This window comes from Aquarana catesbeiana, linkage group LG04 (assembly GCF_042186555.1).
Source record: "Aquarana catesbeiana isolate 2022-GZ linkage group LG04, ASM4218655v1, whole genome shotgun sequence".
Lineage (NCBI taxonomy): Eukaryota > Metazoa > Chordata > Amphibia > Anura > Ranidae > Aquarana > Aquarana catesbeiana.
In genome coordinates, this window is record NC_133327.1 from 272,232,813 (window position 1) to 272,304,901 (window position 72,089).

Below are 72,089 nucleotides of genomic sequence, written 5' to 3' on the forward strand. Positions count from 1 at the left end.
AGGCCACACACAGTATACAGAACAGTTAATATGCAATACTTATTTAATGCACACAAAAACATACCAACAAAAAAAATAAACAGATAAAACGTATGGTACACTATTCTGTCTGAAATCATTCTCTAGTCTCCATTTTTTTCTTTTTGGCAAAACAAAAAATGGCCTTATGTAGACAGGTTTAGTGATATGTTGGTGTGCCACCTTTTATTACTGGCCAGGAGACAAGTCTGTATGGTGAATGCTGTACAAAAGGAAACAAATATGAGACAAATATGTGCACTGTAATTACAGACCTTCCTTAGAGGTTTCCAGTTTCCTGGTTGCCATGTTCCTTTTTACGGTTTTACCACTTACTGGGTCACTGACCTGGAATAAGTATGTAGATTGGGAGACCTGACTACACCAGTTTTATACTAGCTTTGTGAAAGGAGCTAGTTGTAGGATAGTTGGATCATTAGTAAGCAGAGAACTAACTATACATTGGGTAGGTTGGGAGTACCAGTGCACCTTTCTCTCATTAAAGGTTGTATTTTATTTGTATCTCTTAAAAATGTAGACAAACATACAAATTATAGACATGTAAGCATTGTTTAATTTTCGCAGTCTGAATGCCATCTACAAACAACAATTAAAAAAAACAAACTTTTTTTTTTATTCCTTGTCTCTCCTTGAAAAACAATGCTTACAGCAATACAAAAGAGTATTAAAATGGGTAATTAGTATAGCAAAGGGCAATGACTTGCTGGTACGTGAGAGTAAAAAGAGCCATGGGGCAGGGGAATAAATTTTAAATGGAATATTGCCTCTGACCAATCATCTAAACGTCACAGAAAAAAAAGACAGTCAACTGGCCAAATATGAAGAATAATACGCATGTTGGTTATCCATTTTAGTCAGGGCCAAAAACAACAAAAAGTGCCTTGTTGATAACACCAGTATGGGCTGCTACAAATGGAAATGGAAATGAGCAGACAAAGTAAAGTGCAGCTAGAAAGATGTACCCTAGTCAATTTAAGGTAAGAATTTAACTTACTATCACACTAAAAACACATTTAAAATGGTTATTATACTGCACCACTAGCAATCAAATTAAAATCAGGTCAAATAAAAACAATACTCCAAATGTTTAAGCAGAGTTTTAAAAATTCAAAAGTGCTGGAGAGTTAGAGCAAGCTTAGAAATTACATTCTTGATTCAGCAAAAATAATTATCCCTCTGCCCATTTAACAATCATAATCAAGATAAACCAAAATAAATGGCTTGCCAGAACAAGCAGCAAAATATTAAATCCACAATGAAAATGTTAGTGGAAAAATGGAAGGGGAGCATACATTTTATTTTGTACTGTGTCCTTCATGCCTTTGTTCTTTCACTTGAATGTTTTAACCTCATCCTGGACTTACCACAGCCTCGATCTTAACCTCTACTAGGTGTCAGGCCCACATACGTTGTAAACATTTGATAACCAGGAAGGTGGAGGCATGGCCCAAAGTGTGTGTTTTGAAGTGGCTTGGACCAGGTCTTTCAGCAAAAGGAACATGGGCATACCAATCCAGTGATCCATTATAACTCAAGGGCTACTTTAAATAATGTTAAATAAAAAAAAAAAACAAAAAAAAAAAAAACACACTTTTTTTTCCCAGGGAGACTTTAGATTAACAAATATCTTCACTTAGAAGTTGTCTACATGTACTGCAAATGAGATATAAAATGCATAGATGTGTTTAAATCAACTTTAGCAGACCCACGGCAGGCTCTTTACTCCACACAAAATATATGCACCATTGGCACCTAACTGCCATCTGAAGGCTAGTTATTAAAAAGTTCAGTCCTTGGGGCTTCATTGCTCCCCACTAAATATAAATGGGTTGGATAGCACTATGCATGATCCATCCCAGTGCAAATTTCCACAACACTCCTACTTGTCTGCTGGGTCTGGGCAAGGCTCGGCCAGGTAGGATTAGGAGTTACTTAGCAGATGCATCATTGCTGGGTGAGCTCTGTCAGGCTGTCACATTCACATCCCTGAGAGAGGAAGAGCCTTGTGTATAGAGTTCAGTAGACAGCACAGGCAATGCAGAGTCTGGCTGCACCACAGAACCTCCCTGAGCCAGGATCTGCTGGATGGTTTTACGTAGATTTGGATGTAATCGTCCATGAGTCTGACAGAAGATTTCCAGGGCACAAGATTTCAGTGCTCCAGCACTAAGATCTTCATAAAGTGGGATAGTGTACATCCTAGATGTCTAAAATACAACAGAAGATAAACAGGGACACTTATTATAAAGTATAACCGTTCTTACTGTATAATAATAATAATAAGCACTGTATAAATTAAATGTATCAAGTAATAAATTAAATTGTTATACTACGATAACAAAAATCTATATCTGTACATAAAAAAAGAACAATAACAAAAATGAGGAGACAACTTAAACTTAAAGTCAAAATCACAGATGCTCAATGGGAAAGGGCATGTATGTTAGCACATAAGTGTCCTTGTTAAGCATTAGAATTCAGCAAATATCATATAATACTAACCCAGTGGTATATTACACCACAAGAAGCCAGGAGATGGTACACAACAACTGACACCTGTTGGAGATGCTGTACAAACAAAGGAACAATCTTACACATATGGTGGGCCTGCCCTCCAATCCTTGACTATTGGCAAAAAATTATAATGTGGATAAAACATATCATAGAGACTAAACGGGATCTTAATGCTGCAGCCTGTTTAATGCATATAAACTCTTACTCACTGAGTAAGTACAAGAAAACGCTCACTAGACATCTCTTAAATGCAGCCAAGACCCTCATCCCCCTGCATTGGAAATCCACCAAAACATCAACAGTCAGGGATTGGCTTGACAGAATCAACACCATCTACAAAATGAAGATAACCTTAGCAATGAAAAAAAACTACATCCAATTTCCATAAGATGTGGCAACACCAGTGGTTATTCAAAAAATCCAATGATTTCAAGGTAACAAATGCATAATATAAGTATAACTATTCATATGGCAGAATTATTCCTAAAACCTGACGACTTAAAGTGATTGTAAAGTCTTTTTTTTTTTTTTTTTAGCTAAAAATAACAAACATGTTATACTTACCTGCTCTGTGCAGTGGTTTTGCACAGAGCAGCCCAGATTCTCCTCTTCTTGGGTCCCTCGTCAGTGCTTCTGGTGCCTCCCTCCTGTTGCGTGCACCCACAGCTAGCAGCTGTGTCCATTCAGGCACGGAGTTGTGGCCCAGCCCCAACTTTCTCTCCTCATTGGCTGACTGACTTTCATTGACAGCAGCGGGAGCCAATGGTGCGGCAATGCTGTCTCAGCTAATTAGGAGGGGAGTGCCGGGCAGCCGAGACATTCGTGCAACATTCCTGGATCTAGAGGGACCTCAGGTAAGTATTAGGGGGGCTGAGGGAAGGCTGCTGCACACAGAAGGCTTTTTATCTTAATGCATAGAATGCATTAGGATAAAAAACCTTTTGACTTTACAACTGCTTTAAGCATCTACAACATATATAACAAGACCATTCTAATTTTATTATTATTTTCATCACTTATTATTTTAATTTCAATATTACTTTAGGATTATTTGATTATTTTATCCTTAACATTTAAGTTTTCCCACATTTTATCCTAACCATAAACTTTATCAACTACTTTATTAATGTACACTGTAATTTGATCATCACCATTCATGTAAACGGACATCATTTTTCATGTACCCAATCCGATAAATGCTAAAGATATATTATTTACTTTTATAAACTTTCAATAAACCCTTATTGTGAAGAAAAAAAAAGAAGGAAGAAAAATACACATTCTTAAGCGACTATGCACCATACCAATTTAATATACTGGACCTACTGTGCCATACACTGGGCAACTACTCGTAGATAATTTGTAAAACAACCCATTATCTAGAATAGTCTTTCAACAAACCCTGGTATTTTTCTATTTAAGCTGTTATACCACCTTATAAAAAGGAACCGCTTAAAAGGTATAAAATGCAGGCACCAAAAATCAAATGTGTTTTAAAAGTGCACTCAAAACTGCTGAGAACTAGCTAAACTTCATAGAGTAAAGTTGTTCTTTTACTTGAGGACCAAGCCTCCTTCACCAACAATGTGGCCATAATTTCAAATGTGTTTGGGGATATCCCCTATGTGGTATTAATTGAAGCAGAATTATTAATTTTCCTAGGGATTAACAAAGATAAAAAGTAAAAAATATAAAATTCATTCAAATGGTAGTCATAGTAAACCAGCAATACAATAGTTTCTAGACTATGTCTAGCACTGTACTGTAAAGACTTCCATAAATGGTGTACAGGACACCAGGTACATTTTCCCACCATTTGGATTGTGATCCCTTTAAGCGGAACGGTTTAAAGACATTTTTAGTACTCAGGGTTGTAAAACCATGCTGAGTGAGGGGTTCTGGGATAGTTTGGCTGAACAGGAGAGGACTGATTTTCAGTACTTTCTGGACTGGTAATGCCACGTACACACGAGTGGACTTTCTGGCAGACTTGGTGCGGCGGACCGGACTCCGTCGTACAATTTGATCGTGTGTGGGCTCCAGCGAACTTTTTTTTCCCAAAAGTCCGACGGACCTAGAAATAAAACGTTTCAAATCTTTCCAACGGACTTGAGTCCGGTCGAAAAATCTGCTCGTCTGTGTGCTAGTCCAACGGACTAAGACTGAAGCTAAGGCAGCTATTGGCTACTGGCTATCAACTTCCTTATTTTAGTCTGGTCATACGTCATCACGTACGAATCCGTTGGACTTTGGTGTGATCGTGTGTTTCCAAGTCCGTTCGTTTGAAAGTCTGGCAGACCTACGCTGCAAAGTCCGTCGGAAAGACTGTCGGACCTAGTCCATCAAAAAGTCCGCTCGTGTGTACGCGGCATAAGTCCTCATTAGGCGCCTGGAATCTGGAAGTTCGGAGAGATTGTCAGGTGGGAAAAAACATCCAAACCCTGACAAGTGGCCCTAAAGGGGGTTAACCAATCTATGTGTGAGTCCAGAAAAGGATGTGGAAACACCCAGCACCTGTCTATGAGGGAGAGTAAAGCACTACACACTGAGGAGCAAGAGTGGTGGACTGTTTTTGACTGATATGGTTCAGCTGCTGGTAACCTGACCTTTGGGACCCCTGGAGCAGTCAGGGACTTTAACCCTGCATGAGACACTGGTTTTGGTCGCTGCTGAGCCACATCTTTATGTAATGTCATTCACACCCGGCCAATGAAAGCGGCTGGAGATCGAGACCCGGAAGCCAGCCACCCGAAGATGTCAGCGGCTGTGCTCGGGAAGTTGCATTGCTGGAGCCAAGCTAAATATAGCTCTGCTTTAAAATGATCCCTTGTAGTACAGACTTACTGGGATCAAATTGTTAGATTTTTTTGCACACGCACATTGGATCCCCCTGTCTCTAGACCTAAAAGTTCTTTACTAGGGCTCCTCCCTGATCCGGATATGGATACATTTCAAATTTTTTTTTACATGAAACATTGTTCACGGCCCGCAAGCCGATTGTGAAATACTCGATGCTCACAATTGTGTCCAGGTTAGGCGAGTTGAACCTTACTCTTCCTACAGAGGGTGTACCACCAAATATAATAAAATATGGGATAGGTGGCTAGCAATAACCAAAACCTGTAGCTGTAACTAAAAAGACCTATTATTGTAAGTTACGAGGTGTCTAGATGGGATCAGGAAGACCTGCCAATATTTTTGCTTACTACATTGCTGTAAATGTGTAATTGTCAACAGTAAATTACCTCCTGTGTTATCTTATGTTCTCCTATCCATACTTTTGCAGAATTGTATGCACGCTCAAATAGCCTCTGTGACATTCTAATACAGATATGTTTACTACCTGTGTACATTGCAATTAACCAGTGTGGTTTTAATAAAGATGTTTTTTGAACCTGAAAATGATCCCTTTTGAGTGTTCTTGGTTGACGCACACTAAGTACACACAGACGACAAATGGTTTTAAGTCACATTAGGTACTTTATAAAGATTTCAATTACTTGGCAGAGTAGAAAATGGCGCACTCGGGGCATGTCTGGCTGGAAGTTATTTCGCACCACAATCTGTAACCAGCGAATCCGGATTTCTGTGTTCATAGTAGCCAGATCAGAAGAATAGCACAGGGAAAGTTGAAGCATCACCTCTAAGAAAACAAAAAAAAGAGGGCTCAGATACAACATGCCTGGACATTGATTTTAACACTGTGATTTTAACACTGTGATTTTAACACTGTGATTTTAACACTGTTAAAACCCAGTAGGCCCCTCACCACCTAAATGGTCTACCAGCGTTTCTACTCAAATCTAGCTGCCTGGATCACTTCTACAAGAAAGCCGACAACATGCTGTGGAAATGTATAAAAACTCATGGCTGTTTATACCATGTTTTTGCTGCACTGTATTAGTAGTAACAGCGTTGGCAGTAAAAAGTTAATTCTTAATTTTGATCAGAAACTGGCTGGTTGTTATGGGAACTGCTCTGTATTTATTACTGGCAACCCTACAATTTTACAGAGCTCAATTATCAAGATAAATGTTATTTTTGGCTTACTGTTCCCTACTGTTGTGCGTAATATCTTTTTGACAGTCAATGCTAACTTCAGGTATACTACAATGTTGAAATATGGCGATACTAGGATCCTTGTACTGATAACCATAAGACAGACAGTCATTTTAGCATATGTATAGCTACTATAAACTTCAAAGCCACTTGTAAAATAACTGTAATATAGCATGCAGTCACCTGGTCGAAGTGGAGACTGATCTAACAGCTTGTCCAAAAAGAGTACAGTCTGGAAGGTTTGCCAGTCTGCAATATTGACAAAGGTGGCAGCAGCTTCAATATCCAGAGGTTCAGCCATCCACAGCTGATTCAATGCTTCCACTGAAGAAGTGAACACAGATCCCTGAGAAAGATCTGGCTGGGTCAGGGGAGGCCCTGGAGCATTAAGCCAGCGATCAAAATCCAGACCTGACATTGGTGAAAATATATAATGAGAACACATTTTATATATAAGTAGTAAATGTTTTAACTAATACTCGCCTTACCTTCACTACATGATGGGCTCTCACCCCTTAAATGAGGGAAAAAGCAGAGATAGGACTCCAGCAGATCATTAGCTACAACACTGTGGAACTTAAACTTCTCGATATAATCCTGAAAAACAAAAAAGTCAATTATAAAAGCACAATTGTATTTTAGAGTGCAACTAGCAAAAGTTTGTTAAAAGGAAATAATGAAAATATATCAAATAAAGTAAAAAAAACAAAAAAAACACTTAAAGCGTTTGTTAACCTAAAAAAATATAGATCCTGTTGCTTAAAGCGGAGTTTCACCCAAAAATGGAACTTCCGCTTTTTGGAATCCTCCCCTCTCCGGTGTCACATTTGGCACCTTTCAGGGGGGAGGCGAGAGCAGATACCTGTATGGATAGCCGCAGAATCCGCGGATATCTATCCCATATCCGGCGCCTCCTCCGCCCCCCCCCCCCCGTCTGGGAGACACACAGGTTCCAGAAGACAGCAGGGACCAGTGGGATCGCGCATGCGCAGTAGGGAACCAGGCTGTGAAGCCGCAGGGCTTCACTTCCTAATTCCCTTACCAAAGATGGCGACGCCTCCACCCGAGAGCCGAGGGACAGATCGGCTTTGTGTGCCGACATCGCGGGCACCCTGGACAGGTAAGTGTCCATATTTTAAAAGTCAGCAGCTGCAGTATTTGTAGCTGCGGACTTAAAAAAAAAATAAAAAAAAAAAAAATGGCGGAACTCCGCTTTAAAAGCGCTTAACAGTGCTTGTGCTGTGTAATTTGGCCCCCTGTATCACCTGAAATACCTGGCTGATCCTGCCAGTTTCTGCCCTCCCCTCTGTATGTTGACCACGGTGTAACATGGCTGCTCAGCCCTGACACCGTGGTCAGTTTACGTGCCTCCATCATCCGCTGTGTCCTCTGTCTTCCTCTGTGCTCTCTCCTCCCTGCCTGTCTGCTCCATGTCGGTCTCCGCCCCCTTTGCTCCGGCTGCTCTAATTACTATTAATTTCTCACACTATCCTCTCTGGTTATGTATGTATATAATGTCCCCCTGTGATTGTGCTTTATAAAAATAATGTAGTATATACCTTGTTTACAGGAGCGCTGATCAGACCAGCCACATATCTCCTCTCTCGTATGACAGCTGCAGCGAGCAGGGCCACCTCTCCTCCCCTCCTGATGTCAATGGGGATTATCGGCCCCGCCCACTGCAACTGTCGGACCAAGAAAGGAGAGAGGCGGCGGGTCAGATCAGCGCTCTGTAAGCAAGGTATATAATGCATTCTTTTTTATAAAGCACAGTCACAGGGGGACATTACATACATAACCAGAGAGGTTAGTGTAAAGTTACATTGGTGGTTTAACAACCACATTAAAATGATTTCAGTATAAACTATATGGCCATGGGAAACATGGACTTTGGTAATGGACCTCAGCAACATGGAAAGTTTGTTCCTGAGGTTTGTTAATAGTTATGCTAAAACTCAATCTTGGAAGAAACCGCAACCTTTTAAACTGCACATAAAAATCTGTTGAAATTAAAATGATTCTTGGAATTAGTACAGTAGTTCAGGATATTCACCTCTAATTATGATGCATGCGCAATGTTTATATGTAAGTTAACAATCTGAAGTTGTAAACGGTATCTCGGCTTAGAATATACACACTAAGAACTGGTTCACACTAGTGCGACTTCTTGAGTCTCACAAAATCGCATGACAAAAACTCATTGCTTTTAATGTTGCGTGTTCTAATCAATGTGACTCAGAATGGTGAGATTTTGGAAAAGTTTCCTGCATTACAGTGCGACTTGGCCCCATAAAATACGCAAAGTCACACTACATAATTACATTGTAAATTCCATCAAGGTTGCATCGCAGTAGTGTAGCCTAAAATACCTATGTATTCCAAACAAGATGTAAAATAACTTTAAAACCAAGCACTTTTTTTCACCACTGTGGGTATGAAGGATAAAATCATCTTGAAAGTTCACAACAGAGGCGCTGAAATCTCAACTCCTTACCTCCTTAGAGGTCATGTATATGGGCCTGTTCAGGATAAATCCTGCTGTTTTTGGGCACTAGGGAGGCACAGGTGCAGCGTACAGCCCACTAACAACAACCTATCAAAAATCAATAAGCCTGTATATGTTGCGTCTGTACGCTGTCCTAAGTGGTGATCACATTTAGGGCTTTATGCTTAGATTTTGGCTGATGCTGGTTAATTTAAATGTCTAAGAGTTATGTTACTTTTCCATTTCAATCTGTGACTTTCTAAAAATGGCATAGAATTTGAATGTGTCTTTATTATGCCCTGGCAATAATGGGGGCATTCACTATTTTGTGTACACAGCATCCTGCTCATGAAATTGGCTGACTGCTTTTTCCAGCAGTTTTTCTACACACTGCAACAATGGGACAGACAGACTCTATAACTCAACACCAGGGAATGAAAAGAAGTTAGTAGAACCCATTTGTTCAAAAAAAAAAAAAAAAACAGCAACGGGTAAGACTCTCCAATTAGGTTTGCAAAAATTCTTGCAATGTATGTAACTGACCATGGAGATTATTTTTCTCAAGGAGTTACACTTTAGAACTAATTCTTACAGATAATGTTACTACCATTAGGCCAATTTCATCCACATATGTCTGTACAATAATTAAAAAAATACTGTTACCTTTAAAAGCAAAACTAAACCCATTGTTTTAATAGTTTCAAAAAATAGCTGCTTTCCCAGCACATGCTGGGAATGTAACTATCATTTTGGTTGTGCTCTCAACCAAACTGTCAAACCATCAAGTGGCCGGTGTCATAACTGATCACATGTGCAGCATCATGGCAGTCAAAGATCACAGGCCAAGATGGCAGCTTCCATTGCTGAAAACAATAGTAGGATTTGGTTCTGCTTTAAAAGACTTCGGGGAGAATTAACAAAGAGTGATGGCAAGCACAAGCTTGCACTACTCTTCTAAACATAAAAACTGGAGCAGATGCTGCTCCCAACAAAAGAGGAGCAAGACACTTTGTTAAATTAGGAGCAACCAGATCTCTGTTATGTGACTGTGACAAATAGAGCACAGAGAACAGAGAGCTGGACCTGCATGTTCCGATCCCTCTGCCTGTCCCTATCAAACTCCAAGTAAGAGGAAGGAGGAGGGTTGTAAACCCTGGAGCAGTGTAAATTTTTACATAAAATTTCGATTTGGTTTTATTCATAGTTTCGACTAAAATGCCATTTTAGGTTTTAGTCATCTGGATTGTTTTAGTTTTATTTTAGTTGACTAAAATCTCCGTTACATTTTAGTCGACTAAACTCTAATAGGTTTAGTCAAATTTCAATGCATTATTTAAGCATTTCTCTGGAATTTCCAAACTCTCAATATACAGTTGTGCTCATAAGTTTACATACCCTGGCAGAATTTATGATTTCTTGGCCATTTTTCAGAGAATATGAATGATAACACAAAAAAAAAATTGTTTCCCTCATGGTTAGTGTTTGGCTGAAGCCATTTATTATCAATCAACTGTATTTACTCATTTTAAATCATAATGGCAACAGAAACTACCCAAATGACCCTGATCAAAAGTTTACATACCCCAGTTCTTAATACAGTGTATTGCTCCCTTTAACATCAATGACAGCTTGAAATCTTTTGTGGTATTTGTGGATGAGGCTCTTTATCTTCTCAGATGCTAAAGCTGCCCATTCCTCTTGGAAAAAAGCCTCCAGTTCCTGTAAATTCTTGGGCTGTCTTGCATGAACTGCACGTTTGAGATCTCCCCAGAGTGGCTCAATGATATTGAGGTCAGGAGACTAAGATGGCCACTCCAGAACCTTCACTTTATTCTGCTGTAGCCAATGACAGGTCGACTTGGCCTTGTGTTTTGGATCATTGTCATGTTGGAATGTCCAAGTAGGTCCCATGCGCAGCTTCCTGGCTGATGAATGCAAATGTTCCTCCAGTATTTTTTGAGAACATACTGCATTCATCTTGCCAATATTTTTGACCAAATTTCCTGTGCCTTTGTAGCTTACACATCCCCAAAACATCAGCGATCCACCTCTGTGTTTCACAGTAGGAATGGTGTACCTTTCATCATAGGCCTTGTTGACTCCTCTCCAAATGTAGCGTTTATGGTTGTGGCCAAAAAGCAAAATTTTGGTCTCATCACTCCAAATGACTTTGTGCCAGAAGGTTTGAGGCTTGTCTCTGTGCTGGTTGGCAAATTGTAAGCGGGATACTTTGTGACATTTGTGTAGCAATGGCTTTTCTTCTGGCGACCTCGTCATGCAGCCCATCTTTCTTCAAGTGCCTCCTTATTGTGCATCTTGAAATAGCCACACAATGTTTTCAGAGAGTCCTGTATTTCACCTGAAGTTATTTGTGGGTTTTTTCTTTGCAACCTGAACAATTTTCCTGGCAGTTATGGCTGAAATTTTAGTTGGTCTACCTGACCATGGTTTGGTTTCAAGAGAACCCCTCATTTTCCACTTCTTGATTAGAGTTTGAAGAGCTGATTGGCATTCTCAATTCCTTGGATATCTTTTTTTATCCCTTTCCTGTTTTATATAGTTACAGTTATAGTTTCCCGCAGATCCTTTGACAATTCCTTTGCTTTCCCCATGGCTCAGAATCCAGAAACGTCAGTGCAGCACTGGATGAAAGATGCAAGGGTCTGTCAGGAGTCCAGAAACTCATTGAACTTTTATACACACACAGTAATTACAACCAAACAGATCACAGGTGAGGATGGTTACCTTTAATAGCCATTCAAATCTCCAGGGTATGTAAACTTTTGATCAGAGTCATTTGGGTAGTTTCTGTTGTTGTTATGATTTAAAAAGAGTAAAACACAGTTGATTGATAATAAATGGCTTCAGCCAAACACTAACCGTGAGTGAAAGAAATGTTTTTGTCTTATTCATATTCTCTAAAAAATGGCCAAGAAATCATAAATTCTGCCAGGGTTTGTAAACTTATGAGCACAACTGTATACTCCTGGAGTAAAAATCTAACACCATGTAGTAGGGATGGGGAAGTAAATGGGAGTGAGGGAGTGCACAGGGTAGAGAACTGGTCTGGGGAGGCAGTTATTTTACACAGTGCCAAGCACTGCTACCTTGCTGGGAGGGGAAACACTCACCACATGGTTTGCCAGGCATTGTTCCAGAACTCCTAGGCAGGAAGCAGGCAGACAGAATGAGTCTAGGTCTCTCAGCCAATAAGGCTTGTCAGGAGGCTGGGGCTTTAACAGACAGGTAGAGCTCAGAGGAAAGCAGAAGTTCAGATGGGTAAGCATCTCTCTCCTCTACATTTTTGTTGAGTTTTCGTTCATTGATGAGAATTGGAATTGATTTTCGTCATAGTTTTTTTTCATCAATTGGCTTAATTCCAATTTTATTTTTGTTTAGTTTTCTGCAATGAAAATATGCAGCTACCAATTATGATGAAAATATTTTCATCTACGAAATTAAAGTGGTTGTAAACCCCGTTACAACACTTTAACCTACAGGTAAGCCTATAATAAGGCTTAGCTGTAGGTACCGTGAAGATCTCCGAAACTTGCACCGTTTAGGAGATATTCACTGCATCAGTACATGCGCACTGAAGAAACGGCTCACTCGTGCCATTTCTTCAGGAGCTGTGCCGTGACCAGCGACTCCCGCGCACAAGTACGGGAGTGACCTTATCGTGGCTCCGGCCATTCACAGCACTTCAGCCCACGAACCCAGAAATAACTCCGGGAGACATGTCACTGGTCACAGCGGTGTACGGGGACCGCTGCAACAGCTTTGATCTAAGGTAAGTATTTCATAATGAGCTAGTATGCGATGCATACTAGCTCATTATGCCTTTGTCTTGCAGGTTGGTTTTTTTTTGTTTTTTTGGGGGTTTACAACCACTTTAACACTGCCCTGCAGGCTCTGCTCGTGTAGTATAATTACTGCAGAGGCAGAAAGAGAGATGTGAGCTGTCTGCTGACAGCTAATATCCCAAACGACAAGGTTACACCTGGAGAGAATCCGTGGCAGTTTTCAATATGGAAAACTATCGTATTCCCTCTGTGAAGTAGTAGACCTGCAAAACAAATCTATCTGCTTAATTAATGTGGCACAGGCCACGTCTGACATTTTTAATGGTGCAGAAGCTTAGTTGATTTTCCAGTTTATCCTTACCCTGAGGAAGGCATCAAAGTTGTCCTGGTCCCCGCATAACTGGGACAAATAGTGCACAAAGCAAAAGCCCTTCTCATAGGTGAATAAGTTCATGAGGTTACTAGGGTTCACACCTAAAAAGACAAACATTAAAAAAAAAGGACAGGATATTATTTTTACCTATTTGTGAATATAAAAAAGAAAAATGTTAATGTGAACCCTAAACAAGTTAAAGTGCATGTTCACCTTTAGAGAAAATCTGTAAGGTGAACTTACACTTGATCCTGTTCCCATCTCCCCCGGTCCCGCTAACCTGGAGTCCGGCAATCGTTCGTTCTGACACATCGGATAGCCGCTTTACCAGTCAGGGGATTTGAAATCCCCACGGCTTTCTCTCTTCTTCGCCCACGGTAACAGGACGGGCTACGGCGCTGACCAATTAGAGCGCTCCTAAACGTACCTCCTGACAAAGTACATTTTGGAGGAGATTAAGCCGAGGAGATTTCTAAGTCCCGGACTGGTAAGGCGGCGACCCAATGTGTCAGTGCGGGCGATTGCTGAGCTCCAGGTCAGCGGGACTGGGGGGATGGGGACAGGGTCCAGTGTAAGTTTACCTTACAGATTGTTCTGTAAAGGTGAACTTACCCTTTAAAGTAATTGTAAACAATCACCTTGTAAAACAACGCATTCAGTTTAAAATAGAAATAAAAGGCAAAACATTTGTGTATAGATATAAAAAAAAATATATAAATACCTTTTTTCCCCCCTTTTTTTTTTTATAAGTGAGTACCTTCCCTCTGTTCTCAGCTTCATAAGAGCTGGGGGGGGGGAGCAGCAGCACACTAATCTTCCCAGTGGATGGCTGTGCAGCAGGAGTGTGTCAGGACAAGTCTGGTCATTGGAGGAAAGCAGGCCGAGTTCCCAGCATAGCTAGGAGAAATGACCACAGTGTACTCTCCTGCTTAGTGTGGTCAGTTTTTAATAGGAAAGCAGAGGGACTGGTAGCAAAACAAGTCCTGCACAACATGGGCCACTGAAAGGGCTGAATGATGTCTCTTATTTTGTTTTACTCCAGACTTTCCAACATCATGCAGCCCATCCAGTGGCCCATGTTGTGCAGGACTTGTTTTTACTTTGTTTTACTTTTATGCGGTTTTCAGCATGCCTTACGTGTATGCACTTCTGTGTATGCATTTTTGTGTTATTCAGTATGTTATACATGATCTCACACGGTATAATAAAATGTTCTTTGCCAAGACTGCTTTTTGGTATACATCTCTCATTCAAAAACTCCCTCTTTTTGTTGGAACCCATAAAAGCAACACTGTGTTTTATATCCCACATGTTTACTTTATATAGTGATTAGCCTCATTTAAAGTGCTACTGACCACTTTCCCTTTTCTTTGTGTAGAATTTCTTAAAACGTCGCCTATGGAGATTAAGGGTAAAAGTTTGTCGCCATTCCACTAGCGGGCGCAATTTTGAAGCATGACATTCATTATCTTTCACAATATTAAAAACAATTGGGCTAACTTTACTGTTGTCTTATTTTTTAATTCAAAAAAGTGTATTTTTTCCAAAAAAAGTGCACTTGTAAGACCGCTGCGCAAATATGGTGTGACAGAAAGTATTGCAATTGAAAGACCGCCATTTTATTCTCTAGGGTGTTAGAAAAAAAGTATAATAATGTTTGGGGGTTCTAAGTAGTTTTCTAGCAAAAAAAAATTTTTTTTTATTTTGTTTTTTTTTATTATAAGTTAAAAAGGAAAGGGAAGTTACATAGAGACATAGAAGGTGAGGTTGAAAAAAAAGACACAAGTCCGACCTATGTGTGTGATTATGTTAGTATTACATTGTATATCCCTGTATGTTGTGGTCATTCAGGTGCTTATCTAATATTTTTTTTGAAACTATCGATGCTCCCTGCTGAGACCACTGCCTGTGGAAGGGAATTTCACATCCTTGCCGCCCTTACAGTAAAGAACCCTCTACGTGGTTTAAGGTTAAACCTCTTTTCTTCTAATTTTAATGAGTGGCCACATGTCTTGTTAAACTCTTTTCTGCAAAAAAGTTTTACCCCTATTGTGGGGTCACCAGTGTGGTATTTGTAAATTGAAATCATATCCCCTCTCAAGCGTCTCTTCTCCAGAGAGAATAAGTTCAGTGCTCATAACCTTTCTTCATAACTAATATCCTCCAGGCCTTTTATTAGCTTTGTTGCCCTTCTTTGTACACGCTCCATTTCCAGTACATCCTTCCTGAGGACTGGTGCCCAGAACTGGACAGCATACTCTAGGTGCGGCTGGACCAGAGTCTTGTAAAGCAAGAGAATTATTATTTTATCTCTGGAGTTGATCCTCTTTTTAATGCATGCCAATATTCTGTTTGCTTGGTTAGCAGCATCCTCCAGGTCATTTATGAACAAATTAAATAGGATTGGTCCCAGCACAGAACCCTGGGGGACCCCACTACCCACCCCTGACCATTCAGAGTACTCCCCATTTATCACCACCCTCTGAACTCGCCCTTGTAGCCAGTTTTCAATTTATGGACTCACCCTATGGTCCATGCCAGAGGACCTTATTTTTTACAGTAAATGTTTATGGAGAACTGTGTCAAATGCTTCTGCAAAATCCAGATACCCCACGTCTACGGGCCTTCCTTTATCTAGATGGCAACTCACCTCCTCATAGAAGGTTAATAGATTGGTTTGGCAAGAACGATTCTTCATGAATCCATGCTGATTACTGCTAATGATACCGTTCTCATTACTAAAATCATGTACTGTATATAGTCCCTTATCATCCCCTCCAAGTGCTTGCATACTATTGATGTTAGGCTAACTGGTCTGTAATTCCCAGGGATGTATTTTGGGCCTTTTTAAATATTGGTGCTACACTGGCTTTTCTCCAATCACCTGGTACCATTACAGTTAGTAAAAATTAGGAACAATGGTATGGCAATTACTTGACTGAGTTCCCCAAGTACCCTTGGGTGCAAGCCATCTGGTCCCGGTGATTTATTAATGTTAAGTTTCCCAAGTCCGATTTCAATTCTGTCCTCTTAACCATGGAGGTGCTTCCTGTGATGTGTCATGAGGATAAACACAGCAGTTTTGGTTACTAAAGCCCCCCAATTTCCTCGTGAAGACTGAGGAGAAGTATAAATTCAATACCTTTGCCATCTCTCCATCTTTTGTAACCAGATGACCTTCCTCATTCTTTATGGGGCCAATATGGTCTGTCCTCCCTTTTTTTACTGTTTACATACTTAACCACTTAAGCCCCGCACCATTTGGCTGGCCAAAGACGAGAGCACTTTTTGCGATTCGGTACTGCGCCGCTTTAACTGACAATTGCGCGGTCGTATGACGTGGCTCCCAAACAAAATTGACCTCCTTTTTTCCCCACAAACAGAGCTTTCTTTTGGTGGTATTTGATCACCTTTGTAGTTTTTATTTTTTGCACTATAAACAAAAAAAGAGCGACAATTTTGAAAAAAAAAAAAATTTTTTTTAAACTTTGTTATAATAAATATCCCCCAAAAATATATAAAAAAAAAATTTAGGACGAATATGTATTCTTCTACATATTTTTGGTAAAAAAAAAAAATCACAATATAGCGTCTACAAAATAGGGGATAGTTTTATGGCATTTTTATTAATAATTTTTTTTTTACTAGTAATAGCGGTGATCAGCAATTTTTTTCGTGACTGCGACATTATGGTGGACAGATCGGACACTTTTGGCGCTATTTTGGGACCATTCACATTTATACAGCAATCAATGTGATTAAAAATGCACTGATTACTGTGTAAATGTGACTGGCAGTGAAGGGGTTAACCAGGCAGTGAAGGGGTTAACCAGGAGGACAGGGGTTACGTGTGTCCTAGGGAGTAATTCTAACTGTGGGGGGGGAGGGGCTACGTGTGACATGGCACTGATCACCGCTCCCGATTACAGGGAGCGGTGATCAGTGTCACTAGGCAGAACGGGGAAATGCTTGTTTACATCAGAATTTCCCCGTTCTTCCTCTCCGTGAGACGATCGCGGGTATCCCCGCGGACATCGAGTCCACGGGACCCGCACTCACGGAGCTCACAGCAGGGTCGCGTGCGCGCCGCCGCCAGTCTGCGCGTGACCACACGGCAGCCAATTTAAAAGGGACATACCTGTATGCCTATTTGCCTGTCCGTGCCATTCTGCCGACGTATATGTACATGCGGCGGTCGACAAGTGGTTAAAGAATTTCTTGGGATTTTTTTGCTTTCCTGCGCTATGTGTCTTTCGTTCTATCTTAGCCGCCCTAATTGCACCCTTACATTTCTTGCTGCATTCCTTATAAAGTCTGAATGCTGATGATGATTTTTTGAAGGCCTTCTCCTTTGCTTTTATATGCATTTTTACATTGGAGTAAAGCCACCCAGGACTTTTGTTCGCTCTTTTAAATTTATTACCTAATGGGATGCATTGGCTAAATGCCATTTTTTAATATGAAAATATATATATATATATAAAGCAAACCCATCTCTCCTCCGTGTTCTTTGTTCCTAAGATTTTATCCCAATTAATGCCTTCTAGCAAGGTTCGTAGTTTGGGGAAGTTGGCTCTTTTGAAATTCAGTGTCTTTGTATTCCCCTTATGTTTCCCATTTGTGCGATTTATACTGAAGCCAATTGACCTGGAAGTAGGGCATGCTGCATTTTTTTGCACTTCATATGCAGGGAGCATGCTACAAATGCACTGCACAGCACCCCTTTAAGCCAAGAAAGCCCAGCACAAAAACGTATAGCAAAATACACTGCAAATGCAGTACAAAACAGCGCAAAATGCAGTCAAGCGCATGTAAACATGCAGTAAAAAACACGGCTATGTGCAGTATCTGGTGTGAATGGGCCCTTAGAATGTCATATGGGGGTTGAGAGAGAGTCCTAAGCCATCACTCCTGAGGTGAGGGGAGGCAATCGTAGTGACAGGGGAGCAAAAAGTAGGTTAGTTGTGGGGGCCAGAATTAGTTACCCAGTTGTAAACACATGCTCATTTTAAAGTGATTGAAGCTTTACAATTACCTTATTTATCGGCGTATAACACGCCCGTTTTCCCCCTTTAAAACCAGGGGAAAATTGTGTGTTATACAACGAACGGCTGCCTCGGAGGGGAAGGGGGGAACGAGCGCTGCCGAAATAGACAGAGCCAAATCTCCTGTGTACTTCCCTCTTAACCACTTCACATCCAGGCCATTTCTGACACTTCGCTCCTACATGTCAAAAATCATCATTTCTTTGCTATAAAATTAGATAGAACCCCCAAACATTATATATGTTTTTTTAGCAGAGACCCTAGAGAATACAATGGCAGTCATTGCAACTTTTTATCTTGCACGGTATTTGCGCAGCAATTTTTCAAACGCGTTTTTTTTTAAAAAAAAACAGTTTCATGCTTTAAAAAAAAACAAAACAGCAAAGTTAGCCAAATTTTTTTGCATTGTGTGAAAGATGAAGTTACGCCGAGTAAATAGATACCTAACATGTCACGCTTCAAAATTGCACACGCTCGTGGAATGGCGCCAAACTTTGGTACTTAAAAATCCCCATAGGCGACGCTTTAACATTTTTTACTGGTTACATGTTTTGAGTTACAGAGGAGGTCTAGGGCCAAAATTATTGCTCTCGCTCTAACGTTCGCGGCGATACCTCACATGTGTGGTTTGAACACCGTTTTCATATGTGGGCGGGACTTACGTATGCGTTCGCTTCTGCGTGCGAGCTCACGGGGACAGGGGCGCTTTAAAAAATTTTTTTTTTTTTTTATTGTTAATTTTACTTAAAAATTTTTATTTTTACACTTTAAAAAATTTTTTTTTTTTTTGATCACTTTTATTCCTATTACAAGGAATGTAAACATCCCTTGTAATAATAATATGACACGATCAGTCCTCTTTACAGTGAGATATGGGGTCAATAAGACCCCACATCTCACCTCTAGGCTGGGAAGCCTAAAATCAAAAAAAAAAATAAAACAATCGCCGCTTCACAGCTGAAGCGGCGCCGTTTTTTTGAATGCAGAGGCCGGGCGTGACGTCATAACATCGCGCCCGGCCTCCGAACGATCATAGAGACTCCGGCGACCATCTGGTCCGCCGGAAATCTCTATGGTGAACATCCGGCGCCGGCGGATCCGCTATCCGACTCACCGATCGCTGAGGTGAGTCGGTAGTAGCACCGGAGGGCGGCGGGAGGGGGGGGACGTCCCCTCCCGCCGCCCGTAAGAACGATCAAGCGGCGGAACAGCCGCTATGATCGTTCTTATGGTGTACGGAATCGCCGGCTGAAAATGCCGGTATCTGAATGATGTCTGTAGCCTCAGACATCATTCAGATATAAGCCCCGAAAGTCGAGGACGTCATATGACGTCCTCCGGATGTCAAGCGGCTATAATTAAGGTGCGTGTTATATGCCGATAAATACGGTATTTAAAAAAAAAAAAAAATAACAAACATGTTATACTTACCTCCACTGTGCAGTTCGTTTTGCACAGAGTAGCCCCGAACACCGAATTCTGGGGTCCCTCAGCGGCTGCTCCCCGCATCAGATAAGCACCTAGGAGACGCGATCTCCCGGGGGGTTACCTTGCGGGCGAGTTCCCAAGTCCACCATTCGGCATCCATAGCCGCCGAATGTATGACTCGGCCCGCCCCACGCGTCATTGGATTTGATTGACAGCAGTGGGAGCCAATGGCTGTGCTATCAATCTATCCAATCAAGTGCCGAGAACCCCGAGCAGAGGGACAGCGCATCCTCGCTATGGGAAATTCCAGGGCTCAGGTAAGTAAAACAGGGGGGCTTAGGGGCCGGTCACTGCCAGGTGTTTTTTCACCTTAATGCATAGGATGCATCAGGGTGAAAAAACACGAGGGTTTACAACCCCTTTAATTCCTCATTAAAAGCTTCTTAAAAACACTTTGACATTTAACAGTTTGTTAGACTTTTTACCTGGATCCAGTTTGGCCTGCAGTCGGCTAAATGGTGTATCCTGACCAAGGATTCGGATCTGTCTGTGCAAAGCTTCAAGTCGAAAAGTTGTCTCGAGACATGTGAAAGTAGCACCTGACAAACACAGAACGTGGATTTATATAACTATATCTATCATCCTATATATAAACATATTAGGATACAACATGCAGTTGGATTAAAATTGACCTATCAGACCTTTTATTATACATCAATGTCTATGAATCACATGGATTTTTAGAGATAACTAAAAATCTAGAGTTTTTTGTTTCTAAACTCTAACGAAGAGGAAACTGTAGAGGACAAAACAGTCACTATTTATGTGGAAGTAGTGCATTTGTAAAAAAAAACACTTTTTAAAGCAGGTGACTGTTCTAATTCTAGAGTGGCCACCTATATGCTAGAGTTTAGATGATACATTTGCTGCTTTAAAGGCAAAAAGAGCTGCAAGATAGGCTTTTAAACCGTCATTTGACAATGGGTCAGGATGTGGGATGGTATTACTTACTATTAAGGGACACAGGCACTCAGAGACTGATGGGGTTATACTGCTGCCTACTTTAGGATTTGGACACTGGCAAACATAAAATTGTGGCCATCTCAGTACAATCTCGCCTACTCCCACATGCCTCATTTTTGTGAAAAAGCATTATCCAAGAGCATGAACATAGCCACAGTGGATTGACCTGTGTTTTGCAAGGGGCTCCTAAGCAAAAAAATATCCATATGACTTCTAGTTCATGGAGGGACACAAACATTCAGAGACAGTCAGGGTCATACTGCTGCCTATTGGAGGATTTGGACATTGGCAAACAAAAATTGTGGCCAGCACAGTATAACCCCCTCGTATGCCCAGCATGCCTGATTTCTGTGTAAAAGCAGTTCTAAGAGCATGAACATAGCCACAGGGAATGGACCTGTGTGCCAAAGTGCAAAAATCAAAACATTCTCCCCTCCTTCATTGAGGGACAGAAGAATTTAGAAACAGCTGGGAAGTTCAAAAACAGGCCCACAAAAAACAAAACTGGAGACAGCTTGCAGCTCGAAGAGCTGCCTGAAGAACCTTACGCCTAAAGCTGGCATCTGATGGAACCTAAACATCCACCTGGTAAATATTCAAGAACATCTGAACAGAAGACCAGGTGGCATCTTACAAATCTGGGAAACATTAGCCTGATGCCAAAAAGCCCAAGAAGGGGCTCACAGATTGTGCCGTGACAAGAAAAGGTAAAACCTGATCCATAAAAAACTATCAATAAATGGTGTATTACATGCTGTTCATGCTCAGTCACTATGAAATTTGTTTTCTGTATTCTGCAAAAAATCTTGTTTATCCTGCTGCTCTCTATCTCCACATTCTGTTCATGTCCCCAAGTCAGCTAGGGATTTTGCAGCTGTGGTGGCAACTCTGCACATGCTCAGTTTTTAGTGAGTTCCTGTGCTGAGTATTTCCTATCCATCACATCTGAGCAGCCCATGTGACTACAGAGTCACACATGTGGGCGTATACACAGTGGTAAATGACAGCCCAATCCCTCCCTCCTCTTCTATGCCCACTAACCAGCTAAACACAATGGGGACGGGATATTACATGTAGATTAATGGATGCTTCACCTTCCTCTTATTCTAAGATACAGGCTGGAGGGGTGTGACACAGCCTGTGACTGGCAGAAACCTGTCCACACCATGTTATTGCCAAATAATAAGATTAATTTAAAATATCTATTTGTATGAAAATGTAAAACAATCTATTGATATTATTTATTTTTAGTCTGTATTCCAAAAGCTGTTTTTTTTTTTTATATTGGTTTGAACATGTGACCATCAGCAGAAGACTACAAGCTCCTCCTGCTTAGGTTTTCCTGCAGATATCGCAAGTGACTGTATATAGCTGTATATTGATTAGGAAAAAGGTACTTAGATTTGGGTTTTTTTATTCCAATAATTACAGTGCCATCATCCATATACAAAAATTAGAAGGGACAATATAAATTAAACAGTGTTTGTTTAGTATCACTTTAAGACCATATGCTTGAAAAATAAGCTTATGGGAGGAGCAGGTGCCTTGTGGACCATACCAATATTCCATAAATCAAAGGAAACAAAGGAGGATCGCTGCAGGCTATCGTTATCAAATTACAGACTTATTTATTAAGCCCTTAAGGTGAGGGTACACCTGGTGGGGGTCGTGTGCACACCGCATGAAGACACTATTATCAAATGTTATTTGGACTTTTGCTGAATAATTTTATACTCCAATAAGGACTGAGTGAGACTCATGGAGCACGAGCACTTTAAAATTCATTATTTTATATATAGAATGTCACGATATATATGTTATATATAGTTTTTATGCATTTGTATTTAGTATTTGTTTATTTCATTAGCGTTGCACATTGTGTCATAGATTGAAAAATAAGCTGTCTGAGCCCCTAAAAAATGGTGGAACGAGAAGCTGGTATAATCCTGATAGCCTCTGAATCGCTGTGTCCCTCAATGAATGAGAAAGAAATACCCATTATGTGAAGGCTATATATGAGACATTGGTCATATATCATTCCATTAACTTGCACAGCCTTGTTTATGCACTGCTTAGGAAGATACAGATCATCCAGGACTTTTTTTTTTCTCAGACAATGACTTATGCCCTAAAGACTGGGCGATCAGTGGATATCCAAAGAAGCTACTGTGCATCTTCAAACCTATGATCATTTCTGTTATGTGCTACAATCATCTCTACTGGAAGCATAGCCATTTTCAGAGAAAAAGATAGAAAAGGCTGTGCCCTGTCAGGGAGAGCCCTTGTTCTCTGTGCAGAAGAAGTGGTCTCTCTGCAGAACCTCAACACTCTTCCGGAGTCAGAGCTAGAGCTCTTCAATCAGTAATGCTCATGCTCTCTGCTGACTGGGGAACTCTAGCTCTGACTCAGCATGGAGTGTGTGCATAGTGGCAGTGGCTTCTCTGCAGAGGTCAGAGAGCATGGATCTGCCGCAGGATTGCAGGGGACAGACCTTTTAATCAAGTAAAGGCGACTTTCTCAGAAAACAAATTTTAAGACTTTGCACACCGTTTGTTGTGATGAACCTGAATTGTTTGATTTTAACTAAGAGTTCAATTTAAAAGAATACATTGTTTGTTTACAAAGCTTAGAAAGCTAAGATTCAGCACTGCTGGGCAATGTTAAGCAATATGTGTAAAGCAGTCCTTAGTAGACTTTTCATTTTTTTTTTTTTTTTTTGGGTCTGTGCTATATCCATTCCTTAAAGGGGTTGTAAAGGTAACAATTATATGCATTAAGGTGAAAAAACTTTTGACAATACCGCCGCCCCCAGCCCCCCCCGTTTTACTTACCTGACACCTTGAATCTCCGCTGCTCGTTCCCGTCTTCTCTATTGCAGCTCAGCCTGGTCGCTGATTGGCTACAGTGGATGGATTGAAAGCAGCGCAGCCATTGGCTCGCGCTGCTGTCAATCACATCCGATGACGCGGCGCGCCGGGGGGCGGGGCCGAGTGATACAGTGAGCGGCTATAGCCGCCGGCTGTATCACGGGAGCGCGCCCGCAATAACTAACCACCATGCGAGGGAGCTCGCATTAAGGTGGTTAGTTCTTGCGGGGAGGAGCTGAAACAGCTGCCGAGGGACCCCAGAAGAGCAGGTTCGGGGCCACTCTGTGCAGAACGAGATGCACAGTGAAGGTAAGTATGACATGTTTGTTATTTAAAAAAAAAAATTACCTTTACAACCCCTTTAATGCCTTATCTCATATTCTTAGCAAGTGCACACTATGAATTTTATCTCTACTGGTTCTTTTTACCCTCCCATACATCCATAACAAAGGTGTCACCCTGCACCTTGTTAGAGCCACAATCACAGCTCACAACTGTTAGTTCTACAATATAAAGAAAATTTTGGGGATTCTGGTAATGTAACTTGGCTTTGTCATAGCAAAAAGACTTAATGTGATATAGCTTTACTGTTAACATCGAAAAAAATAATACAATTGGCTTTGCTAGAGTTGGTGTTGGAATAGGCTATGAATATTGACGATTTGTTCTTTTGCCACATGTTATCGGACATGAGCAGTAGGGAAAGGCATTTCATATTATGCCACAATTCACTTACCATAAACAAGAGTGGTGATACGGCGCTGGGCATATGTTGCCAAACCTTCACTCAACCACATTTCCTCCCAGCTGGCATTAGTGACTGCATTCCCAAACCAGCCATGTGCAATTTCATGGATGACATCAATAAGCAAGAAATCTTCACTGTCCAAGATGGAACAGATGACGAATGTCAGGCACGGGTTCTCCATGGCAACAATCGGAAAGGATGGGGGCAGGAAGACAATATCGTACCTGGAATGGAGGCAGGGAAGGGTAGTGGGCAAATGGGTTCTGGGTGAGAAAGACTTTTAAGGGAATATATAAAACAAGGGGTATCTCTGAAAACAATAAGCAGAGAACAAATCAGATGGTTATAAAAACCATAAACAAATAAAAGGATTTTAAAAAATTATTTTATATATATATATATATGTAAAAAGAACTAAAAATAAAGCAAATGTTGTACTTTCCTTTTAAACACAGAAGTGCTTGATTACGTCTTGTGATTCGCAACAATTTCAATAGTGCCATCCAACAGTATTCAGGTAAAACAATTCGTTTCCGTATGCATAAACACATGTTTGAGACCACCAAGTGCATCTGTATATGCCCCTGGAAATGGGTAGAGGAAGCAGACACAGGCGTGCTGCAAAGAGTTCAGCATCAGATTATGAAAGTGCAAATAATACCAATCAGCCCAGGTTTTCTAGCCTCTTCATCACCTTCATCCCTTATCTCCAGCCAATTATAATATGGCTATAAGCAACTTAATGGTCACTTTCAAAACAATGTGGTCCACCCCATAACATCTGTAAAAGTGCAGATCTTGCAGAATCAAATCTAATTTCTCATGTGCTAAAACCAGTGCAGGGTTTATGTGCTTCTACAGTGAGGGTAAAGAGTATTTGGTTCCCTGCTGATTTTGTACGTTTGCCCACTGACAAAGAAATGATCAGGCTATAATTTTAATGGTATTATTTTAACAGGGAGAGACAGAACAACAAAAATATCCTGAAAAACACATTTCAAAAAGTAAAAAATTGATTTGCATTTTATTGAGTGAAATAAGTATTCAACCCCTTTGCAGAACATGACTTAGTACTTGGTGGTAAAACCCTTGTTGGCAATCACAGAGGTCAGACGTTGCTTGTAATTGGCCACCAGATTTGCACACATCTCAGGAGGGATTTTGTCCTACTCCTCTTTGCAGATCCTCTCCAAGTCATTAGGATTTCAAGGCTGATGTTTGGTAACTCGAACCTTCAGCTCCCTCCATATTTTCTAAGGAATGAAGGTCAGGAGACTTGCTAGGCCACTCCCGGACCTTAATCTGCTTCATCTTGAGCCACTGCTTTGTTGCCTTGGCTGTGTGTTTTGGGTCATTGTCATGCTGGAATATCCATGCAAGGAGGTTTTCACCCAAGATTTGACGGTACATGGCCCCATCCATCGTCCCTTTGATGCGGTGAAGTTGTCCTGTTCCCTTAACAGAAAAACACCCCCAAAGTATGTTTCCATCTCCATGATTGACGGGAGGATGGGGTTCTTGGGGTCATAGGCAGCATTCCTCCTCTTCCAAACATGGCGAGTTGAGTTGATGACAAAGAGCTTGATTTTGCTCTCATCTGACCACAACACCTTCACCCAGTTCTCTGAATCATTCAGATGTTCATTAGCAAACTTCAGATGGGCCTGTACATGAGCAGCAGGACCTTGTGGGCACTGCAGGATTTCAGTCTTTTACAGCGTAGTGTGTTACCAATTGTTTTCGTGAGGACTATGGTCCCAGCTGCCTTGAGATCATGGACATGATTCTCCCATGTAGTTCTGGGGCTGATTGCTCACCATTCTCATGATCATTGAAACTCCACAAGGCGAGATCTTGCATGGAGTGTCAGACCGAGGGAGAGTAACAGTTATTTTGTTTCTTCCATTTGCGAATAATCGCACCAACTGTTTGGTGATGGTCTTGTAGCCCATTCCAGCCTTGTGTAGGTATACAAATACAATCTGTCCCTGACATGCTTGGACAGCTCTTTGGTCTTGGCCATGGTGGATAGATTTAAATCTGATTGATTTCTTCTGTGGACAGGTGTCTTTTATACAGGTAACAAGCTTAGATTAGGAGCACTTCTTTTAAGAAAGTGCTACCAATATCAGCTCATTACCTGTATAGAAGACACCTGGGAGCCAGAAATCTTGCTAATTGATAGGGGATCAAATACTTATTTCACTCATTAAAAAGCAAATGAATGTATGACTTTTAAAAATGTTGACATTAAAATTATAGACTGATGATTTCTTTGTCAGTGGGCAAACGTACAAAATCAGCAGGGGGTCAAATACTTTTCCCCTCAATGTACATCTGAGATTCTTTTCCAAATGTTAGACTTCGACATAGGCTCATACAAGTTAGAGACAGAGATAGCCATTATCTTTATGTGTGAGCCTGGCACTTCTGTGCACAGTAATATCAGAAAATGCTGGACCAGTGGGGGCATATGAACTGTGCTAATCCAGTCAAGCAATCTGAGGGTGGATTAGTATGTGTCTGATACTTTGCTGGGAGAAAGTGTTGAATACCACTTTTTTTTATAAAAGTGCAATTAACTCTTAAGCAAATGTTTCATATGACTTAATTGTGATATTAAAGTCTTCTGTTTTTAATGTTTAAAAATAACAAACATGTTATACTTACCTGCTCTGTGCAGTGGGGTTGCACAGAGCAGCCCTGATCCTCCCTCTTGTTGGGTCCCTTGCTGGCTCTCCTGCCCCTCCCTCCTGCCGAGTGCCCCCATAGCAAACAGTTTGCTATGAGGGTACCCAAGCCGAGCCACTGCTCTGTGTGTCCATTCAGGCACTAAGCCGTGGCTCAAACCCCGTCCCCTCTCTTTCCTCATTGGCTTACTGACTGATTGACAGCAGCGGGGACCAATGGCACCCACTGCTGTTTCAGCCAATGAGGAGGGAGAGTCCCAGACAGCTGAGGCTCTTGTGCAACATCACTGGATCGAGATGGGGCTCAAGTATTAGGGGGGCCGCTGCACACAGAAGGGTTTTTAATCTGAATGCATAGAATGCATTAAGATAATAAACCTTCTGCCTTTAGAACCACTTTACCTGTCTCTGGAAATGTATAAAACATATTTATATAGCTATAGTTACATCTGATCTTACCGTCCCCAGATATAGGGTCCGTACAAGCTCTCTGCAGCCTGAAGCCACTGTTCTACTCGCCCAGCTAATTTACCGACAGCCAAAGGCAGCACACAGGGTTCAGCCCAAACCCGACTTCTGTTAGAAAACAAACAGTAAAGTACATAAAACCAAGTAATAGCAGAAAAAAAAAATGCCACAGTGAACAAAAGCATTTAGTGGATGAATGCAACCATATGAAATGCGGTTACCTGGGGCCAATATCTGCTGGAAGCAAATGACCTGCAGTCAGGGCCACTAAATAGGCAGGAACAGGATGCTCCATGTAGAAGTGAAAGATGCCCATTTCTTCTATGTAATAACTGTGAGTACAGCTCATAAGCACCCGAATTCCTGCTGGAGCCTGAGAAAAGTATATAAGAAATTAGGATTAACACTGTTCATTATAACATTTTCTTGCAGCATCCATGGCAGGGAATAAAGGTTCTTCCAAACCTTGCAACCAAAATCAATCAGCACACAGCTCTAATTTATTTTTAACTTGCATACAATAAAGTAAAATAGAGCTGATCTTAAAGCGGACCTTCAGTAATTCTTTCATCTTTCCATCTATTAAATGCTCTGCCTTGTTGTTTTAACTTTGGATAGTAAAATATTTTTTTCTTGCAGTAAATACCTTAGAAAGCCCACTTCCTGTTTCTTGTCTGGTAAAAAGAGCTGGTGTGCCTCTGTGTGTCTGTGTAAATCCAGGAAGTGAACAGGCAGCGGCTTCAGCTGCCCACAGTTAAAATGGTTGCAGCCAGACTCAGTGGAGGGAGATTTCTGCAGCATATTTGGCAAATACAGAATCACAGTATATATAAAATAATATGCAAAGTGGTTGGAGGGAAGCTTCAGAATGGCAAAGATGTTTTTATTACAAATGATGTGAGCAGACTGCAGTCCCTCTTTAATGAACAGTCAATATACAAATATAGAGATTTCTATTTAAGGTACAATCTCTGGAGTTACATGATTTATATAGTATCTTTATTAGGGATGAGCTTCGAGTTCGAGTCGAACTCATGTTCGACTCGAACATTGGCTGTTCGCAAGTTCGCCGAACAGCGAACAATTTGGGGTGTTCGCGGCAAATTCGAATGCCGCGGAACACCCTTTAAAAGTCTATGGGAGAAATCAAAAGTGCTAATTTTAAAGGCTAATATGCAAGTTATTGTCATAAAAAGTGTTTGGGGACCCAGGTCCTGCCCCAGGGGACATGGATCAATGCAAAAAAAAGTTTTAAAAACAGCCGTTTTTTCAGGAGCAGTGATTTTAATAATGGTTAAAGTCAAACAATAAAAGTGTAATATCCCTTTAAATTTCGTACCTGGGGGGTGTCTATAGTATGCCTGTAAAGGGGCGCATGTTTCCTGTGTTTAGAACAGTCTGACAGCAAAATGACATTTTGAAGGAAAAAACTCATTTAAAACTACCCGCGGCTATTGCATTGCCGACAATACACATAGAAGTTCATTGATAAAAACGGCATGGGAATTCCCCAAAGGGGAACCCCGAACCAAAATTTAAAAAAAAAAATGACGTGGGAGTCCATACCAGACCCTTATCCGAGCACGCAACCTGGCAGGCCGCAGGAAAAGAGGGGGGGACGAGAGTGCAGCCCCCCCCCCCTCCTGAACCGTACCAGGCCACATGCCCTCAACATTGGGAGGGTGCTTTGGGGTAGCCCCCCAAAACACCTTGTCCCCATGTTGATGAGGACAAGGGCCTCATTCCCACAACCCTGGCCGGTGGTTGTGGGGGTCTGCGGGCGAGGGGCTTATCGGAATCTGGAAGCCCCCTTTAACAAGGGGACCCCCAGATCCCGGCCCCCCCCCCCTGTGTGAAATGGTAAGGGGGTACAAAAGTACCCCTACCATTTCACTAAAAAACTGTCAAAAATGTTAAAAATGACAAGAGACAGTTTTTGACAATTCCTTTATTCTTCTTTCTTCTATCTTCCTTCATCTTCTGGTTCTTCTGGCTCTTCTGGTTCTTCCTCCGGCGTTCTCGTCCAGCATCTCCTCCGCGGCGTCTTCTATCTTCTTCTCCTCGGGCCGCTCCGCTCCCATGGCATGGGGGGAGGCTCCCGCTCTTCTCTTCTTCTTCATCTTCTTCATCTTCTTCATCTTCTTCTCTTCTTCTCTTCTTCTCTTCTTCTCTTCTTCTCTTCTTCTTTTCTTCTCTTCTTCATTTTCTTCTCCGGGCCGCTCCGCACCCATGCTGGCATGGAGGGAGGCTCCCGCTGTGTGACGGCGCTCCTCGTCTGACAGTTCTTAAATAACGGGGGGCGGGGCCACCCGGTGACCCCGCCCCCCTCTGACGCACGGTGACTTGACGGGACTTCCCTGTGACGTCACGGGGAATGCCACAGGGAAGTCCCGTCAAGTCACCGTGCGTCAGAGGGGGGCGGGGTCACCGGGTGGCCCCGCCCCCGTTATTTAAGAACTGTCAGAAGAGGAGCGCCGTCACACAGCGGGAGCCTCCCTCCATGCCAGCATGGGTGCGGAGCGGCCCGGAGAAGAAAATGAAGAAGAGAAGAAAAGAAGAAGAGAAGAAGAGAAGAAGATGAAGAAGAAGAGAAGAGCGGGAGCCTCCCCCCATGCCATGGGTGCGGAGCGGCCCGAGGAGAAGAAGATAGAAGACGCCGCGGAGGAGATGCTGGACGAGAACGCCGGAGGAAGAACCAGAAGAGCCAGAAGAACCAGAAGATGAAGGAAGATAGAAGAAAGAAGAAGTATTTAAATAAAGGAATTGTCAAAAACGGTCTCTTGTCATTTTTAACATTTTTGACAGTTTTTTAGTGAAATGGGAGGGGTACTTTTGTACCCCCTTACCATTTCACACAGGGGGGGGGCCGGGATCTGGGGGTCCCCTTGTTAAAGGGGGCTTCCAGATTCCGATAAGCCCCCCGCCCGCAGACCCCCACAACCACCGGCCAGGGTTGTGGGGATGAGGCCCTTGTCCTCATCAACATGGGGACAAGGTGTTTTGGGGGGCTACCCCAAAGCACCCTCCCAATGTTGAGGGCATGTGGCCTGGTACGGTTCAGGAGGGGGGGGGGCCGCACTCTCGCCCCCCCCCTCTTTTCCTGCGGCCTGCCAGGTTGCGTGCTCGGATAAGGGTCTGGTATGGATTTTTGGGGGGACCCCACGCCGTTTTTTTTTTTTTTTTGGCGCGGGGTTCCCCTTAAAATCCATACCAGACCTGAAGGGTCTGGTATGGAATTTAGGGGGAACCCCACATCATTTTTTTTTTAAATTTTGGCCGGGGTTCCCCTTAATATCCATACCAGACCTGAAGGGCCTGGTATGGAATTTAGGGGGACTCCCACGTCATTTTTTTTTTAAATTTTGGTTCGGGGTTCCCCTTTGGGGAATTCCCATGCCGTTTTTATCAATGAACTTCTATGTGTATTGTTGGCAATGCAATAGCCGCGGGTAGTTTTAAATGAGTTTTTTCCTTCAAAATGTAATTTTGCTGTCAGACTGTTCTAAACACAGGAAACATGCGCCCCTTTACAGGCATACTATAGACACCCTCCAGGTACGGAATTTAAAGGGATATTACACTTTTATTGTTTGACTTTAAGCATTATTAAAATCACTGCTCCTGAAAAAACGGCCGTTTTTAAAACTTTTTTTTGCATTGATCCATGTCCCCTGGGGCAGGACCCAGGTCCCCAAACACTTTTTATGACAATAACTTGCATATAAGCCTTTAAAATTAGCACTTTTGATTATTCATGTTCGTGTCCCATAGACTTTAACGGTGTTCGCGTGTTCGAACAAACTTTTTTCCTGTTCGCATGTTCTGGTGCGAACCGAACAGGGGGGTGTTCGGCTCATCCCTAATCTTTATCCATATAACAAAACCACAAAAAATGTAGAGCCCATTGCTGTACAGTACAATTCTATTCTTACACCTTCATCAGTCAAAGCTGGACAACCTCACTTTTTATTCCATTACTTCCACTGTCCCATAAATAGATACCATCTCACCTATACCCAAGTCACACTCTGATGATGTTAAGTCACACCTAAAAACATGCCAGTATTTTAAATGTGTCAGATGTGCTGTCATTTCATTGAGGTGCCATCACTACAACCCATGAAAATGGTTATTGGCAATTTGGTCAGTAAATTGAAATCCATTAAAAACCCATTCTTTACTAAAGTGGGTTATAAAAAGCATAACAGCCATGCCTAATCCTGTAAGGGTCCTTTCACACTGGGGCGGTTTGCAGGCGCTATTGCGCTAATAATAGCGCCTGCAAACCGACCTGAAAGTGCCGCTGCTTTAATTCCAGTGTGAAAGCCCAGAGGGCTTTCACACTGGAGCGGTGCGCTGGCAGGACGGGAAAACAAGTCCTGCCAGCAGCATCTTCTGAGCGGTGAAGGAGCGGTATACACTCCGCTGAAATCAATGGGACGGCGCAGCTATACTGCCGGCAAAGCGCCTCTGCAGAGGCGCTTTGCGGTGGTTTTAACCCCTTCTCGGCCGCTAGCAGGGGGTAAAACCGCCCCGCTAGCGGCCCAATACCGACGGTAAAGCGACGCTTATAATAGCGGCGCTTTACCGCCGACAACGCCCCTGCCCCAGTGTGAATGGGGCCTAAGGAAAATAAGAAGAAAACTGCGCTAATGGAAAAACAAAAACAAAACAAAGATCAAACAGCAATTCTCCTGTATAACATAATTACAGTATAGCGATATCATAAAAAATAGAATCGCACTGATGAGCATGAATACATGAAATAATTAAAAAAAAAAAAAAAATTAATAAAAGTTGAGAATTCATTAAAATGGAAACCCAATTAGGCCATATAAAAATCCACTAGTGATTAAGATAGTGAGTCCTGATTATCCCCAATGATAAATTCACCTTCAACCAGCTCACCTGGGCCTTTCTCCTGGTAATGCCGTTCTCCTGTACCCCAGACGTCACTCTTTCAAGTGGATGTGGAGTATACCAAGAACTCTAATGACCCCCAGGACCTCAGAGGCCCTTATGCACCTGCACAGGCTGTACTGCTGAAATGTCCAACCCTAGGTGACGTCCCAGGTACAGGAGAACGGCATTACCAGGAGAAAGGCCCAGGCTGGGTTATAAGCCATAGGCGTTGTTTGATCCTTGTAACGGGGGATTAACTGGAGCTGGTAAGCAGCTAATTCTACTGTTGGTGGCGGCATTGTTCACGTGAGGTGGATGATGGTGGATTTATCATTTATAAAATTATAATCAAGACTCACTATCTCAATCACTGATAGATTTCTATATGGACTGATTGGGTTTCCAATTTAATGAACTCTTCAAATTTTATTGATTTTATATTTCATGTATTTACGATCATTAGCGCGATTCAATTTTTTTTATTATGCTTAATCCTGTACCAACCATTGATGCTACACATTGCATCAAATAAAATCAACATCCGTATTTTAAGTCCATAACAATGCAATGATAGTATCACAGCAAAACAAGCCCCCAAAAAACAAGTTAAAAATCCAGATACCTGCTACAGGTGCAGCTATACCGTAATGGCTAGCCACAAAAAACAAAAAACAAAAAAAAAGGCACTTGTCTGGACAGAGAACCAATGTAAAATACAAAATAAGAATTTATCTCATCTACATAAGGCAGGCACTGTTGTTGTTAGACCCTCAGGAGTATTTCTCCAATGGGTGCCTTGCTGTGGGATTAGCTATGGACGTTATGCTTTTATTGGATTTACTATAAAAAACATAAAACTTTAGGAGGTGCTGATCTTTTTGTCTGTTGTGGTTTGGAAGTAATAGAAGATTTTACTATCACTCACAGATTACCTATTGCAGGCGATCGGTCTCTGACTTTGCATAACAGAGCAACTGTAAATGAAATCAGGACTCAAATTTACTGCCTATTATAATAATATCATTAGCTGCAGAGAATTACTGATTACAGGTAAGGACTGGTACATTCCACTTCGAGGTAAATCCACTATATTTTAAGAATGTCATAAGCTATTGTGAAGCCAACTTTCACTGTAATAGGAATCTGCAACACCAGGCAAAGAGGTAAACTGCCACTTAGGACACTGCAACTAGTGATTCTAATCCGAGTCCATCCCCCCTACCGATGCTGATCCGAGTCCACCTCCCCACCAATGCTGATCTGAGACCACTCCCTCTACCGATGCTGATCCAAGTCCACCTCCCCTACCAATGCTGATCCGAGTCCACCTCCCCTACCAATGCTGATCTGAGTCCACCCCCACCTACCGATGCTGATCTGAGTCCACCCCCACCTACTGATGCTGATCCGAGTCCACCCCCACCTACTGATGCTGATCCGAGTCCACCCCCCCTACCGATGCTGATCCGAGTCCACCCCCCCTACCGATGCTGATCCGAGTCCATCACCCCCTACCGATGCTGATCCGAGTCCATCACCCCCTACCGATGCTGATCCAAATCCATCACCCCTACCGATGCTGATCCAAATCCATCACCCCTACCGATGCTGATCCAAATCCATCACCCCTACCGATGCTGATCCAAATCCATCACCCCTACCGATGCTGATCCAAATCCATCACCCCTACCGATGCTAATCCAAATCCATCACCCCTACCGATGCTGATCCAAATCCATCACCCCTACCGATGCTGATCCAAATCCATCACCCCTACCGATGCTGATCCAAATCCATCACCCCTACCGATGCTGATCCAAATCCATCACCCCTACCGATGCTGATCCAAATCCATCACCCCTACCGATGCTGATCCAAATCCATCACCCCTACCGATGCTGATCCAAATCCATCACCCCTACCGATGCTGATCCAAATCCATCATCCCTACCGATGCTGATCCAAATCCATCACCCCTACCGATGCTGATCCAAATCCATCACCCCTACCGATGCTGATCCAAATCCATCACCCCTACCGATGCTGATCCAAATCCATCACCCCTACCGATGCTGATCCAAATCCATCACCCCTACCGATGCTGATCCAAATCCATCACCCCTACCGATGCTGATCCAAATCCATCACCCCTACCGATGCTGATCCAAATCCATCACCCCTACCGATGCTGATCCAAATCCATCACCCCTACCGATGCTGATCCAAATCCATCACCCCTACCGATGCTGATCCAAATCCATCACCCCTACCGATGCTGATCCAAATCCATCACCCCTACCGATGCTGATCCAAATCCATCACCCCTACCGATGCTGATCCAAATCCATCACCCCTACCGATGCTGATCCAAATCCATCACCCCTACCGATGCTGATCCAAATCCATCACCCCTACCGATGTTGATCCAAATCCATCACCCCTACCGATGCTGATCCAAATCCATCAAACAGTGGATAATTTTTGTAAGAAAGTGCTAAGCCCTGGTTCACACTATGAATCACACAGTAATGCGCTGCGTTTGTGACCTGCATTTGGGGTGTTAACATTAACACCCGCTGCAGATTGCAACAGCAGTGCATTTTAAATGCGGTGCAGGACACACACAGATCGCGGGTTTCCAGCACTACGTTCTAGTGTGAACCGAGGCTAACTGGACATCAGAGCTGCTGAAAATAAAATGGTTATCAAAACAAAGGCTGTTTAACTTACCTTGACAGAGGCAGAGTAAGTACACTTTACAGCTGGTGTATCAAAACATGGGAAGAAGGAGCGATTGCAAACAGAGTGCCCCTGAGTAAACACAAACAACTCTGAGCTTCCATAGGAGAGTTCAGGATCCAGCCACCATATCTGAAAAACATTATTAGAAAGTTGTTGCAGGTAATATTTTAATACTTATGCAGCATGGGCGAAACAGAGTTCTTGCTAGAAGCTGAAGCTTTTTACACCAACAAAATTATTTCTTCATTTCTAGGAGGCTCTGACAGTGTACACCTGACATCTCCAGTCTTCACACTTGCAACACCCATTAGAAGTGGGCTCCACTTGGATTGCTGGATTTGTTTTACATTTATCTTATAGAACAAAGAACAACGTAGAAGGAATGGAAACACCAAACTTTGAGGTGGATGGGAGGGGGAGTTAGAATTTACAACAGGAGATCTCATAGCTATAGTAACGAACCAGCGGCCAGGCTGCGGACATTCAAGTATTTACATGTTTTTACCAAGCAGTAAACAAGCTTTAAGGGCTGGTTCACACCATGCTCACACATGAATCGCACAGGAACGCGCTGTGGGTTTCCGTACAATTCACATAAAGTGCGATTTCAGCACATTCATTTTGATTAGGCTAAAATCGCACCTTACGGCATCAAAGAAGTGCATGCACATCTTTTTAAATTGCACTCTAACCGAGTCGCATGATACAAAAGGACCATGTGATCTGGTACAAGAATACACACTGCGTTTGGGGTGTCTTTAACGTTCTATTCACACCTGCTGCAAAATGGAAATGAACTGCACTGTGCATGTGATCTAAATTGAAAAGGAACACACAGCGCGTTCCTGTGCAGGCATGGTGTGAACTGGCCTTAAAACAAGCCCTCAATGACCTCTGTAGCTGCACTTTGGAGCAATTGATTCTTAAATTTCATAATAAAGGCAATCTTGTCTGGTTGTAGTTTGCTTCTTAAGGAAAGCTTCATGCTGATCTGCTGCAGAGCAGTGTTCCCGTGGTTTTCATGCAGGTTAGCTGCACTTTCCCATAGAATCCTATTAGGTCCCACGGTTTAACTGTGTTTTTGGAAAGCACACCAAAGTTCTGCATGCAGGACATTATACAACTTCGGTCAAAGCTGCATAGCTTGTTTTTATCTACAGATGCCCCTTACCTACATAGGCATTTTTATTGGTAAAGGTGAACCTTTACCAATAAACGCCTTTAATCTGTGTGATGTTGGTGCTTATGTTATCTGAATTCCTTGCTATGTTGACCTATAGGCTGCATTCATAACTGCCCGTTTCCTAAACGTGTGACAAAACACACAAGAGTGTGCATATTGAATCACGTTGCGGATATGCATTGCAAACGTGCTACAATCGCAGGTTTCGCTTGCAGTGTCATTAATTGTTAACGGCATCCCAAGCATGGGTAGCAGATGCCTGTTTTGCCACGTGCACTGAAAAAATCCCTTTGTCACGCATAGGGCAGACCACTCAATTTAATGTGCCGATTTAATGTGCGATACGCGCGTTGATGCGCACAAAAAAACCCGCAAACAGGAACACACCTTCCCGCTATGCTCAGGTGTGAATTGGGCCTTAGGCCCCTTTCACACGGTCGGACCGTTCAGGTCCGCCTGTCAGTTTTGACAGCGGACCAGAACGGGCGCTCGATGCTAGTCTATGGAGTGACGGATGTCAGCGGTGACATGTCCACTGACATCCGACCCGGTCCGACCTGTTAAAAGTAGACGGATGCCTCTACATTCAGATCCGTCGCTGGTGGATCGGATCGGGTGAGATCTGATCAAAACGAACATGCGGTCCATTTTCGTCCGATCTCTCCATAGAAACCAACGGCGCTCGACAAGCCCCTCCCCGCTCAGTGAGCAGAGAGGGACCTGTCATCCGCCGGCTCAGCGGAGATCAACGGAGAGATCTCCCGCTGAGCCGGTGGACCGAGGCGGACTCCGTGGAAGCGGATCCGCCTCGTGAGAATGAGGCCTTAATGCTCAGTGGCATTTGAAAGTGATATACAAGCTAAGAAAGATTTACAATGTTGTCAAATATTAATCTCCATGAATTAAATACTTTTGTCATTTGAGCATTATTTATAAAGTTTGGGGTTACTTCGTAAAATGGAGAAGGGGAAAGCTTAGTGCTGGAGGTGCTGAGATTGGTTGGTGTCATAACAGGTTCTGCTACCTTAGTTAGTCAGATAGTTCTGGGCAGAGCAGATGCTGCTTGACCATGTGTGTGTTAAAGTGAAAGTTTAGTCAAAACCTAATTCTAAACCTACTCTCTGCCACATTCTAAGCTTAATCCATCTAGCCCTGTAAAGCAAAAATCGCTATACTTACCTGTTCTGCAGCTGCTCCTGTGCAGTCTTAGCATCAGCAGCGGCTTCAGTGTGTGGGAGTGTGCAGGAGAGGCAGCCGACAATGGACGCGTCATAGTAACTCTATGGGTTAGGTCACTTCCCAGCCGTTGTCGTTTTCCTGGACTGGAACAGCTGCAGAATAGGCAAGTCCAGCGAATCTTTCTTTACAGAGCTAGATAGATTAGGCCTAAGCCTGGCACACACTATTAGTTTATTTTTTCGTTCAACCCAACGGCTGAACGGAAAAAAAAGAAAAACTGAACAGCTCGGGAGGAGGCGCTGTACTAACTATGCAATATTAGTACAGTAATCTCCCCTGCTGAGCTATTGTGTTCTGACCCCCGCCCCCCCCCCCCCGCCAGAACACCCCTGATCATGCCCCTTTGACAGAAGTTATCCAAACAGCTGGCTTCCGTCGGACCGGCTGTACTACACAAGGCCCGAATGGTGGGGTCTATTGAACCAGCTGATGCCGCCCGACATTCATCCCCCATGTAGGGGCTTCGGAATGTGGCCGAGAATAGGTTTAGCGTTAGTTAGCAGTTTTGAGAAAAAAAAGACTAAATCTATGGGTTTACTTTCACTTTAAAAATTGTTAAAGTGGAACTTCACTCTCTCACTCAACATTGACTATTTTTAAAGTGATTGTGAAGGGCATTTTTTTTAAACAACAAACATGTTATACTTACCTGCTCTCTGTGCAATGCTTTTGCACAGAGCAGCTCTGATGCTTCTCTTCCCAGGTCCCCTGCTGGCGCTCTTGACTCCTCCTCTTCTCGGTGTGCCACCATAGGTAGCAGCTTCCTATAGTGGCACTGCTGCATGCTTGATCTTACGCCGTGCTGGCTCTGTCTATAGACACAGACAGCGTGGTGCGACACTGCCCCCTGCTCCCTTGTCACAGGATTTGATTGACGGCAGCAGGAGGCAATAGCTTCCTTGGCTATCAATTTGCCCTCTCGGAAAAAGAGAGCAGAAAGAGACGCTGTTTTCGTGCACATCACTGGATCGAGATTGGGCACAGGTAAGTATAAGAGGAGGCTGTGAGATAGCTGCACACAGAAGGTGTTTTCACCTTCATGCAGAGAATGCATTAAAGTAAAAAACATTATGCCTTTAGAACCACTTTAATCCTTACGCCGCTAGTATTAGTAAATGAATGGAAAAGTATATAAAACATGTACTTTTTACAAACCTTTTTTTTTTTTTACATTTCTTCAGTTACTTCCTGGTTTCAAGCCCTAGGCAAATGATGTCATACATCCCAGGAGTCTTCAGGAGGGGTTTTCTCAGCTAAGCACACCCTCTTGTGTTCATCCCTGAGCTAAGAGCATATGGATTCCAGGAAAAAAAAATTCACACAAATCATCTGCCCCTACTCAAGATGGCCACAACCAGACCTGCTAGGGACTGTTTTTCAAAATGATTTGACAGCAAACCAAGGGCTCTTTCACACGGGCGGTCCGCCCGGCGGACTCCGCTTTGCTCAGCGGGTGATCAATCCGCTGATCCCCGCTGAGAAGGCGGCTGACAGGTCTGTCTCCACTCACTGTGCAGAGACGGACCTGTGAGAGCCCTGCTCTCCTCTATGGGAGATCGGATGAAAATGGACCGCCTGTCCGTTTTCATCTGATCCTCCAGATGGATGGAAAATAGGGTCTCCATCTGTCTGGATTTCATGGACAGGATAGGATCAGATAGCGGCGGATGTCAGCGGACATGTCACCGCTGACATTCGCCACTCCACAGGAATGAATGGAGCGTCCAATCAGGTCCGCCTGAAAAACTGAAAGGTGGACCTGATCAGAAAGCCAGTGTGAAAGGGCACCAAAGTATGGAGACATAGATGGATGGGCAAGGTTAAAAAATGCGTTACATAGCATTTTTTGGTTTGTGGTTCTCAGATGCAGTGTAGTTCCGCTTTAAACTGCAAGATGGGAAAAAATCATCACAGATGAAATAATGAACCGGGGCAGGATTTGTTTTGTAATGAAGGAGATAACAACATACGCGACTTAACATTAACACAGTGGTTAGGTGGTTAGCACTTCCACCTAGCAGCACTAGGCACTACCTGTCTGGAATTTGCATGTTCTCCCTGTACCTGCCTACTCCTAAGATATGCTGGTGGGTTAATTGGCTCCGGTCTAAATTGTCCCTAGTATGTGTATGTATGAATGTGAGTTAGGGATCTTAGATTGTAAGCTCCTTTAGAGCAGGGACTGATGTGAATGTACAATATATGTAAAGAACTGTGTAAATTGTCAGAGCTATATAAATACCTGTAATAAATAAGTTACATTCTTGTTTTGAGATTTAAAACAAACCAAATAGTAGAGTAAAGTATGGTGCTTTTAAATGAGAAGTATAGCCAAAGTTTTTTTTTTGCCTGAACTTCTCCTGTGGATCACAGGAGTGTAGCTCGTTCTGCACTCCTGCGACCCGGTTTCAGCAGACAGTGGGCTGAAGCCGGCTGTTGGTTGACGTCACAGATCCGGTCCAGGCTCTGGAACCATCCCGACCAAATGGTCAGGATCCACCCAGAATCCTGGATCGGCGCCTGGCTCAGCCTCTCAGCGAACTGCCAAAAGCCTGAGCCAGCCGCTCCACCCTGGAGTGAGGAGCAGAAAGCCGCTGACTGACAGTTATGTCTCTCTGCTCAGAGCAGAGGGGAGAACTGATTGATCAGCAGTGTTTGATCGCTCTGTTCTCTGTGCAGAGCCAGCGGGGGACAAATGCAGCATTGGATTGATGCTGCATCCACCTAGGTGAGTATACATTTTTTTTTTTTTTAAAGCCATACTTCTCTTGTAACAGTGCTTACACTTTGCAGGAGGGAAAAAAAAAACACAACATATGAAAACACATTGTACATTATAAAAGTAATAGAATAAAAAGCACTTCAGCATCAACTGCATTATATAGCCACATACAGCACCAGTGGTCAACAACGTATAATGAAACAAAAACACCCTGTATGTCTCGGCTATAAACCTTGCCTTTATTTTTAGGAGGAGCTCCAGGCTTCCCCCCAAAAAAATTAAAAGTCAGCAGCTACAAATACTGTAGCTGCTGACTTTTAATATAAGGACACTTACCTGTGCAGGGAGCCCGCAATGTCAGCACCTGAGCCAATTCTTCAAACGGCTTGGGGTGCAAGCGCCGGCATCTTCACTAAGAAAAAAACGACAGTGAAGCAGTCAGGCTTCACTGCCAGTTTCCTACTTTGCATGCGCGAGTTACGTTGCACTTTCTGAAGGGTCCCGCCGTCTTTTGGGACCTGTGTGTTTGTCCCAGAAGGCAGTGGGGGGGGGGGGGGGAGGCCAGACATACTTGAAGATTGCTGTGGCGATCTTTGGCAATCTTTCTAGGAAGAGTGGGAGCGGGTACCTGTTAGAGCTGCACGATTAATCGTCAAGAATCGTTATCACGATTTTTTCCCCCTTGCGATCTTGACAAAGGGTTTCCCGATCTTTTGGTATGCAGAGAATTTTCTCTCTGCCTCAAAAGTCAAAGTCTGAGCAGTCTGCCAAGTTTTAAAACATTCTATCAGTGGAATGTTAAGTCTAAACATTGTATCAATTTGTCTTTTACTTCAAAGGAATAGACTTCTGTATGTAAATTAGGAATGTTTAACCACTTAAAACACTTAGGCCTCTTTCACACGGATGATCCGTATGTCCGTTTTTCATCCATCCGTTTTCGGATGAAAAACGGACATACAGTCATCCCTATGGAGCGTCGGATGTCAGCGGTGACATGTCCGCTGACATCCGACCCCGCTCCGATCCGAAAAGTGTAACGGAGGAAAAACCTACTTTTCCCTCCGTTTTCGGATCGGATCGGATGACGACGGACACTACGGACCGTCATCATCCGATCCCCCCATAGGGGAGAGCGGCGCTCTGACAGGTCCGTCGCTGCACAGCGTGCAGCGATGCACCTGTCATCTTCCTGCTCAGCGGGGATCGGCGGAGCGATCCCCGCTGAGCCAGCGTGTGTTCACGGGGCGGATCATGACTGATCTGCCCCGTGTGAAAGAGGCTTAAACCTTTTTCTGATAGTTGTTGTTTTCAAGTTAAAATCATTTTTTTTTTTTTTTTTGCTAGAAATTGCTAGACATTACTTAGAACCCCCAAACATTACATATACATTTTTTAGTAGAGATCCTAGAGAATAAAATGGTGGTTGTTGCAATATTTTATGTTACACTGCGCAGCGGTCTTTCAAATGCATTTTTTTGGGAAAAAATAACTTTAATGGATTAATAAAAAAAAAAAACTAACCAGTAAAGTTAAGTAAAATTAGCCCAATTTTTTTCGTATAATGTGAAAGATATCACGCCACAAGAATCGTGATCTTTATTCTAAGCAAAAAAATTGTGATTCTCATTTTGGCCAGAATCGTGCAGCTCTAGTACCTGTCAAAACCAGGTCCCCCCCCCCCCCCTCCAAAAGTGCCAAATGTGACAGTGGAGGGAGGGTGCAAACAAGTGGAGCTTCCCCTTTTAGGTGGGGCTCCGCTTTAATTTACAACTACTGTGTTTTTGTTCATTGGGTTTTTGTATATTGCGTTTTTGTTTCCATCCCGCAAAGTATAAGCACCATTAAAGCCCCATACTTTACTATTACTAAAGTAATTATTACTATTATCTACTATGGTTTCCTATATACATTGGTGTGGTGCTGTAAACACCCTAAAACACCATTGTTTACAGAATATTGTTTTGTGGTTTAATACCACTGAGCTCCAACCCACCTCTATATATAACCTTGGCACTCCCCTAAAACATCCACACTTCCTGCTGTGGGACAAATATGTAGGTCCCTTTCTAACCCCACAAGGCAGTGGCGCATGCCTTAGCAATCCATTACCAGGCCCAAGCACTGTACTACGAACTCTATGTAGACATTTCTGATAATATGCAACTAGCGACTTTCAGAAAAGTCAGGGAGCAAGCTATTGCATTGGATCATGGACATGCAGGAATTCTGAGGGATGACATTCTTTCTAGAATTTCTTGATAACAACAACAATCATCAGTCCTGTGGCAATTAAACACTCACCGCAGGACCCTCGCCTGTAACGTAGTGTACAATGACCTGGAACGTCTCGTTCGTTCGCAGGGTTTCAGGCACAGTGATGGTAAGCGCGGAGCCATAATCTGTAAACTCTTCAACCCTAAAGTCCAACGGAAAGCAGCAGGTGGAGTGAGCGGGCGCAGAGTCGCTGGCACTATGGAACTCACATGGCTGGCTAAAAGTGCAAGGCAGTGCTTCCGATGCAGGAATGTCCGTTAAGGAAAGGGGAGCGGGCATACTTGAAGTGGCAAAGCCGCTGTCGGGGGTCGGGGACACGAGAGAGTCTGAGGACCAGCATGACGTAGAGGAGCGGGAAGACAGATCAGTGGCGGGGGAAGCAGTAGATGTAAACGGAGCCGAAGCAGAACTTTTAGGGGAAGATCCTGGAGGCTGATGACCGTTGATGATGGGACAACCCGTACCAGCAGAAACGTGGTCTGTAACGTCACCTGGCACGAGGTGTGGCAAAGTGGTAGAACTTTTTGAACGTGGAACAGACAGGTCGAGGGGTTCCGGGGTGAGCACCGGTGAAGATTCCGCTGTAGCGGGGCTCACTGTAGATGATTGAGGGGTGGCGTAGGATGAAGAGTCCATGGTGGTAGGAGAATAGGAGGACCCCAAGTCTTGTTTACATTGGCACCCATGGGTGGGGTCCTCAGGGTTCCAGGGGTGGTGAGCACTGTAGTCATTAGGAGGACATGAACAAGGTCTCTCGTTCTTCTTGCTCGGTCTCCCCCCTCTTCTACACCGGACAGAGCTGACTCTAAGCACCGGGTGAACGTCCAGAACCAGAGCCGGCCCGCCCGGCACCACAGGGCTCAGCTCAAGCACCAAGCAGCCAGACAGTTCCCGGCTCTCGGGCCGCAGCTCCAGCCCCAGGTGGAAGTGACGGAGCCGGTAGAGCTGGAAGCTGGAGGCCGAAGCTGGGTCAGGGGGTCCCGGCTGAAAGCGCTGCGGGGAGTCCGGGCCTGGCCCGGGGTGGAGAGGGCGGCGGCAGCAGCACAGCGCCGGGCACCGGGCAGCCGACGCCATCGGACACGGGACGACGGTCGGGTCACACTATGTAAAATCCATCGGGGCCGCAGAAGGCCTAGACCGGGAAGAGAGACAGCCGACACCGGCCGGGACAGGAAGTGACAGAGTGGAGAGGCGAGGCCTGGCCCGGAACAGCCCACCCGGTATGCAGCGGCTCCGTCCCCGGGACCGGGTGTGTGTGCTCCGACTACTGGTTACACGACGGCTCTTGGAGCGCTATAATCGCCTACTTCCAGAGAGCTGTACACGCCCGGGACCAGGGGAGAGCTGTCAGTAAAGTTGTACGAACCGGCAAGGCACGGGCCGCCGCTAGGTGGCAGCATCTCCCATTCCCTTCTCACTCGCAGATGGGGCCGTACAGGTGACCGGAGACAGCCCAGATCTCCTGTAGAGGTCACAAGGGCTGATCCTCATTCTCTACCCTGCCTGGCAGAAATAAAAAAAATTGAATAGAACTAAAGGCAAAACTTTTTAAAATGTTTTAATTAACCACTTGCCAAGCCAATTCTGACACTTCTCTCATATATGTAAACATTTTTTTTTTTTTGCTAGAAAATTACTTAGAACCCCCAAACATTTTTTTTTTAGCAGAGGCTTTAGAGAATAAAATAGCAGTTGTTACAATTTTTTATGTCACGCTGTTCGTTGCGCAACGATTTTTCAGTTTTATCAGTTAAACAAGTATATATATATATATATATATATATATATATATATATATATTTAAAACCCAGGTTTTTTTTGTAAAATATGAAAGATGATGTTACACTGAGTAAATAGATACCTGACATGACATACTCTAAAAAATGCACATTCGTGGAATGGTGCCAAACTACGGTACTTTAAAATCTCCATAGGCAACGCTTTAACATTTTCTACAAGTTACCAGTTCAGTTACAGAGGAGATCTAGTGCTAGAATTATCACTCTTGCTCTGGCAATACCTCATATGTGTGGTTTAACCGCCTGCGGACCAGCCGCCGCAGTTTTACTGCAGCAGGTTGGCTCCGCATCGTGAAATCATGTAACTGTACGTGATCTCGCGAGGTCCGGACAGCGGGCGCAAACTCTGTGAGTCCGACCGCGGGCCCCACGGACATCGAGTCCGCGGGGATACCCGTGATCGTTTCACGGAAAGGAAGAACGGGGAAATGCTGATGTAAACAAGCATTTCCCCGTTCTGCCTAGTGACAGGACACTGATCACAGCTCCCTGTAATCCGGAACGGTGATCAGTGTCATGTCACACATAGCCACGCCCCCCCACAGTTAGAATCACTCCCTAGGACACACTTAACCCCTGCAGCGCCCCCACCTGGTTAACCCCTTCACTGCCAGTCACATTTACACAGTAATCAGTGCATTTTTAATCGAACTGATCGCTGTATAAATGTGAATGGTCCCAAAATAGCGCCAAAAGTGTCCGATCTGTCCGCCATAATGTCGCAGTCACGATAAAAATTGCTGATCGCCACCATTACTAGTAAAAAACAAAATTATTAATAAAAATGCCGTAAAACTACCCCCTATTTTGTAGACGCTATAACTTGCGCAAACCAATCAATAGACACTTATTGCGATTTTTTTTTTTTTACCAAAAATATGTTGAATACCTATTGGCCTAAACTGAGGAAAAAAATGTTTTTTTATATATTTTTTGGGGATATTTATTATAGCAAAAAGTAAAAAATATTGCTTTTTTTTCAAAATTGTCACTCTTTTTTTGTTTATAGCGCAAAAAATAAAAACCGCAGAGGTGATCAAACACCACCAAAAGAAAGCTCTATTTGTGGGGAAAAAAGGATGTCAATTTTGTTTGGGAGCCACGTTGCACGACTGCGCAATTGTCAGTTAAAGTGACGCAGTGCCGAATCGTAAAAAGTGCTCTGGTCAGGAAGGGGGCAAATCCTTCCGGGGCTGAAGTGGTAAAGCACCGTTTACATTTGTGGGCATGACCTAAGTATGCATTTACCATTGCGCATGAGCACGGGGGGAATGGGGGCGCTTAAAAATTTTTTTTCATTTAATTTATTCCTTTTTTTTTTTTTACACTGTCTCTTTAATTAATTTTTTTTTAATCACTTTTATTGCTATCGCAAGAAATTAAAACATCCCTTGTGATAGCAATACAGCATGACAGGTCCTCTTTATGGAGAGATCTGGGATCTATAAGACCCCAAATCTCTCCTCTACCTTTAACCACTTCCCATCCGGGCCATTTCTGACACTTCGCTCCTACATGTAAAAATCTACTTTTTTTGCTAGAAAATTAGTTAGAACTCCCAAACATTACATATATATATATATATATATATATATATATATATATATATATATATATATATATATAATATTTTAGCAGAGACCCTGTAGAATAAAATGGTGGGTGTTGCAATTTTTTAATGTCACACTGTATTTGTGCAGCAGTTTTCCGAATGCATTTTTTTTGGGGGGGGGGACACTTTCATGAATAAAAGAAAAACAAAACACTAAAGTTAGCCAAATTTTTTTGTATAATGTGAAAGGTGATGTTAAGCTGAGTAAATAGATACTGAACATGTCATGCGTTAAAATTGCATCTGTGCATCTGCATCTGCCCGTGGAATGGCGGCAAACTACGTTCATGACGTTCATGACAATACCTCGCGTGTGGTTCGATTGCTGTTTACATATGCATGCGGGAGTAAGGTATGCGTTCGCATTTGCTCGTAAGCACAGTGGGACAGGGGCGCTTTAATTTTTTTTATATTTATTTATTTTATACAAAAAATTATTTTCTTTTTTTTTTGTATTTTATTGGTATCACAAGGGATAAACAACATCCCTTGTGATAGTATGGGCCGTGACAGGTCCTCTTTATAGAGAGATTTGGGGTTTATTAGACCCCAAATCTCTCCTCTGGCCTCCCATGTAGCCAATCAGACACAGATCGTTCTGATCGGCTACTCATCTGGCCTCTGCTGGCCAGGTAAACAAAGAAGTGGAACTGGAAGTGACAAACTACTCATTGCTTCTGGTTTCCAGGGTTACAGAGAGAGGGGAACAACGTCAGTTCATCTCTCTCTCTGAACAGGGCAGCCATCGCAGCCGACCGCATCGCTCCTGGCCTCCGCAATGGGACCGGAGAGCCCAGGAGAGGTGGGGAGTTTACCCCCTTCTGCCCCCCGCAGAAGTGATCGAGTGGCTAATTAGCCACTCAGATCACTTCTGCCTTGTTCAGAATCGCTGGCTGAAAACATTGATACTGGGATGATGCCTGTAGGTGCAGGCATCATCCCGGTATAAGCACTGAAACCGGAGGACGTCCATGTACGCCCTGCCGGCGGGCAAAGCAAAAGATCAAAAAAGTGTTTTTTATTTTTTCCTTTAACAAAAAAAAAAAAGCCTTGTTTACATGCCGGAGGAAACAGAAGTGACGTTGTGATGTCGCTTCGGTCCTCCAAGGTCATAGAGATGAGCAGAGGCCATCTTGCCTTTACTCATCTCTATTTCAAGCCACCAGCGCTGCCGGATGGGTCCCGGGCTTCACCAATTGTCAGGTAAGACCGGGAAGCCGCTAAAAGTGATCCAGTGACAAATTCGCCACTCAGACCACTTTTATCTTGTATAGAATCACTGGCTGAAAATAACAATATTGGGCTTATGGCATATTGCTACTGCCATAACCCTGGCATTCCACTTGCCAACCAAGACATCATTTGTCTATGGCCCATTCGGCAAGTGGTTAAGAGGGTTATAGCCCCTGTCACTTTTTTGCCATTGAGAAGATTTCTCTTCACTTGCTGTCCTATAGCCAAAACAGGAAGTGAGAGGAAATCCCTCAAAATTGAGGGAATCCCAGGATGTCACCAGAACCATAGCTCCCAACTGTCCCTGATTTCGAGGGACTGTCCCTGATTTGGAGCAATGTTCCTCTGTCCCTCTTTCCTCCTCATTTGTCCCTCATTTTGGTCTGATCCATATAGTTGTATACAAAAAGAACTTTTATTCTTTAAAAAAAGTGTTTCCCAGTGCTAAACCTTTCATTCAAATTCTAAATTGCTGCCTTTGTAAATTTTAAAAGCCAATATAAAGGAATACTAGTGGTAAAAAAAGCCCTTTTTTGTTGTTGTTAATTCTCCTCTAAAGGGGGTGTGGCAGGGGGCATGTCCTATGCCTACATAGGTTTGCTAGTAAGTGTCCATCATTCCCATCTCAAAATGTTGGGAGGTATGCCAGAACTAGTGTCCCCATTCTCCTAGTGTTAGGCCACTCCACTGTGTGAAGATAAGCAGAAGCTACAGGTTCAGAGTGATGACTGGCTTGTCAGTGTTCTCCCAGTTTTGTAATCCTGGCTCAGGGTTGGGAGCTTGAAGTTATCATGTACCTGGAGAAAACTGGAACGTTGTGGAGGCCTCTCCTGCCCAACACACCTGAAGGTGGAGACAAAGTGTGTAAAGGCAATGAGTGGTACAAGTGCCGTAGTAGCTGGCTGATGATGTCCACTCCGTAGAGCTGGTAGTTGCAGTCCTTGGAACAGGATGCAGGAGCAGCTTGGCACCAGAGCAGTAGATGGAAGCAGGACCAGGAGACAGGCAGCAGCCAGCAACAACCAAGCAGCAAGGGACCGAATCAGCAGGCGAAGCAAGTCAAGATGGCAGGCCAAGGTCAGTAACATCCAGGGCAAAGCAGTACAGAATCAGCAGGCAGAGACAAGTCCAATAAACAGGTCAAGGTCAGAGTAATCTGGTAAACAAAGCTGAAGGAAAGTCCAAAGGCAAGCCGGGTTATGTGCAGGTACAGGAGATCAGGTCTCAGGAACAAGCTGAAGACCATTCAGCAACTGCTCATAGTGACAGACCAGTGTAAATAGGCCACTGGGAGCCAAGTGCACACACTAATTGGTATGCACACTTGCACACATATAACGAACTGGCACAGTACATCTAACATTGCCCCTTCGCTTGGAAAAAAATGCATACACACATGAGCAGAAGCACAAGTCTGCGCTGGTTTTCTGTTTCTAGGAATCCTGTTTACCTTACAGAAGGGTTCAAAGTGTCTTGGGTGGGATGAGGCCTTCAATCCTGTGTCCAGGTATTACTGGAGACTAGGGATGGGCCAAACAACCCCCCCGTTCGGTTCACACCATATGCCATAAGCCCAATATTGTTATTTTCAGCCAGAACATGCGAACAGGCAAAAAATTAGTTCGAACACGCAAAAACCGTTAAAGTCTATGGGACGCGAACATGAAAAATCAAAAGTGCTAATTTTAAAGGCTTAAATGCATGGTATTGTCTTAAAAAGTATTCGGGGACCTGGGTCCTGCCCCAAGGAACATATATCAATGCAAAAGAAGTTTTAAAAACGTCAGTTTTTTCGGGAGCAGTGATTTTAATAATGCTTAAAGTGAAACAATAAAAGTGTAATATTCCTTTAAATTTTGTACCTGGGGGGTGTCTATAGTATGCCTGTAAAGTGGCGCATGTTTCCCATGTTTAGAACAGTCTGACAGCAAAATGACGTTTCTAAAGGAAAAAAAGTCATTTAAAACTACTCGCGGGAGTCGCGGCTATAATGAATTGTCAGTCCGGCAATACACATAAAAGTTCATTGATAAAAACAGCATGGGATTCCCCCACAGGGGAACCAAAATTTTTTTTAAAAATGCGTGGAGGTCCCCCCAAATTCCATACCAGGCCCTTCAGGTCTGGTATGGATATTAAGGGGAACACTGCACCAAAATTTTTTTTTAAAATGGCGTGGGGGGTCCCCCTAAAGATCCATACCAGACCCTTCAGGTCTGGCATGAATTTTAGGGGGAACCCCACGACAAAAATTTTTATAAAAATGGCTTGGGGTCCCCTCAAAAATCCATACCGGACTCTTATCCGAGCACGCAACCTGGCAGGTCGCAGGAAAAGAGAGGGGGACGAGAGAGCGCCCCCCCTCCTGAACCGTACCAGGCCACATGCCCTCAACATTGGGAGGGTGCTTTGGGGTAGCCCCCCAAAGCACCTTGTCCCCATGTTGATGGGGAGAAGGGCCTCATCCCCACAACCCTTGCCTGGTGGTTGTGGGGGTCTGCGGGCGGGGGGCTTATCGGAAGCTGGAAGCCCCCTTTAACAAGGAGACCCCCAGATCCCGGCCCCCCCTGTGTGAACTGGTAATGGGGTACAAATGTACCCCTACCATTTCACACAAAAAAAGTGTCAAAAATGTTAAAAAAAGACAATAGACGGTTTTTGACAATTCCTTTATTAAAGTCTTTTTCTTTCCCTGCTTCTACTTCCATCTTCTTCTGGTCTTCCTTCGGTGTTCTTCTTCTTCCTCCATCTTGTTCTTCCCCGTTTCTTCCTCTATCTTCCTCCGCTTCTTCCTCCGGCTTTCTCTTCTCCACTTCGTCCTCTGATCCGCCTCAGTGGGAGTCTCCCGCTGTGTGACGCTTCTGTTCATGTGACAGCTCTTATATAACGGAGGGTGGGGCCACCCAGGGACCCCGCCCCCTCTGACGCACGGGGACTTCCCTATGGCTTTCCCCGTTGTCAGAGGGGGGCGGGGTCACCCGTTTATGTAAAGAAGGGTTGTGGAGATGAGGCCCTTCTGGGGACAAGGTGCTTTGGGGGGCTACCCCAGAGCACCCTCCCAATGTTAAGGGCATGTGGCCTGGTACGTTTCAGGAGGAGGGGGCTGCTCTCTCGTCTCCCCCCTCTTTTCCTGTGGCCTGCCAGGTTGCGTGCTCGGATAAGGGTCTGGTATGGATTTTTGGGGGGACCCCACGCCATTTTTTAAAAAATTTTGGTGCGGGGTTTCCCTTAAAATCTATACCAGACCTGAAGGGTCTTACACCGCATCTAATTCGCAGGACATTTTAAAATACATTCATATGAATGCATCTGGTTCACATATGTGCGTTGCATTCGCACTGCGCATTGCACAAAAAACGTGTGCGTTTTCTGGGCATTGCGGTGCGAATTACGAGCCCCTTATCTTCTATGGGAATGCATCTGCTTCGCAGATGCATTGCGTTCTGAACATGGATTTTCTCCTTCTCCTCAATACACCTCCCCCTCTCCCTCCCCCCTCTCCCTGCTCACTGATCCTGAGCTAAAACGCAGTGATTCCTTTGAACAGGAGATTTTTATCTCCCTACTGAAACCTGAGCTTCAATTCGCACCGCACATGTTTAAAACCGGGCTTAGAAACGTCATTTTGCTGTCAGACTGTTCTAAACACGGGAAACATGCGCCACTTTACAAGCATACTATAGACACCCCCAGGTACGAAATTTAAAGGAATATTACACTTTTATTGTTTCATTTTAACCACTTCCCGACCGGCGCACGCCGATGTACGTTGGCAGAATGGCACGGCTGGGCAAATGGGCGTACCTGTAAGTCCCATTTGAATTCCCCGCCGTGCCATTGGATGCGCGTGTCGGCTGGGAGCTCCGTGAGTCGGGTCGCGGGGCCCGCGGACTCGATCGCTGCGGGGATACCCACGATCGCCTCAGGGAGAGGACGAATGGGGAGATGCTGATGTAAACAAGCATCTCCCCGTTCTGCCTAGTGACAGTCTCACTGATCTCTGCTCCCTGTCTTTGGGAGCAGAGATCAGTGACGTGTCACAGCTAGCCCATCCCCCCTACAGTTAGAAAACACTCCCTAGAACTGACTTAACCTCTCCCCGCCCCCTAGTTGTTAACCCCTTCACTGCCAGTGTCATTTACACAGGAATCAGTGCATTTTTATAGCACTGATTACTGTATAAATGACAATGGTCCCAAAAATGTGTCAAAAATGTCTGATGTGTCCGCCATAATGTCGCAGTCACAATAAAAATCACTGATCGCCGCCATTACTAGTAAAAAAAAAAATTATTAATAAAAATGCCATAAAACTATCCCCTATTTTGTAAACACTATAACTTTTGCGCAAACCAATCAATAATTGCTTATTGCGATTTTTTTTTAACCAAAAATATGTAGAAGAAAAGTATCGGCCTAAACTGAGGAAAAAAAATGTTTTTTTAATTATTTTTTGGGGATATTTATTATAGCAAAAAGTAAAAAATAATGCGTTTTTTTCAAAATTGCCGCTATTTTTTTGTTTATAGCGCAAAAAATAAAAACCGCAGAGGTGATCAAATACCACCAAAAGAAAGCTCTATTTGTGGGAAAAAAAGGATGTAAATTTTTTGTTTGGGAGCCATGTCGCATGACCGCGCAATTGTCCGTTAAAGTGACGCAGTGCCAAATCGCAAAAAGTGCTCTGGTCAGGAAGGGGGTAAATTCTTCCGGGGCTGAAGCGGTTAAGCATTATTAAAATCACTGCTCCCGAAAAAATGTCAGTTTTTAAAACTTTTTTTTGCATTGATACATGTCCCCTGGAGCAGGACCCAGGTCCCCAAACACTTTTTATGACAATAACTTGCATATTAACCTTTAAAATTAGCGCTTTTGATTTCTCCCATAGACTTTTAAATGGCTTTCCGCGGCTTTCGAATTTGCCGCAAACACCCCAAATTGTTCGCTATTCGGCCAACGGGCGTACAGCCAATGTTCGAGTTGAACTCATGTTCGACCCAAACATAAAGCCCATCCCTACTGGAGACCTGCAGGCTGTGTACATGTGCTTGGTCATTATAAGCTAACTGGGTATAGCTTAGGGGCCGTGTCAGGAGAGAACTGTGTACTCCCATTAAGAAAGCTATCCTTTATATCCTTGAGACACTACACTTAATGTTGGAGAGATTCCCTACCCGCAGGACTTAGAAATTCATAACAGCTTTGTTGACATTGTGATCATGTCATCGCATAGAGATCACATGATCCCCTGGCCACTCAGTGCAGCCATGTACCCCCGGGTGTGCATGTGCCAGGCCACATATACAGTATATATACATTGCTGAGCCTGACTGTGCCACCTGTCCAAAGTAAAAGTACTTTGGGTTGGAGATAAGTGCTTATGGAAAAGTGGGCTGGTAAGCCCTTAATCCAGTGTTTCTGAAGTGAACTTCTGGTCCCCAAGGGTTCCGCTGCAATCTATCCATGAATCGTAGGCAGCTGACAGGTAGAACACATCTCCACTGCTAGCCGATTGAGAGCGGTGCAGGGAAGCGGCTGTGATTGTGCTGGTTGTGTCATGCTATTCCCCACTGCCCCTCCTGTCCATCCCAGGTGCTTTCAATGTGACATTACATGGGATGGATAAAAGAGGGGGCCATTGGGGAACAGCACAATACAAGAGGACTCATCACAACCCCTTCCCTGCATTGCTCTGCATTTGAAGGAAACTGCTACCTTAATGTGCTCTGCTCCCATGTAATGTGCCCTGTTGTTGCCCTGCTATGTGCCCCATGTAATGTGCCTTCTGAAGTTCAGCCCAGAATTAAGCATCTGCGCAGAAAAAAAAAAGCACACGTTTTGCATTAAAGTAATACATGTAAATACTGATTATATTTTTTTAATGCTATTTCAAAAAATATTTGTTGTTTTATCATCAGATCGTGGATAACATTAATGTTCCCTGAGCTGTAGATGTAAACATTATTTCAGCGGTTCCCTGAGATCTCAGACTTTTTTGCCAAGGGTTCCTCCAAGGTAAAAACTTTGAGAAACCTTGCTTTAACCACAGTGCGGACTGGCATGACTTATTGAAAATACTCACCACTACTGAGCTAAACACCCCCAATATGACACCCTCTAAGGCCCCTTTCACACATGCGGACCTTTCAGGTCCACCTGTCAGTTTTTTAGGCGGACCTGAACGGACGCTCCATGCACCTCTATGGAACAACGGATGTCAGGGATGACATGTCTGCTGACATCCGATCCACTATATCCAGACAGATGGAAACTATTTTCTATCCGACTGGTGATCGGATTGTTAATTCTCCTTTAAAGGGGGTGTGGCAGGGGGCGTGTCCTACCTACATAGGTTTGCTAGTAGGTGTCCCTCATTCCCATCTCAAAATGTTGGGAGGTATGCCAGAACCAGACGACGGATGTCAGCAGTGACATGTCCGCTGACATCCGATCCACTAAATCCAGACTGATGGAAACTATTCTCTATCCGACTGGCGGATGGGATGAAAACGGACAGGTGGCACAGCAATAAAAACCTGACAGGTGTTCTAATCCCTCTCCACTCTATCCAAAAGTAAAAAAATAAATAATTGCCTTTAGTTATACCTTAACCCCTTCATGACATAGGTAAAACAAATCTTAACTCCTGAACGCAGCTTTGAAACTTTGACATTTGTTTTTACTAAAACTGCACACATCATCCCAACTACTTAATGCTGTGGTGGGCAACTTTCTTGACATGAGTGACCTCAAGTGTGGCCACTGACATTGACAAATGGTCACACTTAACCACTTGACCTCCAGAAGATTTAACCCCCCCACTGATCAGGCCATTTTTTGCGATACGGAACTGCGTTAATTTAACTGACAATTGTCATTGTTGTCATACAACATTGAACCCAAATAAAATATGTAATTTTTTTCCACAAATAGAGCTTTCTTTTGGTGCTATTTAATCACCACTGTGTTTTTTATTTGCGCTATACACAAAAAAGGACAGACAATTGTGGGGGAAAAAAAAAACAATATTTTTCACTTTCTGCTATAGAACATATGCAATAGAAAAAAATCTAATTTCTATATAAATTTAGGCCAATGTGTATTCTGTACACTATTTTTGGTTTACGCAAACATTATAGCGTCTACAAACTATGGCATATATTTATGGAATTTTTGTTTTCTATTTTTTTTTATATTAGCAATGGCGGCGATCAGCGACTTATAGCGGGACTGCAATATTGTGACGGACAATTGGACACTAAATTACACTTTTTGGGAACCAGTGACACTAATACACTGTATTAGTGACACTAATACAGTGATCAGTGGACAAAATATGCAATGTTACTGTACGAATGACCCTGGCTGGGAAGGGGTTAAACCTCTAGGGTGATCAAAGGGGGTTAACTATGTCCCTATCCAGTGTTTTTGTGTACTGTGTTAGGGGCTTTTACTAAGGGAAGAAATGGATTTTTACAAAATGTATCCCCCCCTTATCAGAACTGAGACCTGCCTTGTTTGCATAGGGAAATCTCAGCCCAGTGTGTATTACTGAAGATCGGCGGGTGGCGGTGGTCATCCAGTGCCCGCCACCCGCAAATCAGCTTCTGCTGTGAATAGTCACAGCAGAAGATGCCTACTGGCGGCGTGTGTGTGCCCCCTGCAGGCGAAGTGCTGAATCACGTGTATATATATATATATATAAGTGATTCTGCACAGGAGAGCCACCCTGTAGCAGTAAAATTGCTGTGGGGCAGTCTTAACGTGGATAATATTCAGTGTCTGAGACAGCAGACACACAAAATAATATGGGCAGGGTACAAGAGTTGGTCAGAGACTGCCATATTCTATGGGAGTTGTTGGAGACTGGGGAAGTGCTTTCGGAGACGTAAACAGGGAAATACTTACATGAGACTGCTAGAGACCATTGCTGTAACAAGGCAGTAAGGAAACACAGATTAGTGTCTGCAGGGCCTTGGGAGCTGCACACAAAGTCCCAAAGGGCTGCAAGCTCCCCCGGGCCACAGGTTGGGTGCCAGGGAATTAGTGTATCCAGGCAAATTTATACTTTTTTTTTTCAGAACAAATTGGGCCATCATTTGAAAGTAAATGTTAATGGACATCTCCTGATTTTTTTTTTAAGTTAGGAAAACTGGCCCAAAAGAGTAAAAAATATTTTTAGAAATGTAGCTGTATATTTCCTACTATTACCGTGACCTACCAACAAAATACAACCCAAAACAAATTCTTCTACTCTTGACAATTGTAGTGATACCACTCGTGTATGCTATTTGTTTAGATGTTATGGATGTGTTAATTTTTTTCCTTTATTTTTCTTTCCCTTATTTTAATCAGGTGATCCAGCCAGTAAGTCTGTTGTTTTTCAGCAGAACAAGCTCTCCTGCAAATGTCGCAGTTAGAGTGTTGAGACAAACCATTTACCATTTCAATGTTGCTTGCCAGGACAAGGTGGGGGTAAAAGGGGCACCTGCCATGGGCACAATGCCATCCTTAGGAGGAAGGGGCACTGGGAGATCGTCTGTGCTCTATTCTCCACCTACCTAAATGACAGGAGTGACCTCCGCTGTCACTACTTTCATTTAGGCAGCTGGAGAATAGAGCACAGAGCGGGAACTGCAACAGCTGCTGGAGTGGGAATTCAACTCTCACCTCCCTTCGATCAGCAGCTTGATGTGAAGTTAAGGTGTCTCACTGGTGACATCATCTGGGATCTCCGTGCTGCCCATCCTGAAGCTGGTGCAACAGGGGAAGCAGGCGAAATAACACAAGCGGATTGAGGCCACCTCTGGTTTCAGCTCAGTGTTTCGGCGCTGTCAGTGCACAAGTTTTTACAGGTTTACAGCGGCAACCACCTCTCTCCCTCTGGCAGTCCACAATGCACTCTCATTTGATTGGCCACAAATTTGGGTACAGAATTCTCACCATGACATCTAAGCAGCAACAGTGTTTTTTTGAGTGTCTTCTTCCTTGTAAGTGGATTGTTTTTACTGAATCTGCTCAAAGCTATTATAATATGACTGCGTATTGTGGCACTTGGCATTTACTGGACTTTTTTCTGTGGAGCACCAATGGGATGCTATCATTGTCCCTCCTCAGACTGTGTGAAAAATCCCCCTGCATCTGTGGTGTCACTGGTGCCGCAGCTCAGTCTCTGTGCCATGAGCACGCTTTCAGCATGGAAACATCGTCCACTCAGTGACACTTACACTATATTACCAAAAGTATTGGGACACCTGCCTTTACACACACACATGAACTTTAATGGCATCCCAGTTTTAGTCCGTAGGGTTCAATATTGAGTTGGCCCACCCTTTGCAGCTATACCATCTTCAACTCTTCTGGGAAGGCTGTCCACAAGGTTTAGGGGTGTGTCTATGGGAAGGTTTGACCATTCTTCCAGAAGCGCATTTGTGAGGTTAGGCACTTATGTTGGATGAGAAGACCTGGCTCGCAGTCTCCGCTCTAATTCATCACAAAGGTATTTTATCTGGTTGAGGTCAGGACTCTGTGCAGGCCAGTCAAGTTCCTCCACCCCAAACTCATTCATCCATGTTTTTATGGACCTTGCTGTGTGCACTGATCCAAATCATTTGGTGGAGGGAAGATTATGGTTTGGGGTTGGGCTTGGCCCCTTAGTTCCAGTGAAGGGAACTCTTAAGGTGTCAGCATACCAAGACATTTTGGACAATTTTATGTTCCCAACTTTGTGGGAATAGTTTGGGGATGGCCCTTCCTGTTCCAACATGACGGTGCACCAGTGCACAAAGCAAGGTCCGTAAAGACATGGATCAGTGGTGGGGTGGAGGAAATTGACTGGCCTGCACAGAGTCCTGACCTCAACCCAATAGAACACCTTTGGTACACAAAAGTATACAAAACAAAAGTACAAAAGACAAAAGTACACAAAACGACCAAACAGAACGAAAATAAAGATAACGAACAGCTGTAAGATGCCAAAAAACAAATAAACAAAGACTTACATATGAACAGGCAAGACAGTTGCTATTGATGAAGCAAAAGGCTAAATCAGCTATAAAAATGGCTTATAGCTTAAGGTTTCATTTAAACCATTTAAACGTGGGCTTGAGCATATATATCCAATGAGACTCAACATCATGGTCTTGAGCATCGAGTCTCGTTGGATATATATGCTCAAGCCCACAACTTTTCGTGGTTTAAATGAAACCTTAAGCTATAAGCCATTTTTATAGCAACTCCGCTTTAAAGATCATTGTTAGAATATTCAATATATAAAAATATTTTTTCCTTTATATTCTCTTGTTTTTTATGCCTGTAAAATACCTTGTGATTCATGCATTGCTAGACAATTGGATTTGTGTTTTTGTATTTTTTGTTTCTTTTTGGATTTATACTTGCTCTAAGTGAGACACATTATTGATTTTTCATATAATTGGAACTGTTATAAATGCATATGTGTGCAATCTTGGCCATTCAATATCAAATTAAAGGAAAAACTACTAAAGGAGGGTGTTCCATGTTATTAAGCAAAACACCATTTTCAAGCAATATGGGGTAGAAAAAGGATCTCTCTGCTGCCGAAAAGAGTGAAATAGTTCTATTCCTTGGCCGATGTATGAAAACAATAACGGAAAATTGTATACTCACCTTTCCGTAATTTTCCTTTCCTGTCGTATCTTCATGGCAGCATACACTTTGGGTTGTGACTCCGCCCCCACAACCTGATAGGACTACATAGCTATAAGTTGTAGAGATGGCCCCTGCCCAGTATTCTCCGTATATATATATCTCACCTTAGACGGGTGGGAGATTGTATGCTGCCATGAAGATACGACAGGAAAGGAAAATTACGGAAAGGTGAGTATACAATTTTCCGTTTTCCTGTCGCATCATGGCAGCATACACTTTGGGGAGTAACTCGCAAAGACTGGGTGGGAATTCAAACTAAGTTTATTAATCAAATAATAGAGGAATTGGCCTGGATAACGGATCTTCCGAAATCCACCGTGGATAAGCAGGCGGAATCCACCTTGTAATGAGACATGAAGGTGTTCCTGGAGGACCAGGTAGCCGCTCTGCAAATCGTCTCCGCCGAGACTCTACAATATGCCGCCCAGGAGGTTGCCACTGCCCTGGTGGAGTGTGCCCTTAAGCCCTCAGGTACTTGATGGTTACTCAGTGAGTAAGATCTCTTGATGGTCTTTACTAGCCATGAAGCAATGGTGCGTGAGGATGCCGCTTGACCTCTCCTGAAACCATGTGGGATAATTAGGAGGTTTTCCGACTTTCTGATGGATTTTGTTGCTGAGAGGTATTCTATAACGGTACCATTAACATCTAGTGGATGAGGGTCTCCCTGATCCGTGCTGAGTGCTGGAAGATTAATCTCCTGGTTAAAATGGAAGGATGAGGACACCTTGGGGATGAATCGATCCGAAGGCCTTAGGACTAGCCTGTCTGGAAGAACAACCAAGTATGGTTCGCTAACCATTAGAGCTTGCATTTCTGACACTCGCTTCGCCGATGTTATGGCTATTAAAAATGAAACCTTCAGCGTTAGATCCCAGAGGGATATGCTCTGCATTGGAAAAAAGGGTTCCTTGGATAATGACTCTAGAACAATTGAGAGATCCCAGACCGGGAATGACGGTTTTCTGGGGGGCCTCAGCTTTAGACAGGCCCTCTGAAACTGAACCACCAGAGGCTCTTGCGCCCATTTAACTCCTGTCAAGGCGGACAGGGCCGATACCTGGACCTTCAGGGTGCTTGACCTAAGGCCTTTCTCTAGGCCTGATTGAAGGAACTCCAAGATGTGAGACACCGACGGGGAGGACGAGTCCCAACCTTGCTGGTGGGAGAAGGAGACAAATTTTTCCCAAACTCTTCTGTACGTGATGTTGGTAGTAGGCTTTCTGGCCTGGAGTAAGGTATCCACCACCTTCTGGGAACAGCCCTGCTCTAGGTACCTAGACCTTTCAGTCTCCAGGCCATCAAGTGTAGCTTCCCCGGGTTCGGGTGAAGAAGATGTCCCTGGGAGAGTAGGTCTGTCGTCAATGGGAGAGGCAGAGGCTCTGCCGTGTTCAGCTGCATGAGGGTAGTAAACCATGGCCTCCTCGGCCAGAAAGGGATCACTGCTACCACCAATGCTGTTGACTTCTTGAGCCTCAGGAGGAATCTCGCTATGAGAGGCGTCGGGGGGAAAATGTACCCCAGGTGAAAGTTCCAGGGGTGTTGGAGGCAGTCCGTCCCCTCTGCCGAAGGAAACGGTGTCCTTGATAGGAATCTCTGACACTTTGTGTTCTCCGGAGTTGCTGCTAGGTCTATCTCTGGAGGACCCCAGGTTCGGGATATGAGAGCATAGGCTTGTGGACTCAGAGACCATTCGTTGTTGGAATGGAAATTTCTGCTTAGTGAGTCGGCTAAGGTGTTCTGGACTCCCGGGACATAAACCGCCCTTAGGTCCAGTAGATTCAGCTGCGCCCATTCCAGAACAGGACGGACCTCCTGTAACATGGACCTGCTTCTGGTGCCCCCCTGCCTGTTGATGTAGGCAACGGCCACCTTGTTGTCCATCCTCAGGAGGACGTGCTTCCTCCTCAAGTGAGAACTGAAGGCCAGGAGAGCCTGGAACGCTGCTCTCATCTCCAGAACGTTCGACACTGTATCCTGTGCCCTGAAAGGCCAACGACCCTGAGCCGCAAGGTCCTGATAGTGGGCTCCCCATCCCTGTAGACTGGCATCTGAGGTCACGGTTTCTTGATAGGGAGTGACTATATGCCTGCATCTTCTCAAGTTGTGAGGACGTACCCACCACATCAACGATTGCTTTACCTCCTGAGAGATGAGGATTGGTTGGGACATTGATGTGCCCTTCCACTGACGTAGGAAGGAGATCTGAAGAGGCCTCGAATTCCATTGCGCCCATTGGACCATTGGAATGGTGGAAGCTAGGGAGCCCAGGATACTGAGACAGGTCCTGGCCGGGAGCATTGTAGCGGAGATTGCCCTTTTCACCTTTTGAATTAGAGGAGGGATTTTTTCCCCCGGAAGTTCCACCGTATTCTCCCCTGTGTCCAATTCGGCCCCCAGAAAGACCATTCTCTGTGTGGGATGGATGTTGCTCTTCTTCCAATTTATCAGCCACCCTAGGGACTGTAATGTGGAGACCAGGATTTCCCTGTGAAGGACAAGAGAGTCCTGGCTGTCTGAGAGAAGTAGGATGTCATCCAGGTAATGGTGGACCCTCAGCCCGTTTTCTCTCAGGTGGGCTATTACAGGTAATAGGACTTTTGTAAACGTCCTGGGTGCGGTAGAGATCCCGAACGGAAGGCTTCGGAATTGGAAGTGCCGATGATTTAGGGTAAACCGGAGAAATTTTTGGAACTCGGAATGGATAGGGATATGCAAATACGCGTCCTGAAGGTCGATTGACAGCATCCAATCTCCCAAGTTTATTGCTTGGAGGATTGATTGAAGGCTTTCCATCTTGAATGTTTCTAACCGTATCGACCGGTTGAGGTTTTTTAGGTCCAAGACTGGACGAAGGTCCCCTGATTTCTTTTTCACTAAGAAAAGTGGGGAGTAGAAACCTTTGCCTCTTTGGGATGGCGGTACCTCCACTATTGCTTGTTTCTGGAGCAACTCTTGGATATACTGGACTAGGGATAGACTTTTCTCTTGAGAAGGAGGAAGTCTGGTTGAGCAGAATTGGTCTCTTGGAGGACGACCTCTGAATGCCCACCTGTGACCGAAATGAATGGTGGACACCGTCCATGGGTCTTTTATCATTCCCGCCCAGACCAACTTGAACTTTGTGAGTCTGGCCCCCACTACCGCTGGTTGGGCGGGCGAACCTTCAAAAGGACTTCTGGTCATTGGAGGCAGGGGTCTTGGGTTTCTGGAACTTAAGGAAGGACGTCTGGGGGTTCTTCCAGCTCCTTCTGTATTCCTTCCCGGGTCTATAGGATTTCGCATCCCTATATCTTTCCGGAAGGTTACGTTTAAAGGGAGGTGGCCTTTGTTGTTTCGGCCTTCTGTCCGATGGTATGAGACCCGACTTCCCGCCTGTTACTTTAGAGATTGCGGTATCCAGCTTTGCTCCAAAGAGGTTCATCCCATCATACGGAATCCTGCACCAGTTTGACTTCGAGGCGGGGTCAGCCGACCAAGGTTTAAGCCACAGCGCCCTTCTGGCCATTACAGAGGCTAACATAGACCTTGAGGTGGATCTGATAGTATCTACGGAAGCCTCCGCCACAAAATCTCCCGCAAGGCTAAGTTCTTGTAAGGCCTTAGTGATCTGTTCTTGATCTGCGCCCTCAGTGACGAGCCTCGCTGTAGCTGAGGACCAGCTGGAGATAGCTTTCCCAACCGCCGCTAATGCCACCGCTGGCCTGCAGGCGCCTCCTGCGAACAGGTAAGCTCTCTTAAGGTCTGTATCCACCTTCCTGTCAAGCACGTCTCTGAACGTTACTGCATCTTCAATGGGGAGCGTCACGTGCCTGGCTAGACGCATCAAAGATGCATCCACTACTGGAGGAGAAAGTAAAGGAGATACTTTGGGTTCCTTGAGAGGGTACAGTTTGGTAAGTCTGTTGGACAGACTGAACTTCTTTTCCGGATTCTGCCACTCCTCCTTAATGAGCTCCTCTAACTCGTCGATGAATGGGAAAGCCTCCGGAACCTTCTTGAGGTTTGGGAAATATTTTCTCTGTTTAGGCTGTGTCTCCTCAAGCTCCTCCCAGTTAATCGCTTCCTTAACCGATCTGATGAACGGTTCTATGAGCGCAAAATCAAAGCCAGCTGAAGCTTCCGGCTCTTCATCATCCGACGGTAGTTCTTGCTCTCTTGATGCACTGGGAATGGTGGGTGAGGTGCTATAGGCCGTAAACTCCACATCAGGAGTTGAGACCTGGGGAGTAGAGACTCCAGTGGGTTCTATGGAATCCGGCTCTTTCTCCCTGGTGGCTTCATCTATGCACTTGCGGCAGGCTAGTTTGTCTGGGAGGGCCGTGGCCCCACATACCCAGCAAGCGTTCCCGGCTGGGCGGGAAGGGTGCGTAGAGGATTGGTGTCCTCGTGCAGGGGATCTTCTGCGGTAGGAACGGCTATGCCTTGAGTGGGATCGACTCCGTCTGCGACTCCCCTTGCGGCCTGAGCGGCTTCTTCCGCGTGAGCGGCTGCGTCTATGGCCGGAGCGGCTTCTCCTGTGCGAAGATTCTCTTCGTCCTGATTTAGATGATCTTGCGGACCTGACAGGGCTGACCAATTAGGTAGCATTAGTACGGTCCTGCTCTCTTTTTCAATCTTCTCTACTTACCGCTGGAATCCCCCCCCCTTACCTATTAGGCTGGTGGTGATCTGCTGGGGCAGCGGCCTCCATAGGAGAGGAAGGTGAATACCTGAGAAAGGTATAGGAAGGTAAGAACATGCAACCAGGTCCCACAAAACAGTGCATAAGTATTAGACACTTACCCAGAGAGAGAGGGAGCTTTAGGAATGCAGAAGTTCAAAACACAGCAGTCAGAAGTCTTCCAGGAAGCAAGGAGAGCTCAGAAATGACAAACAGGGCTTTTAAATTTGCCGCCATGGCCGCCGAGGTCACGACCCGCTCGCGCATGCGCAGTAGCGGCGCGAGGCGCCCGGCGCCATCTTGGAAACTGGCAAAATCGAAAGGACGCCCTGACGGCGCGCACCGCGCATGCGCGGAAGCGCCGAGACGCCCGGGAAGCCTGTAGGGAGGCACAGAGGGACCACAGAGCCCAGCAAAGAGGGAGAAAGACACAAGTGAAAAAAGGAGGCATGGCGACCGCTGCACAACAACTAAGCCTGTTTAAGGCTTATACTAGACCGCAACATACCCCCGAGATCACCAGAGCGGGGCTCCTTCCATCTAGCTCGTTTAGAGGCTGTACAGGTAAGGACTTCCACCCAGGAGAGGCTAGAACCTGGCTGGGGCGAATTCGGTAAGGGGGTGCTTCTGATATGCTCAGTCCTTCAGGTGAGGAAAAATAAGAGAATACTGGGCAGGGGCCATCTCTACAACTTATAGCTATGTAGTCCTATCAGGTTGTGGGGGCGGAGTCACAACCCAAAGTGTATGCTGCCATGATGCGACAGGAAAGATATTTCACGAAAACCGAAGAGTAATCATCGCACTATTAAGAGATTTGTGGCTGATTCAGAGCACAGACGGGTTTCGTGCAGATAAAGGCACATTGAAGAAGATTTCTGCCAGATCCATGCATCGGATCAAGAGAGCAGGTGCTAAAACACCATTACATAGCAGCAAACAGATATTTGAAGCTGCTGGTGCCTCTGGAGTCCCACGGACATCAAGGTGTAGAGTCCTCCAGAGTCTTGCAACTGTGCATAAACCTTCCATTCAGCCACCACTAACCAATGCTCACAAGCAGAAACGGCTGCAATGGGCAGAAAAATAAATGAAGACTAATTTTCAAACAGTCCTGTTCACTGATGAGTGCCATGCAACCCTGGATGGTCCAGATGGATGACGTAGTGGATGGTTGGTGGACGGCCACCCTGTTCCAACAAGGTTGCGACGTCAGCAAGGCAGTGGTGGAGTCATGTTTTAGGCCGAAATCATGGGAAGAGAGCTGGTCGGCCCCTTAAGGGTCCCAGAAGGTGTAAAGATGACCTCTGCAAAGTATGTGAAGTTCCTGACTGACCACTTCCTTCCCTGGTACTAAAGGAAGAACTATGCTTTCCGCAATAAAATTACCTTCATGCATGACAATCTCATGCTGCAAAGAATACCTCTGCATCAATGGCTGCTATGGGGATAAAAGGAGAGAAGGTCATGGTGTGACCTCCGTCCTCCCCTGACCTCAATCCTATTGAGAACCTTTGGAGCATCCTCAAGCAAAAGATCTATGAGGGTTGGAGGCAGTTTACATCCAAACAGCATCTCTGGGAGGCTATTCTGACATCTTGCAAACAAATTTAAGCAGAAACTGTCCAAAAACTCACAAGTTCAATGGATGCAAGACTTGTGAAGCTGCTACTAAATAAGGAGTCCTATGTTAAAATGTAACATGACCTGTTAAAATGTTTAAAAAGTTAAAATGTTGTTCAAAGTTTGATTGAAATAGCTTTTGATTTCTGTAAATATGCTGCAAACACAACAAATGACAATTTTCAGTTCTTTACAACCTATAAAGTGTTTTGAAACTTACTGTGTGTAATAATTTGGAACAGTGCATTGTAAGTTTTTTATTTAACAAAAAACTGTTATCATTAGGAGGTTTGTTAAATAAAATTTGAATTGTACTCTTAATAGTTGATAACATGAGAATTATGCTGACTGTTGTTTACATCAATTATTTAGGTAAAAGAGAAAAATATCATTGGCATAATAATTTGGAAAAGGGTGTACAGATATGAAGTGCTTTTCCACTAAGCCTTTCAATTCATGTGACCGCACGGATGACCGGGGGTACCTACTGGGTGCTACTGCTCCTGTCGTTACCCTGGTTCACGTGCCGCCATAGCCCCTCTGCGTTTTTGGACACCATGGTCCATGCGCTTATGTTCCATCCTTCTCTCCTCCAGCATGATCAATAACATCCTTTGATCATCCTGGATCGCTTTCCTCTTGTGATGCAGTCCTCTCACCATAGGTGGTGTCCATCTTACTCTGTGGATCCTGGAGCACTAAGACTGCGCGGGTGTGTGTAGATTGAGGCCATGCAGTACTGGCGCATGCGCAGTGCGTCATTACGTCCGCACCTGGCTGAGCATCGCGCCAGCTGGGTCGGAGCTATATAATGGTCAACATTTCTGGCTTACATCTTGCCGGAGACATGTGTGGAGACATGCAGCTTACGAGATCTGTTGCAGGTTTGTCTTTTTATTTATTTGTTCAACTAGATCATCCACTTTTTTGCATGACTATGCTTTGTGTCACGAGCTTACATTGAGTGATCCACTGCTTGGCATGAGCTAAGTGTATTTTCCTTTTGTGTCTGTTTTTACCTTTAGAATAACATCTGAACCAACCCGCTTTGTGATCCCTGCCCCCGCTGTCATTCAAATAAATAGCTTAACCCAAGTAAGTCTGTTTTTTTTCTTCTGAAATAATGTAGTGCTAATATGCATCTTTTGATCTTATTCATTGGTGCTGGTTTTGTTTGTTATCATTTTTTAGTTTGGTCCTTGTCTGCCTCCTGTGGCCACCTGTAGGCTGTTCAGTGGATTTAGCACTTTATCAAGTTTTTTTAATACATTTATGACCTCATTCTAAGTGCTATTTCAGAAATACAGGGTATGTTGGATGGCTCATAAATGTACATAATAGTTCAATGAAATGTAAATGATTTGTATAATTATATATGAAAAATGTATTGTATACTTATAATGGTATCATGTTTGTATATTCTATTTTTATCAGAAGGCTGACACCCCATGCGGATAGCATCCCCGGTGGAAGCCCAATACATAGGGCAAAACATGTCGGGATTCAACACTATGCTGCTTTAAACACATTTATGAGCCATATCCTTAGGTTTAAGCTTATGTCTTTAAAAAATATGACTCTGTTTTAAATATAGAACACATTTTGAACATTTTATCAACATATTTTTCTTTGGCTTGTTTCTTGCACTGCTATAGTCCCATCCTTTGTTCTATTTGCTCTAACAAATTAAAAAGCCAAACTCCAGCTCACACTTTATAAACAGTTACAGCTATTTTTTTCCTTTTGGGATAAAGGTTTAGCATGAATAAATAAAAGCTGATCATTTTAATCATCCGTGCTAACATTAAAGCGGAACTTCAGTCATTTTTTCATCTTTCCATCTATTAAATCCTCTCCCCTTGTTGTTTTAAATTTGGATAGTAAAACATTTTTTTCTGCCAGTAAATACCTTATACAGCCCACTTCCTGTTTCTTGTCTGGAAAAAAGCATAGGCTTATGACATCATGCACAGCTCTCTCTCTCTCACACTCTTGTGAGAGTTTGCCAGGAGGGGAGGGGGGATGAGTCATAAGAAGGCCAATGAGAGCTGCAGAGCTGGAGGTGTGTCTCTATGTGTGTCTGTGTAACTCCAGGAAGTGAACAGGCAGCAGCTTCAGCTGCCCACAGGTAAAATGATTGCAGCCAGACTCAGTGGAGGGAAATTTTTGCAGCATATTTGGCAAGTACAGAATCACAGTATATATAAGATAATATGCAAAGTGGTTGGAGGGAAGCTTCAGAATGGAAAAGATGTTTTTATTAGGGATGAGCCGAACACCCCCCAGTTCGGTTCGCACCAGAACCTGCGAACGGACCGCAAGTTTGCCCCAGGGGACATGTATCAATGCAAAAATAACTTTTAAAAACAGCCGTTTTTTTCGGGAGTAGTGATTGTAATGATGCTTAAAGTGAAAAAAAAAGTGAAATATTCCTTTAAATATCGTACCTGGGGGTTTCTATAGTATGCCTGTAAAGTGACGCTGTTGTATATGTTGTAATATGTTCACCGATTTATGTGGGACATTATTATATGTATGTACACATACAGTCAATATTGACCAGGCCAGAATTCAATTGACAATGGTTGATTTGTCCAAGTCAACTGAATTTTAACATATCAAGGGGACAGCTGAAGACTCTTTGATGTGTTGATCTTAGGCAAGTCTACCTAGGTGTGTGAGGTGAGGTATGGTCAGTGGTGTATTTAGGTTTTGTGCTGCCCTAGGCCTGACTGAGCTTGCGCACCCCCTAATTTAAATATGCCCCACCCCTTCCTGTCAAGGCCACACCCCTTTCTTTTAAAGATCCGCCCTGTCATCTTCATTGGAGGAGGACAGAGGGACGCCGCGGGAAGAGGACAGAGAGGCATGCGGCATGTTTTCATTTGGGGGGTAAGGGGATATGTGCTAGTTGCTTTGGGAGGGGAGGATCAGACCCCCCTCACTAGCACATATCCTCTCCCCTCCCAAAGCACCCAGCACATATCCCCTTACCCCCCTTCCCCTCATCCATGTGTGCATCTGTTATCTACCCCCCTTCCCGGTTACTGTGTCCCCCTCCACTGTAAACTATACACAGACCTCAGACCGGCAGCGCGGCTCTTGCACTGAAGTCGTGTCCCTCCTCTGTGGCTCCTTCTCCTCCTGGCTGTGTACACTAGAACATTGGAGCCGAGAAGGAGGAGGAGTCGAGGAGTGTGTGTGGCTGACAGTGGGGAGAGAGGTGGCGGCTGCTACGGAAAGCCGATCGCCGCTTGTGGGACCCCAGGTGGCAGATTTCCTGGGTGCCCACGCTAGCGCACTCTGGCTGCCAGTTACCGAAGCTCAGTGCCGGAACTTGTTGTGGGCTCCGGGACAGTGGCGTCACTAGGTTTGGTGTCACCTGGAGCTGTAAAAATTGTGTCCCCCCCCTTAATTTTTTGACTGGAGGCCCTAGCGTTGGAGCTCATTGTGGCGGTCAACAAGGCCTAGAGGATATCAGGTTAGGCACTTCCTAATGGCTCAGTCCCTGGGAACAGTAATGGATAATGGCCAACAGGCTCTCTTACCAGACCCAATGAAACCGCAACAGTGATCCCTCCAGCTGGACGTTCGCTCACTCTGGGTTGCCCAGGCGGACTCTGGTCAGTAGTGTAGCATGTCTGTACCCTGGCAGTGGCTTTATCTTTCTCCCCCTCTGGTGGTGCGGGAACAGTGTGGCTCCCTCTCTGGTGGTGTGGGTACAGCGTGGCTCTCTGGTGGTGCGGGTACAGCGTGTCTCTGGTGGTGCGGGTACAGCGTGGCCCTCTGGTGGTGCGGGTACAGCATGTCTCTGGTGGTGCCGGTACAGCGTGGCTCTCTGGTGGTGCCGGTACAGCGTGGCTCTCTGGTGGTGCCGGTACAGCGTGGCTCTCTGGTGGTGCTGGTACAGCGTGGCTCTCTGGTGGTGCCGGTACAGCGTGGCTCTCTGGTGGTGCCGGTACAGCGTGGCTCTCTGGTGGTGCCGGTACAGCGTGGCTCTCTGGTGGTGCCGGTACAGCGTGGCTCTCTGGTGGTGCCGGTACAGCGTGGCTCTCTGGTGGTGCGGGTACAGCGTGGCTCTGGTGGTGCGGGTACAGCGTGGCTCTGGTGGTGCGGGTACAGCGTGGTTCTCTGGTGGTGCCGGTACAGCGTGGCCCTCTGGTGGTGCCGGTACAGCGTGGCCCTCTGGTGGTGCGGGTACAGCGTGGCTCTCTGGTGGTGTGGGTACAGCGTGGCTCTCTGGTGGTGCCGGTACAGCGTGGCTCTCTGGTGGTGCCGGTACAGCGTGGCTCTCTGGTGGTGCCGGTACAGCGTGGCTCTCTGGTGGTGCCGGTACAGCGTGGCTCTCTGGTGGTGCCGGTACAGCGTGGCTCTCTGGTGGTGCGGGTACAGCGTGTCTCTGGTGGTGCGGGTACAGCGTGGCTCTCTGGTGGTGCGGGTACAGCGTGGCTCTGGTGGTGCGGGTACAGCGTGTCTCTGGTGGTGCGGGTACAGCGTGGCTCTCTGGTGGTGCCGGTACAGCGTGGCTCTCTGGTGGTGCGGGTACAGCGTGTCTCTGGTGGTGCGGGTACAGCATGGCTCTCTGGTGGTGCGGGTACAGCGTGGCTCTCTGGTGGTGCGGGTACAGCGTGGCTCTCTGGTGGTGTGGGTACAGCGTGGCTCTCCGGTGGTGTGGGTACAGCATGTCTCTGGTGGTGCAGGTACAGCGTGGCTCTCTGGTGGTGCGGGTACAGCGTGGCTCTGGTGGTGCGGGTACAGCGTGGCTCTGGTGGTGCGGGTACAGCATGTCTCTGGTGGTGCCGGTACAGCGTGGCTCTCTGGTGGTGCCGGTACAGCGTGGCTCCCTCTTTTTCTCCTCTAACACCCCCCCCTCAGCAGAGTGCATGCATGCTGGGGGCTGTAGCATGTCTGTTGACACACAGGGCCGCCATTCTTCAGGGACTATTTTCCCATGATGCCCCCCAGAGTCTTCTGATTGGCCCTCTGCTGTGGCCAATCATGGGGAGGAAAACAGCGGTCAGGAAGCTTGGCGGCGGCATGGTGAAACCAATTAGAGCCGCTCTCTCTCTCTTCTCCCTTCAGCTGACAGAAAGGGGAGAGGGGGCGAGCGGGGGAAATACACAGACAGCCCGCATCTCTCCTCTCCCTGTCACAGCGCTGCTGATCCATTTGCCAGAGAACTCCCCCGCTCGCCCCCCTCCCCTTTCTGTCAGCCGAAGGGAGAAGAGAGAGCGGCTCTAATTGGTTTCACCATGCCGCCGCCCAGCTTCCTGATCGCTGTTTTCCTCCCCATGATTGGCCACAGCAGAGGGCCAATCAGAGACAGATTTACAGCTTTACGGAGGGGCGGCTTGACAGTTCTTACTTTAACTACTTTCTAGCCCCCTCCGCACCCGCACTGCTAAGCTGTACTCCCCAGATGGTGGCCTTGCTGTGCGGGAAGAGGGCGCCGCTGCCATTTTCGGGGGGGGGGGGCGGCTTTTTGCCGCCCTAGGCCTGGGCCTTGTTGGCCTAGTCCAAGACACAGCACTGGGTATGGTCTGGAAACCTAATTGAACATTTCAAAGGGTACATTGTTTAAAGGACCATAGAAGAAGTATTTATTGATGTTAATTAGACTTGAGGGGGTAACAATAAGATCAAAGAGTATTTTGGGTTGACCTAGCAGAAACTCCCTCCTAGTAGACTAGTATTTCATAGAGGACATTCAAGCTGGCATTTAGTTTTAAGTTAGGCTTGTCTGTGTATGGCTGGGAACACACAGACCTAGGAACATGGGTCTCTGAATTATATCTACTCTGTCGGATTTTTTTGTCATCTGTGGACTTTGGACTTTGTTCTGTGTTGGAAGTCAATAAAGTGCATCTATCTGGAAGAATTGGGTTGCTGCGGAAGAGTACTTACCAAATAATTATCATACCCACGATATCACTATACCAATACATATTATATCACTACAGACGCGTGTTTCCCGTGCTTAGAACAGTCCCTGCACAAAATGACATTTGTAAAGGAATAAAAGTCATTTAAAACTGCATGCGGCTTTAATGTCATGTAGAGTCCCAGCAATATGGATGAAAATCAGTGAGACAAACGGCATGGGTACCCCCCACCCCCCAGTCCATTACCAGGCCCTTTGGGTCTTGTATGGATATTAAGGGGAACCCCGCACCCAAATTAAAAAAAGGAAAGGCGTGGGCCCCCCAGGCCCTATATACTCTGAACAGCAGTATACAGGCAGTGCAAGCAAGACAGGGACTGTAGGTTTGTTGTTAAGTAGAATCTGTTTGTAATTTTGAACTGGTACATTTTTAGTGTAGCTGCAGCCAAAAAATCTATGTTTAAAAAACACACATAGGCGAGTCTAATTGAAACCAAAAAACCTTTATTAAGGGCTCAGAACCAAACAAAGAGGGAGGCAACGCTGGAGAAACAGCAGAAATTGGTGAAGCCTTTGACCCCCAGGGCACACATCAATTATTTTACTGCAAAATTGGTGGTCTGAGGAGTCCATATATAAGGGAGTGCAGTCTGGTCCAGAAGTCCCAGAGATCCTGAAAGCAGCAGATGACATCTGTGTCCCCAGGCTGTGGTCATACAAGAGACTGCATCTTTTGTCAGACCAGACTGAACCCAGGGTCATCACCCTCTGGTCTTCCTTCCACGCTTCCTTCCACGCTGTGGCTGTGGTGGTGTAGTTGTGGCAGGAGGAGGAGGAGGATGTTCCAACTCAATCACGTGGGTATTGGGTGTGATTTCGCCCCTCACCCCCATAGTTAAGACTTTATAAAGAAGGTCCTCACACAGCTGGCGTTGGCCCTCCTGCATGCCCTGCAGTTTGGTGGTAGCCATGCAGGCAAAGGCCTCTTCAGGAGTGGGGGTGGCTCTGAGGGACGCAGAAGCCTCCTGAATGAGCCTGAGAGCTGAATCCTGCACGTGACTCCCCTTCCTGGGTCTTTTGTTTGGAAGGCGGAGGGGAGGAACCTGCGATTCGGTCAGACTCCTACTGGTCCCAGGCTTCTCCTGGCTGCCACTTAGCCCCGCCTCCTCCTGGCTGCCACTAACCTCCTGGCTTCTCCTGGCTGCCACTTTCCACAGCCTCCTCCTGTGTGCCACATTCCAGAGCCTCGTCCTGGCTGAGGTCTTCCTGTGTATGAAAAAGGGACATAGTTTTAGTTTTTACTTCATCAATCACACATAATTTTCATATCATGACTGTTGCAAATTGAATGTTAATAAATATAAAAGACTATCCTTCTGACCCCAGCATTTTTCATTCTTGTCCCAATTATTTTTGCCCACTACTGTCTATTGATATGTAAATGCCTTTATTAAATCAGCAATTAGTGATCAATAATAACATCTAGTAAAGATCATTTATTTATTGACCAGAAATCTGTAGAAGAATGCTATAACTGGCTCAAGCTGGGCTCCTCCACTTCTTCCTGGCTGGAAGTCCCAGGTTGGACATCGGAAGCCTCAGCTGGGGTGGAAGGATGAGTGGAAGGAAGGGTTGAGAGGGATTCCCTGACTCCAGTCTGGTCTGACAGAAATCGCAGTCTCTCATAGTACCACAGCCTGGGGACATAAACTTCATCTGCTGCAGCTCCAGATCTCTGGGAACCCGTGACCTTCTTGCGCTCCCTTAGATAAGTGCTCCTCAGGCCACCAATTTTGGCTTTTAAATAGGGGATGGTTGCTGTGGGGACCACCGGCTTCACCAACTCCAGCAGTTTCTCCAGCGCTGTCTGCCTCTTTTGTTTATGATTATAATGTGGATGTTTCACCTGCCATAGACAGGGCAGCTCCCTGTACTTGTCTATGAACAGGGGGAGGAAGTTGTGGTCATTGAAGCCATCCATTT

At 44.6% G+C, this 72,089-nt stretch overlaps 1 protein-coding gene across 1 annotated transcript; it reads right to left on the bottom strand.

The window, feature by feature from the left end:
- Window positions 1-628: 628 nt before the first annotated feature.
- On the bottom strand, window positions 629-43,990 carry RNPEPL1 (arginyl aminopeptidase like 1). The gene is made up of 11 exons (XM_073626550.1): window positions 42,635-43,990; window positions 35,175-35,315; window positions 27,764-27,915; window positions 27,534-27,650; window positions 24,373-24,608; window positions 20,232-20,345; window positions 13,262-13,374; window positions 7,101-7,209; window positions 6,796-7,023; window positions 6,054-6,196; window positions 629-2,246 (listed from the first exon to the last, which is right to left on the bottom strand). The coding sequence occupies exons 1-11, from the start codon at window positions 43,679-43,681 to the stop codon at window positions 2,004-2,006; spliced, it is 2,643 nt and encodes an 880-aa protein (XP_073482651.1). The 5' UTR covers window positions 43,682-43,990; the 3' UTR covers window positions 629-2,003.
- Between the last annotated feature and the right edge of the window lie 28,099 nt (window positions 43,991-72,089).

What these genes read in the sequence shown, in the direction of transcription:
- RNPEPL1 (XM_073626550.1), bottom strand. Translation starts at nt 43,681, where the DNA reads ATGGCGTCGGCTGCCCGGTGCCCGGCGCTGTGCTGCTGCCGCCGCCCT. An exon ending in TTACAGGCGAGGGTCCTGCG is followed by an intron (nt 35,316 to 42,634) that starts GTGAGTGTTTAA and finishes AATGTTTTTCAG; the next exon opens with ATATGGTGGCTGGATCCTGA. An exon ending in TATCACCACTCTTGTTTATG is followed by an intron (nt 20,346 to 24,372) that starts GTAAGTGAATTG and finishes TGTGTTTGTCAG; the next exon opens with GTGCTACTTTCACATGTCTC.